The following is a 62,635-nucleotide window of genomic DNA, read 5'->3' as shown; positions in this document are numbered from 1 at the left end:
ACTATGGTGGCTGGTAGCGGCATGTAAGTTTGATAACATAGAGCAGAAGAGGGACCTGAAACAAGCCCTCAAACCACATTTCTTTCATTTTTGTGTCCTGAAAGGAACTAATAAATTCAAGAAATGTTTGCTTATTTCTACATCATTTAACATTTTCAATAGTAAAACAACCAGGTGCAGTGTAATATAGTGAAAGAGTACTGGCTTCGGAGTTAGAAAGGCAAATGTTTCAATGACATTTCCACCACTTGGTAATGAATTAAGGCAAGTTGCTTAACCTAAGCCCCAGGTTAATCATGTGTACATGGGATTTCATAAAATAGCAGAAAAGTCTTTATGTAAAAGGCTAGCAAAATGTCTGTCAAACAGTGAAGCCCCCTGCCCTGTGAGGGAGGAGCACTGAACTATTCCCAGTAAACCTGCTACTGATATCCTTTATGAAAGACGCGTTCCCAGCCATTAATTTTACTGGGTACTTTTACCCCCATGATGTAGTGAGTTCATATAATCCTGGATAAATTGTGTTCTCCATCTGGAACTATGCAATCATTCATTCAACAAATTTTTATTAGGAGTCAACTATGTGTCAAATTTTTTATTAGGGGCATTTGGTATTGGGACTACAGAAGTGAATGAAACAAGCTCTCGCTTTCACGGAGCTTACATTCAAGGGGAAGGAGACAGACAGACAAATACATTGGTGGTGTTAAGAGCACTGAAGAAAAATAAAGCCAAGTAAGAAGAATGCAGAATGCCGCAGTGAGTGAGGATGGAGCACTTCCTATTTGGTGTTTCTTTTGGGTCTGTTTCTCCCTACTAGAATACAGGCGGACGACGGCAGGGATTTTGGCTACTTTGTGCCTTTCTCTATCACCAGTGGTAGAACAGTGTATGGGAGGGTGGACAAAGACTGCATTCATCTGCCGAGTTGATAGGTATTCTTCAGCAACCTAGTGAGCAGTGCCCAGCCCTCGTGCCCCAGCCAGATAAGTATGGAAACTGTTTGACAGGTTGCTGTAGAATGAGGTGAAAACTGAGAATTGATCTTATAAGGGGATGATATACAGCAAGGAATTAATAAACAACTAGCTCTATCCAGGCTAACACACACTATTTTAGGTTTGGATCAGTCAGCTCAGGTTGCCATAACAAAGAACCACAGATTAGGGGACTTAAACAGCATAAATTTATTTTCCCGCAGTTCTGGAGGCTTGAAGTCCCAGATTAAAGTGCTGTTAGGGTTGGTTTCTGGTAAGCTCTCTTTTCCTGGTTTGTAGATGGCTGGGCTTTCCTCTGTGTGCTCACAGAGAGAGCCATCTCTAGTGTCTCTTCCCTCTTCTTATAAGGACACCAGTTTTATCTGATGAGGGCCTTGACCCTCATGACCTCATTTAACCTTAATTACCTCCTTAAAGGCCCTATCTCCAAATACAGTAACATTTGGGGGGGATAGGGCTTCAACATATAAATTTTAGCGGGCACGGTCCATAACAAGGTTATAAACATTATGTTATTAATTTTGTGTATTTATTCTATGAACATAATACTCTCATTCCATTGAGGTAAGATATTTAATGAGGCCAATAGGGAACTCCTGCGAGCACAGTGTGCTCAGCCGAAGCATTTACCCTAGAAGGCAATGCTGAGGGTGGAGCCTGGGGTGGAGATAGCTGTTTTCCCAGGGCTGGTGTACCCCTGCACCTGATTTGTTTTAGGCACTTATTATATAGTTATTAAATGACTGACAGGTAGGGAATGTGGTCAAAGGGAGGCCTCATTTTTAATTGCTTTTTGCCACCCCAATGAAGGATTCAGGATTACTACCACTCAGCTAATGTTGCTCCAGGCCCTATTTTTTTCCTTCTGTGGTTAAAAGGCCCTCCTGAGACCACCCCAGTCAGATGGGTGACACATATTTTATGTGTTCTCATCCCTGATTTAAAACCCGGCTTGTGTTTAGATCCAAAATCCTACCCAGCAGCCCACAAAATCTAACAGTCATAAAGTTATGACCCATAGTCAGTTTTCAAAAACTCAAGTCCTTTACTTGTCCCTCATGCACTCTATGCAGGAAATACGTAATCTTCAGGAATACTCCCTAAATTCTCTTCTATCCTCTTCCATTGCTGCCCTCGCACATTGCTGCTTTTCTTTTGCCTTTCTTGCCTCAAACTCTTTCTAAAAATGGCCTCAGATTTCCTCATCAGTCCCCTGCACTCCTAAACTCTTCTTGTTTCCCCTTGTTTCCAAAAACCAAAAACTAGTCTGAAAAGGCAGATTTTGAGAAAAGAAGGAAGAAAAGGAAGGAACACTGATGTGCCAGCAATATTTTATCCCTGCTCCTCTCTCCCCTCTCACCAACATAATTATTGTATATTGTAAGTCAACACAGTGGTTTCAGCAGATAAACCATTAAACTTATTACCAGCCCACCTCATGATGAGGAAATCGTGTTCCAACCCGTGGGAAAGTATTCAACATTGTAAATCAAGAATGCAAGTTAAAATGCTAATATTATAGTATATTAGAACAATGTTTTTTCGAAGATCTCAGTGTATGGGTAACATTTTAAGTTGGCTCAGTCTTTCTTCAAAGGAATTCGATTAAACAGAATAAGATGCTGATATGCTTTGATCAATTTCTTTTTTGGGTGAAAAAAATACCATAAGGGAAACAATGTAAATCTTTTTCTTAAGCAGTTTATAGCTGCATTATTCTGAAACGTGACATACTGGAAACAACCTAAACGGCAGCATTTGAATATCAGTTAAATAAATTGAGAAAAATACAATGAAATACTAGAACCCAGTGACTTCAGAAGTTAAAAGGAAACCTGCTTAGAAATAGTGTTAATGGGGAAAAACAAGGAAGCACAAGACCTTATTCCTGTATAATTCCCTAAAATACATTTCAAAAACATTTGTTCAGGTGATGGTGATAGGGAGATTTTCCCTAAATTCTCTTTATTGTTACAACGTTGTTGGTGGCATAAATCAAAACTGGAAGACAAATGGAAATGGAGATGTATTTCCATTTGCAAAACTTGCACCTTTACCTTACTATGCATTTGTATAGGGACAAAATTTGAAAAGCAGTATCAATAAGGCAAAGAGGTGTTGTAAAGCTCCACCTTCTTTCCTTTGCAGAAGTATAAAAATAATCAACAGGAACCGACTAGACAACCCGCCAGCACTCCTGCAAACTGTGGCCGACCTGCACCACCTGCGAGGCAGCGCGATCGGCCCCGGCCCCGCCCCCAGGAGCGTCTCCCGGCGTCGGCGCCGAGGCCGGAAGTGACGTACAATTGCACTGCCGGCGTCCGCAGCCCGCCGTCTCCAGAGCGAGGTTTAGGGTTCTTCGGAGCGGGTGGGTTGTCACCGGATGATTGTGGCAGGGGGATCATGACGGGGAAGAAGTCTTCCCGGGAGAAGCGGCGCAAACGGAGCGGCCAGGAGGCGGCCGCGGCGCTCGCGGCGCCGGACCTGGTGCCCGCCCTCGCCGGCAGCGGCAGCGGGAGCGCTAGCGGCTGCGGCAGCACCAGCGGCTGCGGGAGCGTCAGCTGCTGCGGGAACACCAGCCTCGGGGGAAGTGTCATTGGCGGGGGGAGCGGCGGCAGTTGCTGGGGCGGGAGCGGCGTGGAGCGCAGCGAGCGGCGGAAACGCAGGAGCACCGACTCGTCTTCCAGCGTCTCGGGCTCCCTGCAGCAGGTGCGTGCGCGCCCTTGTCGCCGCTGCTGCGTTTTCGGAAGCAGGCGGGCGACGACGGCATGTGGCGGCGGGATGGGGTGTCTGCTCCCTGTTAGCGCCGCGATTCCAACGTTCTGCCCGTGCTTGCGGTTCATGCCCCTAAATCCGAGTGAACCCCACACTCCCATGTCTCGAACTTCAAGTTACTGGATTTGCTGATCAGCTAACTCATTTTGCTTTTGGCCCTTTCTGCTGCTGTCCTCTGTCTCCCTGAAAAGCATGGGTCAGGAGCTAGCCTTGAATGCCCTTGCGAGTCACGTTTCCTTCTCTCTTCATCTTCACCTTTTAGTAGATCACGATTAACTCCACTTTACAAAATGAGAAATTTGAGGCTCAGAGGTTAAGGAAATTTTCCCACACTCACAGTTTAAGAACGTCTAGATTTGAATCTACTATCTGACTATAAAAAACCATGTTCTTTTTGCTCCATCCACCTGCCGAGATACCGCCTGTAAAAAAAAAAAAGTTTGCCTGTGATATATTATAAACAAGTGCATGACTGCGTACTTAAAATTCATACAACACAGAAAGCGAAAAGCGTGGAAGTGTTTTTAAGTCCCGCCTTTAATAGTTTGATACGCAGCCCCTTCGTTAACTCTTGTCACATATGCAAGAGTATTGTGTAGTATTTAAGTTCCTGCACATGAGCTTTATTGTGATATTCCACCCACTGAATTGGATAATACCACTGCATTGTTGGGATGGGGCTCTTAGTACATTCGGTACCATACTTTTTCGTGGCTGCTCGATATCCCATTCTATCTTTATTGATGAATGTTTAGGTTTTCAGTTTTCTTGGTATTACAGAGAGGGTACGAAAATGAACAACCTTGTACATGTGTCTTGTGCAAGAATTACTTTAGAATAGGATCTCAGAAGTGAAATTGCTGGGTCAAAGTTTATACATTTAAAAAAATTTGGTAGTTACCACCAAATGCTTTCCAAAAAAGGCTTTATTGATTTATAGTCCAAACAGTATATAAGAATACCCATCTCTGCAAATCTTCACTGTATCCATTTTTAAAAAATTTGTCAGCTTAATGAGGGAAATTAATACTACATTTGTTTCAATTAATATTTTCCTGATTAACAGTGAGATTGAACATCTTTATATTTTTGTTTGTCATTTGATTCCTTCTTTTGTAAATTAGATGTACCTAACCTCTGCCCATTTTTCTGTTTGGTCGTTTTCAACTTTTTACTAATAGGTTCTGAATCTTTCTACGTGAAATCTTGGTTCTGATCCTTTGTGTAAGGTATATTGCAAATGTTACCATAGCTTCAGCCAGGGTGTACTGAAGCTTTTGATTTCATTGTCATCAAGACTAATATTATTTTCATATGCCTTTTGGATTTTATGTCTTTTTTAGAAAGGTCTTTCCTAATCCAAGATTACAAAACCGTTCTGTGTTTTCTTCTTTTTTAACATTACGTCTTTAAATTGGGAGTTGTGGAAGCATAGAAGGCCATTTATCTTTCTGTATTTTCTTGTATCTAACCACACTGTTAACTATTAGTTTGAACTTGACTCTCAGAAAAATTTCTGCTGACAGTGAGAGTTTTGTTTCTTCTTTTTCAGGAGTAATGTTTCTTATTTTTGGTCCTTTTTGCATTATCTAAGACCTTTTCTGTAGTTGAACAGAAGCAGTGATAGTAGGCATTCTTTTCCTAATCTTTTCCTTTTTGAAGTCATAGTGGTTTATAACATTGTGAAATTTCAAGTGTACATTGTTATCAGTTTTTGTATAGATTGCATCGTGCTCACCACCAATAGTCTTAATTTTTATCCGTCACCATACATATGTGCCCCTTTACCCCTTTTGCCCACCCCCCAACCCCCTTCCCCTCTGATAACCACTAATTCTCTTTGTCTATGTATTTTGTTTATCTGCCACATATAAGTGAAATCATGTGGTGTTTGTCTTTGTCTGGCTTATTTTGCTTAACATAATACCCTCCAGGTCCATCCATGTTGTTGCAAATGGGACGATTTTGTCTTTTTTTTATGGCTGAGTAGTATTCCATTATGTATATATACCACATCTTCTTTATTCATTCATCACTTGATGGGCCCTTGGGTTGCTTCCACAACTTGACTTTTGTGAATAATGCTGCAGTGAACATAGGGGTGCATAAATCTCTTTGGATTGTTGATTTTAGGGCCTTTGGGACAGCTGAGTCATATGGTATTTCTATTTTTGATTTTTTGAGAAACCAGTCCTTTTTTAGTGGTCACATTTGTAATGTTCTGCTAGTAGGTATATTTGCCATAGGTTCTGAAAGATACCTTTGATCAGGTTATGGAAATTTTCTTCAATTCCTGGTTTGCTGAGGCTTGTAGAATTCTCTCAGATGCTTCTATGGCATTCTGTTGTGATGATCATGTACTTTTCCTCCTGTAATCAGGTGATGTAATTTTCTTGATAAAGTAGCTGATATTGAACTGTCCTTGCATTCTTGGGATAGATCCTATTTGGTTTATTGGTTTGCTTGTTGTACTTAGCTGGAATTTGCTATTTTTTTTTTTTTTTTTTCCCTCAAAGCCCCCCGGTACATAGATGTATATTCTTTGTTGTGGGTCCTTCTAGTTGTGGCATGTGGGACGCTGCCTCAGCGTGGCTTGATGAGCAGTGCCATGTCCACGCCCAGGATTCGAACCAACGAAACACTGGGCCGCCTGCAGCGGAGCACGCGAACTTAACCACTCGGCCACTCGGCCAGCCCCAAATTTGGTATTTTTACTTTTGTGTCTATGTTCCTAAGTTAAATCAGCCTCTGGTTTTTATTTTTGTAGATATCCTCTTTGGTTTTGGTATCAAGATTATGCTAACTTCATGGACTGAGTTGGGGACCTTTGCATGTTTTTGGTGTGTTCCACAATAGTTTTTATCCTTTTCTCAAAGATTTGTCCAAACTTGACCATTGGACCATATAGCTGTCAGTCTGGTGGGGTTTTTTGGGGTGCTTTTTTTTTTCTTTTTTCAAAATTTTTGGTAATTATAGATCTATTTAGTTTTCTTACCCCTTCTAGTTTCAATTTTGGATATCACCATTCTTATCTTAAATAGTTGCCGTATCTTTAGGATTCTTTATCATGAGGAGGACACCAGTAATGCTAAGTATTGTAAACATTTGCATACAGAACTAAACCCTATTTCTAATGAGAAATAAGTGTATTTGTGAAGAAAAAAATTACATATTAGGCATGTCAATAACATCTCAGAATTCTGAGAGTGCTATTTATATTTGTTGTGTATTGAGTTTCCTATTATTTATTTTTTTTGGTAACAGCTTCATAGAGGTATAATTCACATGCCAAACAATTCACCATTTTAAATATATAGTTCACTGCTTTTGAGTATATTCACAGAGTTGCAGAGCTATCATAATAATGAATTTTAAAATATTTTCATCACTTCAAAAAGAAACCCTTATGTGTACCTTTTAGCTATCATCTCTAGTACTCACTCCCAGCTTGTTCCCTCGCTAGGTAACCACTAGTCTACTTCATATTTCTCTAGATTTATGGATTTCCCTGTTCTGGACATTTTCTATGAATAGAATCATATAATCTGTGGTGACTGGCTTCTTTCGCTTAGTGTAATGTTTTTTCATAGTTCATCCATGTTGTAATGCATACCAGTACTTCATTCCTTCTTGTGGCTGAATAATATTTCATTGTATGGCTGTACCACGTTTAGTTCTTCGTTTATCCCTTGGTAGACATTTGGATTGTTTCCACCTTTTGGCTATTCTGAATAATACTGCTTTGAACATTTGTGCGCGAGTTTCTGTGCAGATGTGTGGCTACATTTCTTTTGGACGTATATCTGGGAATTGAATTGTTGGGTCATGGTAGCTTTTGAGGAACTGCTAAACTTTTTTCCAAAGCAGCTGCACCATTTTAGGTTCTTGCCAGCGGTGTGCACGAGTTCCCGTTTCTTGTCGCCAACACTCGAATTACCTTGCAAGCTGTTAGAACGAGAGTTGACCTTCTTTACTTTTTCAGACTAATTATGGTAGTGTCCTTTAAAATTGACCTGTTTTTAAACTACTTTTTAAACAATTCTATTAGAAAGTATAACAGAAACCTCCCTGAACTGTATGGTTGGGGAACGTTTTCCTGAGGAAGTGACTTCTGAATGGATCCCTGCGTCTGTTCATCTTGAGTATAGTGCGGTAGGGAGTGAGGAGGAAGGGCTGTCGTAGGCAGGAGAACAGTATGTCTGAAAGCCCTGCCTGTGTGAGGTGAAAGGAGAACAGGGTATATTTGAGGAATTCGAAGAAGGTCCTTGTGTTTGGAACTCAAAGAATGAGCATGAAGGGCTCTCTTACCCTAAGGGCAGTAGGAAGTCGTTGGAGGATTTTGAGTAGGGAGGATGAGTATTACATACATTTTATAAAGTTTATTCAAGTAACAGTGTACAAAACAGATTGCAGAGACCTCAGGTTAGATGCAGGGAGTCCAGTTAAGTAGATAGGAGGTACTCTGGGCAAAAGATGATGGTCCCTTGGGCCAGGATTGCAGCCGTGGATTTGGAGAGACTGCGTGGATTTGGGAGATGGCTGGGAAAATTGACAGAAATGTCTTAAATTACTTGGCAACTTTGAATTGATTAAATTATGTAGCAGTTTTTTAAAAATGATAATAGCTCTTGGTAAGCAGTAATACTTTACTGTATAATATTCGTGATTTGTAACATTTTTGCTGCTATCTCATTTTGTTTGTGTGAATTTAAGAATGACAATGCATACATAAAACTTTTGGGTGAAGGGCCAACTAGAGGAGTATGCTAATTCTTCAGAAGTCTAAAATTCTAGGAAATCATTCAATATTGAGTATATTTTCATTTGTGTGTCCTCAGATACTGTCTTGTCACTTTATGTCAACTTATTTGGTTAATTGCACTGTGGAGAGTAAATTGGAAGAATTTGGAAAAATTAAATATTCTTTCCTCTGGTTTTAGATAAATAATCTATGCAAAGAATTTGGAAATGTTTAATGAAGAAGGATTTGTTAAAGGAAAGTATATGACATTATATCCATATTCCATGCATTTTGAATAACATTGTTTAATGATTCTTTATCTCAATTTTAGGAGACCAAATATCTTTTGCCAACTTTGGAAAAAGAATTATTCTTGGCAGAGCACAGTGACCTTGAAGAGGGTGGACTGGACCTGACTGTGTCGTTAAAACCAGTTAGTTTCTATATATCAGACAAAAAAGAAATGCTTCAGCAGTGTTTCTGTATCATAGGAGAGAAGAAGTTACAGAAGATGCTTCCTGATGTGTTAAAGGTACTTCATCACATACATTATCAGACTATAGACATACATAGAAATTTATAGGAACTTTCTTTATTGCAGTCATTTTGCTTAATGCAAATTATAATTGGATGTTTTCAACTAAAACAGCTACTTCAAAAAGATATTAAAAAGGAATTTTGGAGAACCATAAATGGTCATGTGTATTTAAAAATTTGCCAAGAAGAAATAGGGCAGTTTACTGTGTTTAAATAAGGAATTTATTGACCTTCTGGAAATAATTCTATTAAATGCAAAGCAGTGTTAGTAACTAAATTATTGAGTATAATGATTCTTTCTGATGCTTTAAGAAATAATATACTGCTGTGTAACAATACACAGTGATGGTTGGTAATAGCTTCTGTTTCATTAAATTCACAAATGTTTTCATACATTTCTGAAAATTATTCAGGGAAATATATAGTATTCTAATTTTTCACTTGTGGAAATAGGGCTTGGACAGCTTAAGCCCACGATCATATATGTAAGATATATAGAGCCAGGACTTGAATATTTAATATTCAATAATACTTGAATATTTAAACCTTTAGAGGAATTACCTAGCAAATAGGCCGCTATTAAGAATATCTAGACACCTGACTTACTCTCTAGTTTGTTCTTTCATAATAAACATGACTTTATATATCCCATTAAATCTCTATAAATTATAATGATCAGATGTCAACTGGTAGATTTTCAGATTTCATCCCATGAAAAAATTTGTGTGGATTTTAATTTGTTTTATTGTAAGATTTTTCTAGCTGGACTTTTTTTCTTATGATTGCTGTTTTCTAGTTTACATTGAGGCTATATTACATAAATACATTTTTTAAAATGTCATTTTCTTTAGAACTGCTCAATAGAAGAAATTAAAAAACTATGCCAGGAACAGTTAGAGCTCCTGTCTGAAAAAAAAATCTTGAAGATTCTTGAGGGTAAGAATACATATTTCCACATCCTGGTAACTTATTAGTTAATACTATATGCAGCATAAATCCTGAGGTGTTCTTTTTCTTACTTGAATATTACTTTAATTTCATTATTGGGTAATCATTGAAGAGCATTTTTACTTCTATTTGTACTGAGAAATATAGTTTACATATCAGAATGGCATTTCAAGAATAGACTTTTGGATACATGTATAGTTTTTCCAAATCAAGCATATAGCTAAGAACATAAGTTTGTACACAATAATAAAATGAAGTGAAAAATGTTTACCTAAATGCTATAAAAAATTAATTATTGAGAAGGCAAAGACTTCTTTTAAAATAGTTTTTTTATTTTCTGCTTTATATTCTTATTGCTTTTAGTTACCTATTGCATTCTATTTCTGCTCTATTAAGACCCAGGTGCAGAGTTGAAAAATTTCTTGCAATTTGCCAGTGTTTATATGTCTGCCTGAAGTATGACTCCTTTTTTTGATACTATTACCTATAGAATTTTGAATTTTCAAGCACTTTTTGTCTTTTGGAACTTTACAAAGATTTTAGCATCAGCATCAGAAGAGAAGCACCAAAAAATGGAGACTTTCAGTTTCCAGAGAGAGTCTTTTTTAAATCCAGAATAGTTTAATGAAATTTCTAACTGGTGATAGATGTATACATATGTGTATGGTCTAAGCGTATATCCACATTCTTGTGTGTATATATACATTTACGTAATAGATAAAGGGAAGGCAATGAGAAGTACCTAATGGGTTGAAAAACTAATTTTAAATATAAGCAATTAACAGTGTCATCTTTCAACAACTATAAAGTTCTTTGATCTGAATCACTTTTAAAGATGACGTTTTTGTGTAATAATTAAATCATTGTGACTTTTATAAGCGTGCTGTCGTTTATTTATTTCATTTTCAAGGTGACAGTGCCGTGGACTCTGATGTGGAGGAAGAGGCAGATGGTGGCTCTAAGATGGGATCTGACTCAGTCAGTCAGTAAGTTAAAAACTTCATCTTCACTTCAAAAGTGCTGTCTTATTTCTTTGGTGATTTCTTACCTCAACATGTGATTTTCTGTGTTGTATTTATATAAAATAATTCAACAGTGTAGAAGGATTTATTTGTTTGCTTGGAATGATTCATCCTTTTGGTGTATATGAGGATGGAGGTAATTGCTTTCGGGATTAAAATGATTGCCTTAAACTATTACTTATAGATAGGGGACAAGAGTCATGCCAACAGGAGAGTCACCTGTCTCATTTGGAATTTGAATATACTACTAGCAATACCTACTATTTATTAAGTCCTTACTCTGCCAAGCATTATGTTAGTGGCTCAGAACACTTGGTCTCACTGATCTCTTCTACGTACCTATTAACGTTGGGTGATAATAGCCTCATTTCACAGATGAGATGGTAAGGTGGTTCACTTTATCTAGGTACGTATAATTTGATTATCGTGATGATAAAAACTGCCTAACGTTTTGAGATGCTAACTAATCAAGAAGCAACATACTAATTTTTTTCTAGATTATTCTGCTCTGTGATGGGTCATCAAACTTTCTCCCACTAATTTTAGCATCTATTGATGATTTTTGACTAAAGCAATTTTTTTTTTGGTAGTTTCCAAAGGCGGACTTGTATCTCTCTTTGCGAAGTTTGGCTATAGGCAGTAGCATAAATAAGAAGAGATTACCAGAGGCAGTAGCATAAATAAGTGGCACATATTTAACCTGAAATCTTGAGTGTTTTTTCATTTGTAATAGAATGCTATTGGCTAAGTATCACTAAAAAAGGATGATTTCATTTTATGTTGTAACTGTAGAGGTCATCAAATATTCTGTATGTACCGAAGCATTGAAAAACTCATTATATTATTTGGGCTGCCTTATAATCAGTCCACTTTTGATCATCACATAGATCTTACCTAGGAGTGTTGTAGGGTGATTTACACTTAACCACAGAGTGGAAAATGTTCACATTTCTAAAAAGTCTGACTATTGGCTTTCCTTCAAAATACTTAGCTTTATACCAATCTAGTTCAGCCAGTTTAAGCATTTACAAGGCTTGTCACTTATTAGTACTTTTAAGTTCCTTAAATTATCTAAATTCATCATTTTGCTTCTTGATGCTGCATATCATAGAGATCCTGAATTGAACTTTTGCTTGATTACATTTGTTTTTCCTTTGTTCACATCTATTTATTTTTCCCTGTTTTTGAGATGTTGTCAAGGTTAAGTGCTTAATTTTTCACACCTGAACACTAGTGCTACCTTTTCTACTGTTAGAAGCCATTTAATGGATAGCCAATTAGATTAGAAATTTAATTCCTTTAAAAGATTACAGCAGAATAGTGTTTGACTTCTGAACTATTCTAAGGAAAAAAATGGTGCATAGAATCAAAGTAACTGTTGTGAAGAACCCACTTTTACAATGTGATTATAAGGCAAGTCACACTAACTTTAATGCTGCAGTGAGCAGATTGAACAATCATAGAGGTGACCAAAAATTGTCATGATAGCCATTGTGGACCTGATAAGTGCCAGATTGTTGAGATTCTTTTGAATTACTTGAAAATATAGGCTTTAAAAAACAAAAGATTTCTAAGCTGAAAGATGCCAAATAAATGATGATACTAAAAGCCAATACTTAGCGAGCACTGTATGCCAGACCCTGTTCTGATCCCTTTGTAAGCTTTCCTTCCCTCACTGGGTTTGTACGACAACCTTGTGAGGTAGGTGGTATTAGCATCATCATTTTCCAGATGGAAAATAATGCCCTGAAAGATGTGTGTACCTGACATCACACAGTGAATATGAAGGTAGGAGTCAGCGTTTGTTATGAAGAGACTAGGCTTTCGTGCTAGTGGACCTGGCTCTCAAACACTTTACCTTTCCTGACTTCACTTTATTCATTTGTAAAATGGAGATAATCCTTGCTTCACAGGATTGTTGGGATTAAATGAGTTTATGTGACTAATTTATTTTTGTTTTTACTAGTTATTAATAATATTAGTTACGAATGGGGGAGGTATGCTGCGTTGTGAAGCAGTAAAGATGGGAAAGGGAGATAATGTGGGAAGATGTTGGCTCTAGCCCATGTTCCTGACGTTTCTTTCCTCGTACTGCCTCTTTGGAGTAATAGAATAACCTAAGTGAGCAAACTGGTGGGGCCAAGGAATGGGGTCTGAGGTTTTCAGTTACCTTTAGACATCCAGGAGAGAATGTGGGTAGGGAACCTCATTCTCTTTGGTACATCAAGGAAGGTCCGAGCTGTGAGGTAAAGGCAGTGATCAGCCATTTCTCAAAGCTATAAGAGGCCACTTAAGACGGCTTAGCTCACAGAATCCTTTGACTCCTGTTGGAATGTATGATACCTTCCTGAGTGCTTTGTGCTTGGAGGGACAGTTCAGTCCTGTTAATCTGTGTAGAGGGGAACTGAACTGGTAGGCAGCCTCATGGAAACCTTCCTGTGCTTTAACAGAGGGTTAAATTTGTTACTGTCTTGGGTACTTGGTGCTGAAAATTCTCATGTTTTCTGTTTCCTGCTGGTTTTTCCCTCTCTTAGATGTCAGTAGTCTCACCTGTCTGAGGGAACAATCAGGCGAGAGTAGGCAAGGAACAATTAAAAGAATTCAGTAACTTGAGAGGAAGACTAGGCTGAGTGAGTGTTACAGGCAGCTTCTGCAGAGCACAGAATTAATAAAATCAAGGAAAGAAAACTTTAACAAAATAATGAAAACTCTCAAGGAAATATAATTAGAGCTCAAAGTTAATTTTAGGAACTAAAAGAATTCTAAATTCCTAAATTCAGTAGACAAACTGATAAAGAGATTAGCTGTAACTGGAGACTGAATCATTGTTCTGAAGAATCAAGTTGAATAAATAAATACAGAGCAAGAGAGGAGAACCGCACACAAAATATGTAAAGCCTTATGTAAAACTCATGGGAACCTGGAAGACAGTTTTAGGAGACCTGTCCTGGACATACTGGAAATTCCAGAAAGAGAAACAAATAGCAAGAAAAGTAGTAAAAAAATGATAGAATTAAATTTTTTAATTTAAAGACTTGTCTTAAGACTGTAAGGGCAAGAATAATAAGAAAAGACGTTACTAAGTCAGCCCTAATGGCCTAGTGGTTAAAGTTCGGTGCTCTCACCACTTCAGCAGCCTGAGTTCGGTTCCTGGTCATGGAACCACACCACTTGTCTGTCAGTAGCCATGCTGTGGCAGCGGCTCACATAGAAGAACCAGAACTTAAAGCTAGTATACACAACTATGTACTGGGAAAGGGGGAGAAAAAAAAAAAGAAAAGAGGAGGATTAGCAACAGGTGTTAGCTCAGGGCAAATCTTTCCTAGCCAAAAAAAAAAAGAGAATTGTGCCCCTCCAAAATTCATATGTGGAAACTCTAACTACCAGCACCTCAGAATGTAACCTTATTTGGAGATGAAATCTTTAAAGAGGTGGTTAAGTTAATCCAATCTGACTGATGTCCTTATCAGAAGGGAAGTTTGGACACCCTTAGAGACACCTGGGATGGCGCACACAGAAAAAAGACCATGTGAGGACACAGCGAGAAGGCAGCCCTCTGCAAGCCCAGGAGAGAGGCCTCAGAAGAAACCAAGCCTGCAGACACCATGATCTTCCACTTCCAGCTTCCAGAACTGTGAGAAACACGTTTCTATTGTTTAAGCCAGCCGGTGTGGTACTTTGTTACGGCAGCCTGAGCAGACTAATATAAATCTATATGTATATAAATTTCCTGGTGAAATTTGCCCCCCAAACTTTTTATTTTGGAAAACTTCAAATATATGTAAAACTTGAGAGAATGTTATAATGAACATCCATATACTCCCACCTAAATTCGCAACATTAACATTTTGCCATTTTTGCTCGCTCTCTGTTGTCATTTTTCCCCTGGAGCCGTTTGTGTTAGTCTACTAGGGCTGCCATAGCAAAGTACCACGGACTGGCTGGTTTAAGCAACAGAAATTTGTTTTCTCACAGTACTGGGGGCTGGAAGTCCAAGGTCAAGGTGTCAGCAGGTTTGGTTTCCCCTGAGGCTTCTCCTTGTCTTGCACATAGCCACCTGCTTGCTGCATCTTCACGTGGTGGTGGTTCTGTGCGTGTGCACCCCTGGTGTCTTTCCCTGTGTCTCTGTATAATCTCATTTTATAAGGACACCAGTCAGATTGCATTAGGGCTTACCATAATGGCTTTATTTTAACTTAATTACCTGGTTAAGGGCCCTACCTCCAAAACAGACACATTCTGAAGTACTGGAGATAGGACTTCAACACATGAATTTTGGTGGGAAGGTTGACACAGTTCAACCCATAAACCATTTAAAACTAAGTCACAGGTGTCGTAACGTTTCATGCCTAAACAATTCAGTATGCACTTCCTGAAAATAAGGACAGTCTCCTACGTAGCCACAATACCATCATCACTCTTAAGAAAATAAACAGTAATTCAAATAATGTCATCCAATATATTGTCCATATAAAATTTCCCCACTTGCTAAAAAAATCTTTTATAGTATATTTATTTAAATTAATTAACTGATTGATTCTGATCCAGGATCCAGTTAGAGTTCATGTGTTCCATTTGATTGTTAGTTAGCATCACAAAGTTGAGGGTTTTTTCCCTTAAAGATTGGCACCTGAGCTAACAACTGTTGCCAATCTTCTTCTTTTTTTGTTTTCCTCCTGCTTTAACGCCCCAAATCCCCCCAGTACATAGTTGTATATTTTAGTTGTGGGTCCTTCTAGCTGTGGCATGTGGGATGCTGCCTTAGCGTGGCCCGATGAGTGGTGCCTTGTCTGCTCCTAGGATCCGAACCAGCAAAACCCTGGGCCTCCGAAGTGGAGCGTGTGAACTTAAGAACTTGGCGATGGGGCTGGCCCCACAAAGTTGAGTTTTAAAGGGAAGATTGCAAATTGAGAGATAAAAGCTTAGTGACTAGCCCAAGAACTTAGTTCACGTCTTAAAGGAATTAGAAAAATAACAGACCAAAAGGAACTTGGCAAAATGAAACAAAGGCAAACGTTAAAACTGAAGAAACAGAAAAAAGAAAAAAAATAAATAAATCTGTAAACTTGGTCTTTGTAAAGACCAGAACATAGATAAACTCCTCTTGGATCTGATTAAGGGAATAAGTGGAGAGCAATTACTATCGAGATTAGGAAGGAAGAAGGACACAGTACCATAGATATGTGCGAATTTAAGAGAATATGGAGGATCCACCTACAGTATTGTATGAAAAAACTTGAAACCAACAAATGGTTTTCTGTCAAAATACAAATTAACCAAATTGACTCCTCCCCAAAGTGGAAAACTTGAAGAGATTAACAAAGCAGAAATCAGAAAGATAAGTAAAGATCTGTTGAAAAAGCTCTGAGACAAGGTGGATTCACATCTGAGTTATTACTTACATGGGTCAATACATGTAATTTCTTTACAGCTAATAAAACACTCAATAAATGCCATCTGTTATTATTTTCAAAGAGATTCCACCTGTGTTATTTAAATTAGTCCAGGCCCTAGGAAAAGATGAAAAGGTCTTCAGTTTCTTTTATGATTTCTGCATAGCTTTAATACCCAAAATCTCATGAATAGTGCCAGAAAAGTGTTTAGGGCATTATAGGCTGTCTTACTTGTGAATATAGATGTAAAAATTTTAAGTACAATATTAGCATATAGAATCCAGCAGTGTATCAAGTGAGCAATTACACTACTGACCAAGTAAGATTTACTCCAGGAATTTACAGCAGACTTAATTAGAAAGTCTGTTAGCATAATTCATATCAGTAAATTAAAGGAGAAAAATTACATGGTCACATAAGTAGATGCTAAAAAGGCCTTTGATAATATTTGGCAGTCATTTCTAATAGAAGCCGTAGGTAATAAAGATACAGTAGGAAACTACTCAGATATGATAAAGACCATCTGACCAAACTTAATTTTGCACTTTGTGAATTAAATGGAGAACTAGACAGGAAGCCTGTTATGACCGTTAATTTTCAGCATTTTCTTAGAAGTTCTAGCAAATGCAGTTAGACTGGAAAAACGGTGGTAGAGGGGGGTAATTAACTTACACGATAACTTTGGAAAAGAAATGATAAAAGTATCTCTTTCCAATTTATAAATTATAAACCTAGAACACCTGAGAGATTCTATTTTTTTTAAAAAAGACTAGAATTTGATAATATGCGCTATATATAAGATGAGCCTTAAAGAATCAACAACTTTTGGGCTGGCCTGGTGGCGCAGCAGTTAAGTTCACACGTTCCGCTTTGGCAGCCTGGGGTTCGCCAGTTCAGATCCTGGGTTCGGACCTACACACCACTTGTCAAGCCATGCTGTGGTAGGCATCCCACATATAAAGTAGAGGAAGATGGGCATGGATGTTAGCTCAGGGCCAGTCTTCCTCAGGAAAAAGAGGGGGATTGGTGGCAGATGTCAGCTCATGGCTAATCTTCCTCAAGAAAAAAAAAAAACAACAACTTTTCGCTCTTGTAGCAGAAACATTGATAAAGGGAATGTACTAGTCAGGATTTCCCAGAGAAACAGAACCAATAGGATATACGTAGATATGTAAAAGAGGAGATTTATTTTAGGAATTGCCTTATGGATGCCAAGAAGTCCCACAGTCTGCCGTCTGTAAGCTGGAGAATGAGGGAAGCCGTTGGTGTAGTTCAGTCTGGGAACGAAGGCCTGAGGGTGGCGGGTGCTGGTGGTGTAAGTCCCAGTCTGACTCCAAAAGCCCGAGAACCAGGACTGCCCATGTCGGAGGGCAGGAGAAGATGGGTGTCTCAGCTCAAGCAGAGAGAGGCCCTTCTGCCTTTTCTAGGCCAGCCCTCAAGGGATGGAATGATGCCCACCCACACTGGGGAGGGCGATCCGCTTTACTCAGTTCACCAGTTTAAATGCTAATCTCTCCTGGAAACATCGTCACAGACTCATCCAGAAATAATGGTGGGTTTTTTTTCCAGTTTTATTGAGAAGTAATTGACATACATCACTGTATAAGTTTAGGGTTATGCAGCATGATGGTTTGATTGACCAGAAATGATATTTTACCAGCTACAGCCATTCCTTAACCCAATCAAGTTGACCATAAAATTAACATCACAGGGAATTAGGAAAAGAACTTCTATTTGTAATAGCTACAAAAATTACGGCATGCTTTCAAATGCATTTAACAGGAAACTAAGGAAGAGAATCGTGAAACCTTACCAAAAGACAAAAAAACATGATTTGGAAAAAATAGAGTGCTTGTGAAATCTCTAGGGGGGAGAAGGCAGGAGGAGTTCTTAAATAAGATTTAAAACCCAGACATCATAAAATTTAAAAATCTGTGTGAAAATTTTTTTTAAAAGTTTGAATGTTAAAATATGTCATTAAAAAAGTCTGTAGCCAAACAAAAGATCTGGAAGAAATATTTGTAAGCAAGATATAGCAATCCCATTATTAGCGAGGTTGACTTCACAGCAAAAAGATTTATATGAGACATTAACGGCAGTTAATAAAATGTGAAATCTCCGAAGATGATCTAAAGTTAGGAATATATGCCTCAGATATGCTTTGTATATACAGACATATGTATATACAGTAGTCTTCCCTAATTCTGCAGTTTCACTTTCCAAGGTTTCAGTTACCTGCAGACAACCAAGGTCCGAAAATATTAAATGGAAAATTCCAGAAATAAACAATTCATAAGTTTTAAATCGTGCGACATTCTGAAGAGCGTGATGAAATCTCGAGCCATCATGCTTCGTCCTGCCAGGAGGTGAATGCTCCCTTTGTCCAGCAGATCCACGCTGTAGATGCTACCCACCCGTTAGTCACTTAGTAGCCACTTTGGTTATCAGGTCAACTGTCATGGTATCAAAGTGCTTGTATTCAGGTAACCCTTATTTTAGTTAGTAATGCCCCAAAGTGCAAGAGTAGTGATGCTGGCAATTCAGAAATGCCAGAGAAGTTACTGTTAATCCCTTACTGTGCCTAATTTATAAATTAAACTTTATCATAGGTATGTATGTATAGGAAAAAATACGGTACATCTAGGGTTCAGTACGATCTGTGGTTTCAGGCATCCACTGGGGGTCTTGGAATGTATCTCCAGAGGGTAAGGGGGGATTGCTATCTATATATTTCCTCTGTATAGCTTTCGTAAGGCAAAAACTACAAGAGTGGTGTGAAATAGGAAGAACTATGTGAGTAGTAGGAACTTGCTTTCATCTCTCTTATCTGTCTCATGTTGGATCAACTGGATGAAAAATAAACAAGGATGTTGAAGACTTAAATAAATTAATTGATATAGACCATACTCTGAAAACAAAGAATGTAATTCCTGTGGAATAGGTAAGAGGTTTGGCCATAAAACATCAATAAAGTTCTCAAAGAAAAAGCTCAGGAATCATCCTGATTTTAGAGCAGTAAACTAAAATGAACAAAGAGATTGGGGAACTTCACTACCTACAAATTTTAAAACTCAACAGCTTTTAGGTTAAAGAGAAATTATAAACTGTTTAAAAACTAACAATAAATAAAACACTAACCAGTTTTATGAGATACAGCTAAAGTGGTACTCAGAGGAAAATTTTAGCCTGAAGTGTGTATTACTAGTCCACAAATAATTAAAATAAGTGAACTAAGTATCTAATTCAAGAAGTTAGGAAAAAGAATAATAATAAACTTTAAAAAATATTGGCATACTTAATTGTGAAGGGCTGAATGCTTTCTTTCTAAGATCGGAACAAACAAGAATATTTACTCTTTCCACTCCTATTTAACAATACACTGGAAGTCCCAACAGGTCAATAAAGCAAGAAAAAGAAATAAAAAGCTTATAGATTAGAAAGGAAAAAATAAAACTGTCCCTATTTGCAGAAGACATTATGTCTTAGTCCCTTGGGGCTGCTATAACAAAATACCACAGGCTGGGTAGTTTATAAACCACAGGAATTTATTTTTTTAGTTGTAGAGACTGGAAGTCCAAGATCTGGGTGCCAACGTGGTCAGGTGAGGGCTCTGTTCTAGGTTGCAGACTTCTTATATCCTCACATGGTGGAAGGAGCTCCGAGCTCTGTGGGATCTCTTATATAAGAGCGCTAATCCCACTCATGAGGCTCCAGCCTCATGGCCTAATCACCTCCCCAAAGACCCACCTACTGATGCCATCACCTTTGAGGATTAGGATTTCAATATACGAGCTTTGTTGCGGGACGGAAACATCCAGACACTAGGATATAATCATCTATGTAAAAAATCTCAAGACTATAGAAAACTCCTAGAACACATATGGTAGACAGAATAATGACCTCCCCCCAGAGATGTCCATGTCCTAATCTCCAGAATATATGAATATGTTAGTTTACAAGGCCAAAGGGACTTTGCTGGCGTGATTAAATCAATGATTTTGAGATGGGGGGATTATCCTGGATTATCCATTTGGCACCAGTGTAATCATAAGGATCCTTATAAGAGGGAGATAAGAAGGTCAAAGGCAGCAGCAGGAGTTGGGATGTTGGAAGCATAGGTTGGAGCGATGTGCTTTGCAGAAGGACAAAGGAACCACAAGCTAAGGAATGCAGGGACCTCTTAGACGCTGGAAGACACGGAAATGGGTTCTCCCTCGCAGCTTCCAGGAGGACAGCACTACCTGCACCTTGATTCTAATGCTCTAAGACTTATTTCAGACTTCTGACTCCAGAACTGTAAGAGAATAAATCCATGTTGTTTTAAGCCGCTAAATTTGTGGTAATTTGTTGGAGTGGCAATAAAAAACTACTGCAAGGTACTTGATTACAACCTAGACATAAGCCAGAGTTACAGACTGGTTGCCTAGAGCCACAGAGATGTTTTGTTTGATCTAAACATTTAAACATTTTTCAAATGGTTTCCAACATTTAAAAACCAAGTTATACTACACCAAAATATGGATTTCTGAGTTGCTTGAAAAATCATATTGAGCAGCTTTTCCTGGGAGGGCAGAAAATTAGTTGGAGCTGAGAGTAGCTACTGTCTTTTTGTATGGGATGTATTTTTCAGCGTGCTCCATAGTACTTCATTTGCCTGAATGTTTACTGTGCAAAATATCAACAAAATGAGACTCTGGTTGAGCAGAAAATACGTTAAGGTCAAAAGTTGGTCTTGGAACCAGTTATATCAGTTTGTCCATATTTTATCAACTGAGACATAATACCTTTTTATCCCAATTTCGATAAACAAAAATAGTTTCAAATAGGTCTGCATAAAGCAACTGTTATTAAAAATACATGAAAATTTTGATATTTTCTTTTAATGGGCAGTCTTGCTTTTGTATTATCATTTTTATCAGAAAGGAAATACCATTGATACAATTGTCTTAAGAAGCTGTAAAGTGACAACTTTGAATATGAGGTATATGTATGCGTGTGTATGTGTATATGGTGTTTAATATGCCCTGTGTTCATTAATTTTCTTACAAACCTTTACAGATTTTAAGATACAGAAGTACACACAAATGTTTATGCAGAAGTAAAAAAATTCTAACATTATCTTTACAGTTTTACATTATCCCCTCACATTGCCAGCTTTATTTGTTCAAGTTATATTTATCCTCTATGGTCAGCTTTCAAATGCATGTTTTTCTTCCCAAACTCTTTTGATCGCTGCTGCTATTTAAAAGATTATTTGCTTACTTTTATTTTACCTTGCAGTAGTTCTCTTTCGCTACCAAAAACAACAAGAAAGCAGTAGTTATAAGAAATTTTTGTTTGAGTGTTAACTTATAACAGTTTTTATAAGAATGAGATTTAGCATCTATGAAGATATCATCCATAGTTTCTAAATATCTTCATTTTAGAAAGGATGAGGGATGAGATTGTCACTTTAGTTCACCTTTGGTAAGCAAATGAACAAATTTATGTTATGTTGCAGATAGTCTAAAAATTTCAGCATCTATAATTTTGCAGTGTTTTAAAACTATTAGGTGTTGTGACAAGATTTGCAAATGGTACAGATAATAACATTTGCTTAACAAGAACAACAATTTTAAGTAAATAAGGTAGTATGGAGGCCTGGAATCAGAGTGCTGTCTCCATTTGGAGATGTGCTGGGAAAGAAGCTTTGTTGTAGCTAAAATAGCACTAAAAATGAGAACAGGTATAATTTTCTTGTAATGGAGGTGATTATGCTCTAAAGAATTTGTTTATAATGACATTTAAATCTTGAATAGTGCAATAAAATAATTAGAATTGAAGTTTTATATATGAAGAATAACAACATAGAAACACTGTAGGGAAATCTTAGCAATATTGTAAAATTGCTCTAATGTATGTCTTTTTATTAATTTTAAATTAATGTGCTTTTAGTGAGTGATATTGAGGGAGATGTCAGTGGAAATGAAGCTGTATTTCCCTACAGATAATAAGCAATGTTGAGATACTATCACGGTTCTAGAAGATAAATTTAAAAAACCAGGTTCTCAAAATAAGGTATACTGCAAAGTGGGTTCTGTATGAGTGTTCTAGAACTGTTGTTCCTAGTCACTGCTACTTTCTTAGCAGAGGATGGGCGTGTTCTAAATTAGTTGTTATTTAATTCCAATTTTGGATGATTAATTTAAAAAATATTTCTAAATAGGCTTTAGAGATTTTAGGTAACAAATAAATTGAACCATTTTATATTCACTGGAATATCAAAGTTCACAAGGAATTGTTCTGTAAAGTGAGTAATTCTTTAGTAGAAGTTAACTTTAAATTTCCATTTAATTATCTGTTTTATAAATCTGCAATGTGAACACTTTTGTTTAAAATGGAATACTTGGGTATTCTTAAAATATAAATGGTTGAAAAGAGCAAGGTGGTGTCATCTAGTACTAGTTACTACTTAGAACATACTGGTTACTACTTAACAATATACTAGATTTTACTACATTGTAATAGTTAACTGTTTCTTTAATAGTCTACAAATTATTTCACCCTTCAAAACAGGAGCAGCTTCCTGTTTGCTGCTGTTTATAGTCTGGGTAGGTACTTTAGAGACAACAGAATGAAGGAGGAGCATAGTGCATAAATGTAGGGGAGTAAAAGGCTACTTTGCATTAAGATGTTTATTCTTGAAAATACTGAACTATATTCCTTTGACTTGCTCAGTTGTCTCATTGAGAGCAACAACTAGAATTGTGTGTGTGACTACTCTTCTGTTGCTGAACCCTAGCAGTGGTATGTGGTAGAACTCTGATGCTGTTCATTAGTTTAATAAAAAGCCAGAGGTTAGTAGCTACGTTAGTTTTCGGATTGAGCTGTCGTAATGCAGCTGCTTACCACCTTTTGTTTTTAATAAGGGAAAACGTTCACATCCTTTAAAAAGGGAAGATGAATTAGAGCTGTCCAGTGGGTTCAGCTCAGCTGTCATTAGATTACCGAGTTTGATTTGCTTCAATTCAAGTAAGATATATTCCTTGAATATGTATGCATACGTAACTTTCAAAGGGGTGGTGATACTCAGCCAAATGCTAAACTCACAGTAAGTGTCAATAACACCGAACTTGTTGGGCATGAAAGAATCCTCCATAAAATGCTGTTATGAAACTTCAATGGAATAAAGTATTTCAGTAAAATTTCCAATGTTCTGGAGCATTGTGTTAATGGGCAGCATAAATCTACAGTACATAAGTAAGCGTTTTTGTCAGTGGGTACAAAAATAGGCCTCAGGTAGACCCAGGACCTGAGTTGCTGGGAATGATATACTTCAGAAATTGACCTGTGATTCATCCACCCTGGAGTGTGGGGTGGTTTTATGTCAGTTACTTGTTTGTTTAACTCTATTGTGGAAAATTTCATTGCGCAGTGAATCCTTGCATACCTGTCACCAACAGTGTCCCCTCCCATATTATCTTAAACCCCCTTCTCCCAACTGCTTCCAACTTGATAACTTTGAAGCACATCTTGACCCGGTTACTTTTGAATGTTAAGTAGATAGGCCTCTCTCCAGCATCTCTAGAACATTTCTGAGAGTGGTGGGCTTGAGCCTCTCAGAGGGCTCAGAGGGGATCTTCATTTGAACTGCAATTGTGTTTCCCTGCAGGTAACTCTGAGGGACTTGGGAAGCATTGTTTTCTGGTTTTGTAACTGTTTTCTACACAAAAAAATTTTGTGTTCTTTGTATTACAGAAACCTAATTTTTAAACTGTATCTATTATGATTTTTCTGTTTGTCAGTTTACCGCCTCATCCTGCTGCTCAAGCACTGGGTTAGATGTTAGCAGATATTTTTCTTTTTTACTGCTGTTGCCTCATCACTTTTTCTTAATCACCTAACTGATTCATTCTATTAATTGCCCTTTCCATTTCATTTGAAAAGAAGTTCGCTGATGTTTCCAGTGTGCTAACCCGGTTGTTAATGACTCTTCTCTAACATGCCTGTGAATTCTCCCAGCGTTTCAGCTCTTTGCTTACCCAGTCACTCATGTTTGTTTCTAATTCAGTTATCCTAGTTGCGTAACTTAGTTAAATTTATAAATGGATGAAGTATCAATATGAAAAGAGTACTTAATTCAGTCAAATGCCTTGACAAACTCAAAGTGGAGTTGCTAAAAAGTTGTCATTTAGCTGTAGGATAACAATAAAAGTTTGGGGGGCATTGTATGAATATAAAGGGTTAGTTTTTTTGCACTCAGATTTTTGCATTTCAACAAACCAAAAATAGAAATGGTTTATCTGAGTAAGATGAGACTGAACTCTTCCATGGATTCCTGTGAAAGTTAAGGCCGTGGCCTCATAGCCAGAGATTGGTGAATAAAGGTACATTTCTATTTGATGTTAACCTAAAATGCTGAAATTATGTATGTAAGTTTTTAAGGTGTTTCCCTGTTTTAATAAAATTGTTTTTCTGGTAAGCGACATTACCTCACTGAGTTAGATAAAGGGGGGTTCAGTGTATTAGGTTTTTGGTTTTTTTAAATTATGAAAGATGTCAAGGGTTCTAAGTCGAGAGAATAGTATAATGAAACCCCCATATACCTATTCCCTAGATCTCACAATTACTACAATTTTCCATATTTGCTTCATCTATTTTCTTGAAGTATTATAAAGTGAATTACAGATATCTTGATTCTAATTATTTATATTTGAATTTCCAGAAAATGACATTTTCCCACACAGCCATGTATCTAGCGTCTGTTATTTAACAGCTTATTTATTTGAATGGTAATGCATGCACATAGTACAAAATTTTTAAAAATATTTAGTGAAAATAAGTCTCTTTTTCCTGTTTTCCATTCTCCCTTGCTGTAGGCAACCACAGTAAACCAGTTTCTTGTGTATCCTCTCAGAGATATTCCATACATTTATAAATATACGTGTGTATATTTTTTCCTTTCACACAGATGGTAGCATACTATGCAAACAGTTCCATACCTTTATCCATTTAATTTTTTCTGTATAATAGTATGTCTTGAGTTTTGTTCGACCTAGTACATAGAAGACTTCTATATATACCTGTATACTATTCCATTGTTGGATGTAGCAAAGCACAAAGTCTTTTGATGGACATTTAAGTTGTTTACTATCTTTTGTTACTAAAAATATTATGAATATCTCTCTATATAAGATCTTCTTCTGTGATTATATGTAGCATAAATACCCAGAAGTTACTTGTTGGGTCAGATGTTTAGGCATTTGAAATTTTAATAGATATTGCCATAATTGACTTACACAGAGTTTAAACCAATTTATACCCCTTCCCGGAAATATGGAGTACATTTTTATATACTTTAGCCAATTAAGTGTTATCTAAATTTTAATCCTTGTTGATCTGATAGGTAACGAGTGATATCTCATTGGAATTTAATTTGTATTCTCTTATTATGAGTGAAATTGAACATCTTTGCATGTGTCACAGAGCTACTTGAATGTTCTTTCCTGTGAACCCTTTGTCATTGATTTCCCCATTGTGTATGTATGTAGGTGGACCTCTTTGGTCTTTTTAATCCTTTGTTTGTGATATAGGTTGCAATTGTTCCTTTGCTTGTTGCTTTTCTTTCAACTTTGTTATGGCTTTTATTTTTTTTGGCATGCATAAATATTTCATGTTTATATAGTCTAATTTTATCCATCTTTTATGGTTTCTTGGTTTTGTATTATATTTAGAAAATGCTTTGTCTATTCTGAAATTATAAAAAGTATTCTTCATCCTTTTAATTTTTTTTGTTTTTTTTTAATGTTTAATTCTTTGCTTCATTTGGCATTTATTTTCGTATAAGTTTTAAGGTAGGGCTCTAAGATCCCCTTTTAATTTTCATTTTGCTGTATCCCTCTTTACAACTATCAAGGATTCACTTAGAATATTCCTTTTATAGTTCTTGATTTGACTGCTGTTATTCAGTAAATTTGTTCTGTATATTTATCTTCTATCAGCTACTTTTATCTTTTATTCCCTTTTTTGTTTTCTGTTACAAACATGTGAACTTGTACTCCCATTTTTTTTAACTTTTTATTGAGATTATGATAGTTTACAACCTTGTGAAATTTCAGTTGTACATTATTGTTTGTTAGTCGTGTTGTAGGTGCACCCCTTCACCCTTTGTGCCCACCCCCTACCTTTCCCCTGGTAGCCGCTAATCTATTCTCTTTGTCTACATGTTTAACTTCCACATACGAGTGGAGTCATACAGAGGTTGTCTTTCTTTATCTGGCTTATTTCACTTAACATAATACCCTCAAGGTCCATCCATGTTGTTGTGAATGGGACGATTTTATCCTTTTTTATGACTGAATAGTATTTCATTGTATATATATTTATATATGTATACCATATCTTCTTTGGCCAATCATCAGTTGATGAACACTTAGGTTGCTTCCATGTCTTGGCTATTTCCCTTTTTTTTTTTTTTAATGAAAAGGCAAATACATAGGCATGGTTAAGAAAATTTTTAAAATTCTTACAGTAAAAAATCGTGCAAAAAGCATACAGTTAGAAATGGTTCTTTCATACCTCTTCACTCCCAGCCCTCTCAAGGCCCTTTTTTGAGGATTATTGGTCTTTTGTTGTTGCTCAGCTCTCTTATTACTGAAATTTGCCACTTTTAAAATAGTAGCTCTTTCTTAATGATTTAATAACATATCTTAGTTTTCCAAATAAGATTTTCCTCTGCATCCTTGAGGTCAAATTCTGAGTGAAAACTGACTTTATACTTTGAGATCTATATAGCCATATGTATATGGCTGCATATAATTTTTAGGTATTACTACTTGGACAACCATTTTTGTAAGTAGTGGAAAGTCTGCCTAAATGTAAAGAGCAAGGTTTCTAGAGTTAAACTGCCTTTATTTTCAACAGCAGAACTCCACAGCTTGCTGTCTCTCTGACCTTTGGCAAGTTCCTTAACCTTCCTGGGCCTCCATTTCCTCATCTGGAGACTAGGGCTGATACTAGTCCTACCCCATAGGCTTGTGAGGACGATTAATGAGAAAAAGGCGGTAAAGTGCTTAGACTAGTACCTGTCACATGGTGAGCATTGAAGAAGATGTTGCTGTATTTGCTCTGGAATTTTTACTCTGAAGCTGTAGCAATAACTATTCCTAAAATTCTGCTTTATACTGATGAGTATTGGGGATTTTCCCCCCATTCCTTTTATGAAAGCCTAAAGAAAGCAATGAAATAATTCGTTGTGATTTTTAGTTATTGTTCTTTACTGTTACTGCATTTTTAAAAACACTTTGTTGCTTACAAGTGTCGTTTTTTCATTTACTACAAAAAATAGTTTGAGGAAACGATTGTATATATATTTTAAAGCATAGAAGGATTTTTCTCACACATGAGATCAGTTTGTTATATTGACATGCCTCTCTATAAGAAACTCACTTCTCTTAGACATACATGTATGATAAAGAGCTGACTGTGCTTTTAGGCTGGTAAAGGGTAATAAATTGGTTATCTGTACCCCACTGTGTTCTTCTGTCCTTTATAAAATGCTATTAGGCTATAATACTTAAGTAGACTATTCTTCATAATAAGGGAAGTTTATCAGAAATAACAGGATATGTTTTTCAGAACACTTTCACAGAAAGTAGTGCTAATCATTGACAACATCATGACCTAATGCTTAGATAGAACTCCACATTCAAAGTAGGATGTTTGCACCTTTAAATGCACTTACAGAGTGATCTCATGCTAGTTTAGAAACGGGAAAGGACTTGAGATCATAGGAATATAAGAACAGAACAAAGAGGAGATAGCATTTTGATTTCTTTCCACTTTTAGATAGAATAGAGAGCCCCCTATTTAGGGAATTGCCTATTCAGAAAAACTTGGACTCACAGGGGGCAGTTTATACAATGAATCTTTAGAGAATTATGGATCAGAGAAAGAAACTGGGGTATGGTAACTGTGATTCTTTGAATTATATTTTTTGGGGAAACTAAATGGAGATAAGGGTTAGATTTTACTGTCAGAGGATGCTGAGGGACACAGTAGAGCTGTGGGTTTATTTGCTGTTTGGAAAGGTCCTATGATAAAAATTAAGATTGCTTTGCCTCATTCCATAGTGTTTGAAGGTTACAGTAGACGACTATATCATTTCATATTTCTGAAGTTGTTCTAAGACTTTTCTGGTACCCCAACTAAAAAAAAAAAGATTTAAGATATAATCTAGATACAATAAAATTTATCTTTTTTACTTTGTAGGTCTTTGAGTTTGGACAAGTGGATGGTAATTTATCTACCACCACAATCACAATGTAGAACATTCTATCACACCAAAAATTTCTCTCCATGGCTCTTAGTAGTCAGTTCCTTCTCCCATCCCCAACCACTGATCTGATTTCTTTCCTTGTATTTTTTTCAGAATGTTGTCTAGATGGAATAATACTGTATGTAGCGTTTTGAGTCTGGCTTCATTGACTTAGCATAATGCATTTGAGACTCGTTCACATCGTCATGTGTATCAGTAGTTCCTTCCTTTTTATTGCTGAGTAGTTACTGTCCCACTGGGTAAATGTGTCATCATTTGTTTATTCATTCCCCAACTGAGGTAATCTTGTAGGCAGAATAACGACCCTCCGAAATGTTTACACTCTCATCTCCAGAATCTGAGAATCTATTATTTTATATTACAAAAGGGATTTTGAAGACTTGGTTAAGGTTAGGGACTTGGAGATGGGCAGATTATGCTGGATTGTCCCAGTTATTCCAGTTAAATCACGTGAGTTCTTAGGAGTGGAAGAGGAAGACAGAAGAGCAGGTTAGACAGATGTGATGGGAGAAGGCCTGGGCTAGAACCTGAGTGATGCTCAGCTTCCAGCCAGAAGGAAAATAGGGACTTTGGTCGTACAACCCCAGGGAACTGAATTCTGCCAACAATCCAAATGAATGGGAAATGAATTCTCCCCTCGAGTCTCCGGAAAGAAACGCAGCCTGCGGACACTCTGACTTTGGTCTGGTGAGGCCCATACCAGCCTTCTATCCTACAGAACTGCAGCACAATACATTTATGTTGATGTTTTAAACCACCACGTTTGTGGTAATTTGTTACAGCAGCAGTAGAAAACTACTAACGGGACATTTGAGTAGCTTACAGTTTATGGTGATTTCAGGTAAAGCCACTATAAACATTCACGTACAGGTTTTTGTGTGAACATAAGCTTTTCATTTTACTTGGTCTCACTCCTAGGAGTGGGATTGCTGGGTCACGTCTGCATCCTCGCTGATCCTTTGTGGGAGAGTTCCCTTTGTGAGCTGTTTTGATTTTAGTCATTCCAATATATGTGAGGTGTTATCGCATTGTGGTTTTAATTTGCATTTCCTTAATAACTAATGATGTTAAGCATCTATTATTATGTTTATTTGCCATCTGTATATCTTCCTTGATCAAGTGACTTAATTTTTTTAACTTACTTTTTAAACTCAGTTCTTTGTTTTCCTATTGTGATTTGAGAGCTCTTTATATATTCTGGATACAAGTCCTTTTTCAGATATGTGGCTTGCAAATATTTTCTCCCAGTCTATGGCGTGTCTTTCATTCTCTTGATGTCTCTTTAGAAGAGCAGAAGTTTTAAATTTTGGTGAAATCCAACTTAGTTATTTTTATTTATGAATCATGCTTTTGGTGAAATCTTTGCTAAACCCAAGGTCACAAAGGTTTTTTCCTGTCTTCTAGAAGTTTTATAGGTTTACGTATTTTAGGTCTGTGATTCATTTTGAGTTAATATTTGTATATGCAGGATATGGATTGAAAATCATATCCATGTGGATATCCAGTTGTACCAGCACAGTTTGTTCAGAAAATACCATTTTTCCATTGAATTGCCTTTTCACGTCTGCTGAAAATCAACGGACCATATATGTATGGGTCTATTTCTAACCTCTGTTCTGTTCTGTTCATCTGCATGTTTATTCTTTCTCGAATGCCACTGTCTTGATTCTTGTGGTTGTGTAGTCTTGAAATCTGATGGTGTGCCATCTTCACCTTTGTTGTTCTTTTTCAGAATTCTTTTGGCTGCTCTGGTTTCTTTGCCTGTCTCTTATTTTTAGTAGTAGAAAGTTCATAGGAAGTAGACTGGCTTCATTCAGCCTCCATTTTTACTCCTAGGAGAGTGGAGAGAATTGAGGATTATATCTTTTGTTATGCCAGTTTGTCTGATTCTTAGTCAGCTGATTTTTGCCAAAAGGGGAAGAATCCACCCGGTTTGGTCCTGTTTCTTTCTCCTTCTATTGAGATATCTTCCGGTATTTTTCATTTGGACAAGAAATTGACTTTTTTCTTTCTGTTTAGAAATATGTTTTAAACCTTCAGTAATTCACTTGTATGGTTGTTCTTGACTAAATTTCACAGATCTCCCCCAATGTATTTTACTTTGATTTAGAAAACAAATTCACTGAGTTATAAGAAAGGATCCAGAGTGGAACTGTATTTGGGGTATAGGAAAGTTGGACTGATGCTGGTTTGAGAACTTAATTCCCAGGGATAGCAGGTACAGGGCTCTCTTGTAATTCAAGGCCAACATTGTATATTAAGCTGTTTTAAGAAGGAACATTGCAGATGGGAGAAAGGAATTAAAAAAATAAAAACAGGCTTTTTTTTTCCCTTAACGGAGAGGAATACAGAAGTCATTGCAAGATTCTTAACCCAAACCAACCCCCATTTTTCTCTCTTCAGTTGTTAGAAAATTCTTACATAGTTTTTAATTGTTTGATAGGAGTATTTAAATGTCATTTAAGTATAAGTTGGAATTTTTTAAATTTTCCTAACTCTGAGTATGTCTTATCATCTAGGGCTAGACATTTTTTATTTTCATAAAACGAGAAATAAAAACACATCATATGCAGTCTGTTGTAGTTTTCTTACACTTTAAGATGTTTCCTTTTTTGTAGATATTTTGCCTTTCATGCTCTTTGTTGAAGATCTTTAAATTATGTTAGAGAACTCTGAATGTATATGATAATTTTAGTCAAAGTCTACTTGGAACTAAATTTCCTTTCTTGGAAAAATTAACTAGTATGGGTTTTAAACTTCCAGACTATTTTCTGGAGTTTTTTCTGATTTCAGGTAATACTGATGTAAAAGCACCTGGCTTTCCACTTTTCAGCCACCAGGTGGTGTACTGCCCCCACTGTCTGAAATTGTGATGGCACCTTTCTCCAATAGCCTGATCAAACCCAACGTAAAATAAAACAGAACGTTATAAAAGTTCACTTCAGGCACTAAAGAAATTGTTTTTCTATAAACATAGTCGTTATAAAGGGCTCTGATTTTATTTGAAGGGGACCCAAGAGGCTTTCACAGAGAAAATAAAGTTATACTTTTTACTGCATTATTATTAATTAAAAATTTTCATTCGGAAATAATTTCAGATTTATTAAAATGTTGCAAGAATAAGAATAGTACAAGAAACATCCATATATGTTTTGCCTAGATTTACCTATTATTAACATTTTACCCCATTTGCACACTTTTTCTTTATATACACTTGTATTTGTTTCTGAGACATTGGAAGCTAAGTTACATACATCATGGCACTTTACCCCTAAGTACTACGTTGTGTTTTTCCTAAGGATCGCAATATTTGTTTTTATCTAACCACAGTACAGTGTCAACTTCAGTAAATTCAACCTTAGTAAGTTTGACATTGATAACAGTACTTTTATCCAGTCTGCCACCAGTATTTCTGTTTGTCATTTGACTCAGTAATGTCCTTTATAACATTTTTGCTTCTTCCGTTCAGCAGCCTCGAGTCAATTATAGCATTTCATTGTCATGGCTCTGTAGCCTCCTTTAAACTGGAATATTTTCACAGCCTTTCTTTGTCTTTTATAACGTTGGCCCTGAACTCACCTCCCTCTTTTTAATAGAACATTACTCACTTCCATTTTGTATTTGTCTGAGGATTCCTCCTGACACAGGGTATACATTCTCTGCTATGATATTGCGTGGGTGATGTTGTGTCCTTTTTAGGGTGTTATATGCCCGAGGTCCTTTTATGGTGATGTTACATTGTTTTTTGTGAGTTTAGATGTATGTGTTTAGAAGAATTAAGTGCCGTTCAAGGACATGTAAGAGCAAACAAACATTTTTCTAAAGGAAGAGACTTAGTAATGTTCCCAGTAGGTAAAATCTAATTTGACTGTAGGCTCGAGGTAGCACATTTTAACTTTATTCCTTGCAAAGCCCTTAATGTGGCATGTTGGTATTTAATCTGTCCCTGAATTGCTAAGGAGTATTGTTGATATCCTCCTTGGGATCTGCCAGTCATTCTGGTGAAAGAATAAAATCTGACTAGGTGGCATTAGACAGAAAGAAGTATTAAAAATGGAGATATCTCAATTGTAAATCTCTCAGATGTTATAATTTTGTAGTCTCTATTTGAGTTTGTGCTTGTATTAGTAAAGTTTTAATAAAAAACACACATTTAATGCCAGATATATTGACTGGCAAGAATATTGTGTACTTCTTAAAGAAATGATCATGAGTCTTTATCCTTTCATTGTTTGAGGGATTTACTGTTAAGTGGATAGAAAAAATTTTGTGAATGGAAAATTTCCTAAATACTTCTAGTATGTTAGTCTTAGCACATGTATAAAAATTCTCAGAAGGCAATACATACTTATTTTAAAGAAAATAGTCATTTTGAATATTTGCAACTAATTAATTTCTTGACTTTTGCTGAAAAGTATTTGTAACATCAATGTTTAGATGGTTTAATGCCCTCTAAGAAAGAGTATTAGCTTAGTTTGCAGCTCTATTGCAGAACATGGTGAATCAAAACTTTTTTATGGCGTGATCTTACACTTAATCCATTTACTTGGATTGCATATGTATATTACATATAAAATATGTATTCCCACATACTGTAGACATCAAAGTATTTGAAGTATGAAATTAGATGAATATAAAATAATTTGAATGCCAAAGTGCCCATTAAATTTAACAGTTGAGCTTGAAAAATTATTGGATTTTTCTGTGAGTGATGATTTCTCCTATCAGCTACCCTGCAGAGTATTGGAAGGGAGAAAAAACTACCTCTATATTCCTTCCAGGTTTGCCTCTTTATTTTACAAGGAAATATACTACTTAAATTGGCAATAGTTTATAGCTGCTGCTTCTGACATTTGTATACATGCTTCAGAGTTTCCAGAGTGCACTACATGGTACCCTGGGGTCTTAGGAAAATTCAGTGTCTCTCCAAGTGTCTAACTTAATTGTAGCTACCTGAGCAATAAGTATTATTTGATTGAATATAGTTTTAAAAATTGTTTTTATTTATTTTTATTTCTCAGACAAGACATCTGTATAGATTCTACTTCATCCCTGAGAGAGAACAAGCAAGCTGACAATTTGGAATTAAAACAAGGTATGAATCAAGTACTTAATTTTTATATAACATTTACCTGAAGCTTATAAGCATTTTACCAGTAATCAATTTTCAGAGTGTTCCAGTTTGCCCCCATTTTACAGGTAGGGAAACAGAATAATTTATTTGGTTCAAGATCAAAAGAGTAAAGAATACATCCTTTATTTGATGACTCCTTTAGCTATTGGGGGTGGTTCTGCCTTAGTGATGTATAGTTTCAGATGTCACCAGAAAGTTGTGGTCTTGAATAGTTTTAACTCAGTAATCTCTATTATATATCCTCAGCTGCAAGATTTTGGAGGTGTGTTAACTGGGTAGCTTTGGGTTGTATGTGGAAAAAATAAGTTTTATAGGAAAACTGTTTTCCTCTTTTTTTTTACAGAGAGATTTTGTCCTCGTATACTTTCTTCCTTATTTATTGTTTCCTATAAATCAGTGGTTTTTGACATTGCCAGCTAACGGAAGAAAGTTGAAATTTGTAATTTATTCAAGTCAAGCAGATGAATAGGGCTAATCTTTTTAATGTCTTTTGTTCTTTTGTAAAGATTGGCACCTGAGCTAACAACTGTTGCCAGTCTTCCTTTTTTTTTTTTTGCTTTTTCTCCCCAAATCCCCCTAGTACATAGTTGTACATTTGCGTATTTTAGTTGTGAGTCCTTCTAGTTGTTTCATGTGGGACGCTGCCTCAGCATGGCCTGGTGAGCGAGGCCATGTCCGTGCCCAAGATCTGAACCGGCAAGACCCTGGGCCGCCGAAGCGGAGCGTGCAAACTTAACCACTCGGCCATGGGGCCATTGATGTCTTTTTTGTTTCTTCTCATCCTAGTACTGAAAATCAAATGTAAATAAATTTTTATTAGTTACTCAGAGACCAACTCACATTTTTTCTTTTTCCTGATAAAATTACTTCAGAGCAGTGAGAATCTGTTGAAGCCAAGAGAGTTGTGTTATTTATTCTGGAAGCAGCTAATCTTCAATGGCTTAGAATAGTTTCTCTGAAACTTGAGTCATAGGAACTCATTTGGTAGAGAGAAGCAGGCCATCCATTTATTTAGGCAGAATTTCTTTTTTTAAACTGGTATGTATTACTAATAGTTAATTAACAAAGTGAAGGAAAGTTGGATAGTTAAGTTTGTGATTCATTCAATTTATATGTAGAAAGAGCAAAATCTAGGTTTTCTGTAATTCTACTTCTGTGCTCTGTGGTTTATAAATATTTCTGATACTTTTGAGAATTCTAATGCTTTTCAGAAGTCCTGTTGTGTTAGCCTCTTAAATAACCAGGCAAGATTATATCTTTGTATTCTGACTGCTTCTGAGCACCCCCCACAGACATAAACTCAGATTCGTAGTTTCATTTACGTTTATTTGTCACATATAATACATGGTAAGCACTCATGGTTTTCATATGATGTAGTCGTGGTCATGTGACTCTTGCACCCCATGTATAAGAACAGTACTGCTGTTGTTTCTGCCTTTGTTTCTACGCTGCATCAAAGGAGCAGGCAGTGTGGAGAGTATGCTATTCGATCATCTGAAGAGAGAAAAATGTCATAGAAAGGATGGAAAAGGCTGGAATGGGCAGCTTGCTTCCACTTCCTAGGGAAAAAGGAACAGAGACCTCGTTGTCCAGATTGCCAGTGCTGCCCTCTAAGAGAAGAGGTTTTCCTGCTCCCATGTTCAGGCACCCGGTGCTCCTTGGAGCTCCCTTCACAGTGTCATCAGCCTAGCTTGCTGTGATTTTCTTAGGGCAACTTCAGTCATTTGAGAACTAACCAGGGAGGCAAAGAGGAGGAAAAAAGAGCTCAGGGTAGCCAGGTATCACAAAGCGCAGGTCTTTTATACTTTGGGGACTTGAGAGACTTCTCCTAGGCTCTCACCGAGGTGGCAGAAATATCAAGAACACACTGGCATCAAGAAGCAACAGCCAGCAGAGGTGCGAAAACATAAGATCGAGCACTGCAGTACCATTGTGCAGTGTACTTCATGTTCATGTTGGACTAAATCTGTGGGAAATGGTTAAGTTCCAGCTCTTTTTGTAAGAAAGCAGGGAAGTAAGTGAAGTCTTTTAGAAACATGTCTATAAAAATGGTTAAAGTATAAAATGGTTTGTTGCATAATGGGATAAACATAAGTTATCTAGAAGATTCAATTGTGTAGAACATCTTCCAGATAAATATCAGTGTATCAGAAAATCTGAACCAGATAGTAAGAAACTTGCCTTGAGTCACCCAGGCAGCTGAGGTATGCCAGGAAATAGAAATCCTGGTAGGCTCAGTAAAGATTATTGCCTTTTTTCTAAATGAACTAATATTGTCTTTTTAATATGCAAAACTTTCAAAATCGATTTAATATTATCTCTAACTTTTCTTGCATAGCTAGCTATTCTTGGTCACAGTGAGCTCAATAAAAACAATATAATGCTCCTTGTGAATGCATAGTCATTTTATTTAATGACTTGACTATGTAAGAAAATTCATCAAAGCTTATTTAGTACTAAAGTAAGCCTTTGTTCAGTGGACCAAAATGTAAAGCAGCACTGAATTTTCTGTTTGCTCTTCTAGAATAAAATAAATTTTATTATATGACCTATTGATGGTGTATGATACTGACAAGTTATTTAAATTATATTTTCAGTTTTTTCAGCTTCTCTGCTAAAATATTCAATATTGAGATATATTAACTATGAATTACTTAGATTGAAATTGGCATTTCTTTGTCTAGTACTGGTTTTGTTCATCTTGTTGATGGGAAATATCATTTATGACACTACCTGCACTGAAGATGAGTATCAGAGTGTACTCTAGCTTCTCTCACCCCTTCATAATGGACTAGTGCCTGAAGGGCTGCCTTCACTGGGAACATTATTTAAATGTGAATATAATCTCTTGGTTGATTGATTGGTACTGTAGTAAAATAGAAGCTCTTCTGTTAGCATTAGCTTCCTAAGTCATTCATTTTTAGCAAGAGGGCAGTTGTGTAAGAAACAGCAGTTACAATTTTGCCCTAAAGATGCACAGCTGTGTTTGTGTGCATGGGCACATACACATATGCGATCCTGAGATCTTATGTTAATTTCCTGGGGGATTTCAGGCTTGAATTATTGAAAGGTTTAACTCAGCTTTTAAAATAAGAATGGTTTACACAAATTTTCTAAATAGGTCATTTGTGCCATAGTTTAAAAAAATGAGCACTGCTATTTGTCAAAGGTATTTAATTTTTAGAAAATATTTTTAAAATATCAAAAAAATCTCTATTATTATTAAATTCTCTTCCTATATATTTATCTATAAATAAGAAAATTTGCTTAAGACATTAAGTAGTGAAATAATGTCTATTAAAATTGTTTCTTTAAAGTTTACATCTGGGGATATGTGTAATTTTGCAAATTATTCTCCTTTGTAACTTCAAGAATTAAGCTGTTATGTTTGCATTACTTCTTGGATAAAATAGATAAAGTTGTCATTAGACATATTTTGGTTCCATTTTTGTATTTCAAATAATCAGAAATAGAAAATACAGTGGGCTGCCTTCTGAGTGGTTCCTGTTGCTGAAGATTTTTGAACATAGTTTACGTTAACCACCACTTGGTGGTGCTGTTGTCGAGCAGATTCAAGCAATGTTTGGGCGTTTGGCCCTGATCTTGAAGTTCCTTTTTAGCTGTCAGATTTTGTAAAGACCAGCGCCTAGAGCAGTGTCTGCGCTTGGGAAGAATGCTTAATAACTGTTTTCTTAAGTTGTTTAATGGAAGCAGAGTGAAATATACAATTTTTTTTCTCTCTTTACATTTTTTGTTCTATTAGAGGAAAAGAGAAGATGCTTGATTTAGTCTTTAAGCTCTATCATGGTTCCTTGAAATGCATTCATTTGAATACGGTCATAAACATAAATAGTGTAACCATATGGTATCTAAAATGATAAAAATCAATAAGACATTTACTACATCTTACTCTGAGTCTTTTACATTAGCTTGCTCGTGAAAATTATTCTTTCCTTCTATTAGAGAAAGATAAGCAAGCATACCAAAAATATGCACAGTTTTGCTGTGGTTAGGCTCAAATCTTGCCACTTTTTTAAAAAAAAAAATAATGTAGTTGCCTCATGCAATTATGTTTTGGTTTTCTGGTTCACAAGTTAGTGAATAATAGACAGCTTTAAAAATTATCTTGTTAACAAGAGCTTCAAGAAGTTGAAAGGTAGACTTTAATAGGGTAAAAATGTTTATCAGTGGTTAAACTATGTGATGAAAGTTTAGAATAGATATTTTCTATGTGCTTCTTTCAGCCTTTCAGACTAGAGTCACCAAAGTGTGATTATACATACTCCCAGAAAATGCAGGAAGAAAATACCAGAACTTCTAAAGTAAATTTCTGATTATATGTATATTATCACAATAGTATGTATTAATTTATTGTACTAGTACATATTAATTTATAAGTAAATAAAAAGTACTTATAGGTACTGGAACAGACACTCAAAAATGTTTTCTTTCATAGGTTTATATAGATGATGAACTTGAGAGACCACTCTTTTAGGCTATGATAAGGAATTGGTGATGGCCATATCTTATTCACTCATTACTTCTAAAAAATTAAGTGTGATAGATTTTTGCCATCATAGCACAAAGGTTTTGAATATAAAACTGTATGAGACCTTTCGAATTCTTAAAATGGAAAAATCCAAGTAATTTTTGTTCCCGTTGCTATTGTTGTTCTAAGGTTTTACTGCACCGGGAGAAGCAAAAGTGGGTAAATGGAGGGACTAGAGTCAGAACGAATGAAGAAAGGAATTTGCAGTTCAAAAGGAGATGAGTTTACTGGAAGAACTTCACAGCCATAGCTGAAGGAATACATGCAAGTTATAAAAACTTGAAAAAATAATAAGAAAAATGCCATCAGGGACTTTCATTGCTTTGTAAAGGAGAAGAGAGTGAAGATCATCAGTTAATCAAGCAGCATCTGTAGGCCAGCAGTTTCACATGCCTGCTCTGTCTGTTACCGTAGAAATCTCTGGATTGGCAGGTGAACTCTGTGCTGCCTCTTTCTTTGAAGACCTAAACTGCAGGCATGGATGTTAGCGAGCTGTGGGGAGACTGAAAGGAAAGGGTTTTGAGGCTGTCTGGAGTGGGAAATAGCGGGTAGAAACACATGTGTACCACTAATTTGTTCTCAAAGTTTGAGGCTAATTCCTTTCTTCCTAGCCCGTGATTATCTCCTTGACTGGCTCTAACAAAGGAGTATTCACAGAATACAGCTTCTCAACACAAGTTAACTTCTTTAAAGGATTTTTAAAAAACCCGTTGTGGGGAAAGGATATCTAGTTCAGCAGTTGGTGAAGGAAAAAGAGGTTGTGGTATAACCACTAGTGTGACTTAAGAATTTACATTTCTTTTCTCATTCCTTTGAGCTTTTTCACAAGTTATTACCAGCAGTGACACCAAACAGAATGCTCCCTGCTTTTTAATTTTTCTCTTTCTGTGAGTGGTAGTTGAATGAAAGGGTGAAAATTACATTTTGTATGGCGGATTAGCCCTCACTGTTTCTGTACATTTTGAGGGCCCCTCTGTTGCATTTAAATGTGAGACTTTTCTGCGTTTTTTTAAAGAGTAAACCGGCAAGGCTTTTGGATGCATGAGACCCTGCATGTGTTTTATCAAGAATGAAATTACAAAGAATTTGATTCTGTTATTTTGAGAGAAATGTTTATTGCCATGTTTCTTTAGATTATACCCATTTTAAACCTTCTGTCTGGTGATGTATTTCATAGGATCCTAGACAGACTCTTTCTGAGGGCAGATGCTTTGGAGGTTACATAGTCCAAACTTTCATCAGGTGTTGGATTCCCTTTGGATCCACCATGCTTTTCGGTCATTATGTTCTTGTCCAGTTTGTTAGGAAAAGTGCCTCCTGATAGAGAAGTGCTTCTGCCGAAGGACAGATAGTGAACACTAGCTTGAAGTCAGATTTTGTTAGCAGTTCTTGAACTTTTTACATATCCCACACTGTAGTCTATCACTTGATTAGCAGTTTTGGTTGCCACATCATATAGTTGATACATACTGAGTTTCATTTCTGGGTAAATACCAAGTTTAGATTTGTAAGAAACTGCCAAACTGTCAAAGTACTTTACCATTTTACATTCCCACCAACAGTGAATGAGAGTTCCTGTTGGTCCACATCCTTGCCAGCATTTGGTGCTGTCAGTGTTTTGGATTTTTGCCATTCTCATGGGTGTGTAGTGGTTCTCATTGTTTTACTTTGCAGTACCCTAGTGAAAGATGATGTGGAGCATCTTTTCATATACTGCTTTGCTGTCTGTATATCTTTGGTGACTTGTCTCTTGAGATCTTTTACCCATTTTTTAATTGAGTTGTTTGTTTTCTGATTGTTGAGATTTAAGAAATCTTTATGGGGCTGGCCCTGTGGCCAAATGGTTAAGTTCGCACGCTCCACTTTGGTGGCCCAGGGTTTCGCCAGTTTGGATCCTGGGCACAGACATGGCACTGCTCGTCAGGCCATGCTGAGATGGCGTCCCACATGCCACAGCTAGAAGGACCCACAACTGAAAAATCTACAACTGTGTACTGGAGGGATTTGGGGAGAAAAAGCAGAAAAAAAAAAAAAGATTGGCAATAGTTGTTAGCTCAGGTGCCAATCTTTAAAAAAAAAAAAGAAATCTATATATTTTGGATAACAGTCCTTTATCAGATGTATTGTGCACATAGTTTCTCTCAGTCTGTGGCTTCTCTTTTCTTTCTCTTAATATTTATTCATATTTAATGCATATCTTTTAGGTCTGTGTCTCCTACATGTTATATTTATTCAAGTGGGTTTGAGGGACCTGTAAGAAGGTCTGTTCAGCCAGAAGCAGCATTCTAATCTGTGAAGCTCTGATCCTTCTGATTCTGTTAAGATCTGGAATGCAGTATAAAATGTTTAGATGCATAGGTTTTTGAAATATACTTGGGTTTGAATTTTGGTTCTGCCACTTTAATTGTGGGAACTAGAGCAGGTTACTTAAACTCTCTGTTCCTCAGGTAAACTTTCTAAAAATGTTTCCTCGTTTATAAAATGGAGATAATGAATATGAATGCTTTTTCCATTATGTTATCATAGAGATTAGATGAGTTAATATGTGTAAAGTGCTTTAGAGAAGCGCTTAGTACATAGTAAGTGCTCAATAAATACCAGCTCTTGTTATAATTATTTCTGCCGTCATTATTGTTGTGTTTTCTGCTTCATGTCCCCAGTATCATCCTTGTTGTCTCTAATTGGTGAAAGTGTTTCTAGACTGATCCTTAGTCGGCCTTTATGTAACTTCTACTCATTGGTCCTTCTGTGTCCTTTGGATTGTAGAAAATGAATTTTATACCTCTTCTAAATGACGTCTCTTCAAATTTTGAAGCTGATCTTTTATGCCAACAAACTAATTGTTTTGTGCTAGGCACCAGGGATAGAAAGATAAATAAAATGTGGCCCACCTTGGAGAGAACTTGTCTAGTAAAGGAAAACAGATGTGTAAGTTAATTTTTCACATCCACTGTATCTGAAGGTCAGCACTGAGTCCTCATCTTGACCTGGTAGCCACGTTTGACACCACTGATTGTTCTTTCTTCCCTGGCACTGTCGTCTTTTCTCAGTCCCCTTTGCATTATGCTCCCTTCCACCCAGCTGCTGAAGGGTGAGTGCCCCAGGACTTATTCTTTGGACTTTTTTTCTTTTCTATATTCCCAGGTGGTCATCTTCTGTAGTTCTGGGACTGGCAGCTATGAATTTATTTCTGCAATTCAGACCTCTTTCCAATACTTGTATATCCAGCTTACTTGTTAGATGTTCAATAAGCATCTTAAGTTAATGTCCTAGAATGAATTTTACATCTTCCTTGATCTCCCCCTCTCAAAAGCAACAAATAAACAGACTTCAAAAAACCTTGCTTTTCCTACATTCTTCTCCATCTCAATAAATAGCACTTACATTCTTCTGGGTGTCCAGGCCAAGAACTTTGGAGTCATTCTTGAGTCCTTACTTTCATCTCCATCAGTAAATCCTGTCAGCTCTATTTTCGGAATATTCAGAGTCCAGCCACTTCATACCTCTTCTTAGCCATATTGTTCTGGCGTTGATTCTTACAGCATCCTGATCCCTCTGTTTCTGTCTGTGCTCCCCTGTAGTCTCTTTTCCACACGGCAGTCTGGATGATTATTTTAAACTGTAAGAATGGTCCTGTCACTGTTCTTATCAAAGCCTTCCCATCTCAAAACAGAATCTAAAGTGCTTGCTTCTTACGGCCGTTGCAGCCTTAGGGTGATAGGCCCCGTCACTCCCCACTTGCCCACTCTCTTCCTTCCTCCTTGCTTTCCCCCAGCTCTCCAAGTGCTCTCGTGTCAGGGACTCTGCTTCTGCCGTTCCCTCTGCCTGCTGCTCCACTCCAAGATAACCACATGAGTCTTCCACACATCATTCAGATCCCTGATCATGTTACCTGATCTGTCTAAACTAATTAGCACTACTATTTTCAGAGCTCAGAAACCTCTTAATAAACCTAGAATTCTACTAAGAATTGATGTCAGGTGTACTGTACTGTAGTCTAGTGGAAGTTACCTTCTTTTGAAAACAATAACTATGTTGTTCTATCATGAATCTAGTTCCCAGCCTCTCTCAGAAAATAAATGGAAATCTATCAGTTGTGACTACAAGTTTTAAATGCCCATCATGCGGTTTGTTCAAGTCGGAGATTTGTACTCTTCACACCAGTGGTGTACTCTTATTTAGGTTAAACACTTGTTCTTTAAGCTCAAACATCTCCAAATCGGTGAGGCCTTCCCTAACCTGCATCTGCTCACCTCACCTCTTGATGCCTTACTGTAGGATTGATTATCACTTAGTTCATACCGCTATTGCCTGTTTATTTACTTCTGTTATAACACTGCCTAGTAGTAATCGTTTCAATTCAAGAAACATTTATGAGTACCTACATAGTAATTTGACATGGTCCTTACCCCTAAGTAGCGTCCCATTCTGTGGTATTTCTATTTGTTTATATGTGACGATCCCCTTTAAATGGAGAGCTTCTGTGGGGCAAAGGATTAGATCTTTAGTGCTTGTCTATAGTGGGTACTCAAATTTTTTTGAATGTGTGAGTGGATGGATAGATGAATGAAAGAACTCCTTCTTTCTCTTCTACCCTGTCCAATATGTACATTATTCTTAATAGAGAAGATGGAAGCAAAATAGAGTATTAGGTACTTCAGCCCACTATTATTCTACCACCTACCCCAGAGTATGTTGGTTCTGAGCTTGTTTATCTTTCTGGTCTTAACAAAACTGAGTCATTTTTGTTTGTTTCGCTTAGCCTCTAGCTTTGTTTATCTTACTTGTACAGATTCATACTAGTCTTTTATATTAATAGTTGATTGTTTGCCCTTTATAAAATATGTGGTCATCATACAGATTCCTCTGTAGCTTCTGTGTCTCTGGATATTTCCTCATTTGGATAATGAATGTTTGGACCGAGTTTTATGTTTAAGCATCTTCCTGCATTCTTCAGCTATCCCTCCTCATGAGATTATGTGTTTTCTCTGACCATTTTTAAAACATACAGGCCCCTTTTTATGGCATTTTCCACTTTCACTATCATACACTCTAAGGTGACAATAGTTATTTTTTCCAAGGACTCACGCTACTTCCCCATTTCACGTATTTTCTTTTATGGAAATAATTAGGATGAAACTGATAGTTTTTATTATTTTTCCTACTTCTTTAATGAAAGTATTTTTAGTTTTAGGGTAGGATTTCTTTGTTTTGTAGAGTATACCACCACTTTTTTGGCATAATGATAATGATGGCTGCTTACCATCATCATGAGTCTACAAAAGGTACATTTACATTTTCTAAAATTAGAATCAAGTCTTTAGTAATTCTTTCCAAGCATGTATTTATATTTAAGCAAAAGCATTGCCCCAGGAAACATGACAGTTTGTGAAGCAGACAGTGAATTTGAGCACACCTTCCTTGGATGAGCAGATTGTGGAGCACTGAGATTTTACCAGCAGAAAATATGAGTGTGAGGCCTTTTTAAATGAATAAGTTCCATTAGATCTTCGGGGGAAAAAGTTGCCTGATTCTAAATTCCACTACTTGTAAATACTGAAATAGCTATTTTGTCTTCATTTTTTCCCCTTTGTGCATTTTCATAAATTTCTTCCTAGATTTTGATATCAAACTTTATTCTATTAGAAACCTCTTTAATCAAATGGTAGGATAAATGGTAAATGACATTTTTAAAGGTTTTCTTTCTGTTTACTTCCACACTGCTAGAGAAAACCTCTCACATGTCAGCCTGTTACTGTGCCCCAGTGTGTCCCCAAAATATTCACTTACCTGATCCATTGTAAAAGGCTGGCAGGAGGCGGTCCCTATTGTGCTGTTGTCCTAGAATAGTGCAGTCTTCAGAGGCAGTAATTTTGGACACTGCACTTTTCTGTATGCTCACATGTGCATTTTATTCTGTTAGGCTCACATCCTCTTATGCTGAGCTGAGTTGCAGCACTTTGCCATTGTCCATTGTGTCCCTCACACTTGCAGTCTCCTCCTCTGTCAGTATCACCTGTTAGACTCTAACACCTACAGCATATCCTGTGTCTCTGATGGTCTCCGTGACTTTCCCTGTGCCTTATACACTCTGAAATTCTGTTATTCTTCATTTTGCACAATTTAGCACTTTAAAATATGTCCATATTTTAAGCATACGTAAGCACCACAAGGGCAAAAACTGTCTTAATCATGCCACAAATATTTAATCTACCCCAGCTGTGGTATTTTGTAAGGCCTACCTCTTCTGTGGCCTTTACAGCACCATCATGACATATGTAATAGATACTGAGTATTTATTGACTCTTGGAGCAATCTCTGGATTTGAGATTCTTAAAAGTTAGGTTTACAGACTAGTAGACACTCACATTATCCAGAAGGTCAGTGGAGGTTTGGTGGAATACTAGACAGGTTTCTATATTAAATTGTTTGCATTTTCTTCTTTATCAGTAACAGTTATGCCATGATTAAGTTTTGAATATGAGGGTCAACATGATGCACTCAAATTTAAATCAATAGTTTAAAACACTACATGACAAAAAAATAGCCACGTTCTGTTAATTTTGCTGAGAGGAAGATTTAAGGCCTCTACAGAAAACATTGTTCTTACACATTAAAAGAACAGTTGTTTCCTTTTCAGAAAATAAAGTATTGGTTTCTTAAAAAGGCTGGAATTCACTAAAACTGTTAAGAGTTATCAAGCTGACTTTCTACAGTTAGAATACATTAGAAGTGTGTTGTTGACAAATTAAAATTTAATAAAACCAAAATTTTTTCTTGTCTAAGAAAAGAAATCCACAGAGGCGTAGCATTGCTGTCTAGTGCATCGTAGACTTCGTTACGAATGAGATTCCAATAGGTCAGTAACACTGGGGCTGTGGAGATTCAGGATCTAGAGAGAAGGATGGTGAAACGTGTCAGTCTAAATGGCGTAACCACTGAAAGTGAATAACTTAAAATCAGAGGAGAAAAACGAGTTGAAGGAGAAAACAAAGTGAAGTAGTCTAGCCATTTTAGTAATCAGCTCTATGTTTGCTTGATAGGAGTATTGGATTTCAGTTTTCTCATGTTCTCCTCCAAGATAGATATTTTTTTTAAATATTTTCAAAAATGTTTCAGATTTCTAAGTAGAAATCAACTTTTATTAAAAAAACTTTTTGTCTTGGAAAATTTCAAACAAAAATAGGAAAGAAGGTAGGAACATAACTCCCATGACTCAGCTCCATCTTCAGCAATTATCCACCTGTGGCTAATCTTTTTTCGTCTGTACTCCTACCTGCTTCACACCACTAGATTATTTTAAAGCAAATCCGGAACATCTCTTTGGTTCATCTGTGAATATTTCAGTATGTATGCATCTCTTAAAGACAAGAGATCTCTTTTTAAACATGGCCACAATACCTTAAAAAGTAACATGTCTTAATAGCATCAGATATTCAGAAAGTGTTCAAATTTAACCTAGTTGTATTCATCGGTGGTATTGTGATACTAAGATTGATCCATTAGCTCAGGTGTTGTCAACCTGAGTCTAATGGTTTTGGTAGCTGTGATTATGGTCTAGATCCATTATTTCATTAGGGGTTGCGGAATAGTGGATCTGAGGATTTTTAATCCTCAGATAACCAGTGTTCAGGTTTCTCGGATTGTCTTATAATATCTTTTAAACTTTATTTGTATGAATTGGGGTCCAGATATAGTCCCAACATTGCACCTGGTTGATAGTCTCTTTTTCTTTTTTCTTTTTAAAAGGAAAGCTACACTTGCCTAGCCTTCTCTTTTTTTTTTTTTTTTTTTAAATATTGGCACCTGATCTAACAGCTGTTGCCAGTCTGTTTTTTTTCTTCTTCTTCTTCTCCTCCCAGAAGTCCCCTGGTACATAGTTGTATATTTTTTTTAGTTGTGGGTCCTTCTAGTTGTGGCATGTGGGACGTCGCCTCAGCATGGCCTGATGAGCGGTGCCATGTCCAAGCACAGGATCTGAAGTGGCGAAACTGCTCAGCCACGGGGCCGGCCCTGATAGTCTCTTTTTAATCTATTATGCTTCCCCTTTTTCTCCCACCCTGTCTCTCTCCCTCTCTTTGCAGTTTATTTCTTGAAGAAACTCGGTGTCTGCTGAAGTTTCTCAGTTTGAATTTTGCTGATTGCATCCCAGTGTTTTTTTTAACGTTCCTTTATTTTCTGTGTATTGGTAGTTAGATGGAGAGGCTTGATCAGATTTGTGTTCTCTTTTTTGACAAAAATATTTAGGAACAATGTTGTGTCCTTCCATAAGGAGGCATTCATTACTTCTCTTTTTTGCGGTTGTGTTAGCCATTGGGAGATATTGTCCATGGTGGCTGATGATAATATCTTGATTCCTTGAGGCTAGCTTTTGTTGGTAATCTAGTTTTTTCCTCTGGGAACTTTTAGGCATTTTGTTTGCCTTCCGGTTCTGCTGCTTTGTGGGCTGTGTCGTGGGCGTAATGCTCTGATGCTTTGTGGGCTGTGTCGTAGGCGTAATGCTCTGATGCTTTGTGGGCTGTGTCGTGGGTGTAATGCTCTGCACTGGGAGGCCCTTGCGGCGTGAAGACCTTCCTCACCTCAGATCAATTTTTACTCTTAGTTCTGTATTTTCCCTCTTCACAGTCTCTTTTCTTGCTTTCTGACTTGTTCTGTCACTAGTCAAGCCTCTGCTCAAATGTTACCTGATCAGATCACAGTGATCATTCTGTGAAAGCGTCTGTCTGCTGCTGTCTTCTTAGCCTGCTGTAGTTTCTTCATAGCACCTGGTACTTACTGATAGTGTCTCTCCTCAGACTTAAACGTGAGGCAGGCACTTTTCTTTTTTAATTCACTGCTGTTTCCTCAGTGTTTAAAACAGTGTTTCGTACATTGTAGGTGTTCAGTAATATTTGCTGAATTGATTCTATTAGGTTGTTGTTGGACTTGTGAGTCATTCATCCTCATCTCTTAACTTTTATTGCCTATTTTACATATATTTTTACTTTATTTCTACATTTGAGGACTTTTTAAACATTATCTTCCAGGAGCCGTTGAATGTTTGCTTTTGATGACTGTATTTTTAAATTCTAACGTTTCTGTTCTCTGTCTTTTTTCATTGCTCTGTGTACTTGTTCAATGGCTGCACACCCCTTCAGTCTCTAAGGGTACCGAGGAAACTCCCCCACCTCTCATTCCCCCCCATTAGATTATCTTTAGACTCCTAAATTTTCTTTATCTTTTCCTTTGTTCATCTTAGTCCTTCGTTTATTGTGGCTGGGTTTTTCTCCTAGCTGGTTTGGGTTTCTTCAGTAGCTGTTTGGACACAGTTCCCTAACAGATCTCTTTCTTTAATATAGCTGCATGGGGTAGGCCTTCCAGTGGACAGGGTTTGAGCCTGTGGCCGGGAAGGGCTCAATCAGCCAGCTATTCTGAATGAGTTGAATTTAATGATCTTGGCGTTTGTTCCACAGCCAGCTCTTCCTTGCTTCCAAGACTCTAGGTCTTAAGGATTACACTCATCTGGGGAATCTTTTGCTGTGACTTTGCTTTATTTTTCTGTCAATTGAATCCTGCCTACTTAGATTTTGTAAAAATCCTGCAAAATTTCTTTTTAGCTGATACCCTTTCCTGTTATCTATTAATAGTATGATTTCATTTTTTCTTTTTTAACTTTTTAGAAGGTTATACTCTTGGAAATGGTTGAAGAAATATGTGTATTCATAGAGCAAAATTGGAAAACTCATTTTCTCCTCTTCCCCCTCTACTTTGACTTCCCTCTCCAGAAATAACCACTATTAATATTTTACTTATGTTATTTTTAACATAAGTATGATTATCACTCTTTAGTTTACTTTTTTAACTTAACAGTATTTCTTGATCCTTATTCTATTTTACTAATTTATTAATTTTTTTCCAGATGGATAAAATTACTATTTTTTTTACTAATAAGTAAAGAATGATATTGTTTTAATTTGTACTTCCCTGATTACAAGTTAGACTGAGCGTTTTTTCATGTATTTATTGATCCTTTGTATTTCATATTAGTGAAATGCTTGATTTACTTCTATCCTTTGCCCATGTTTTTAGTTATTTCTTAATGACATCTAGATATTGTATATACTCTTGCATTTGTCCTTTTTAAAAATGTGTTTCACTAATATTTTCTTGTAGTCTGCCCTGTCTCATAATTTTATTTATAGTAGATTTTCTTTCTCAGAAATCTTACATTTTTATTTAGCTAAATTTGTTGGTTTTTTCTCTTTGTGGATTCTCCGTTTTGTGTTTTACTTAGGAACAACTAATGTTTGTTAATTTTTTCCTCAGTTAATTTATAATTTTTATGCCATCATTTTTAAGTAACTCTTCTGTCACTTCAGTGGGTTCTTGATAGGGAAGAGAATTAGGTATGTGTGCTCAATTTGCCAGCTTTAGCAGAAATTCAGACAGATATTAATTATTCCATGTTCTAGGGCTTGCCTCTTGGCTTAATTTAATAAGTCATTATCAAGAAGTTTCACAAGCATGCAGTCACTCATAACAGTAGATATGCTTCCATTTTATGCATTAAAACTATTTCTGATAAGTTGAATTATTAGCAAGTGGAATAATATAGGCCCTTTCAAGCTTTAAATATGCTAACATAGCTTAAAAACCCTTATTCATTTTTATCACTCAAAATCTTTGTGATTCATAATTATCATATGTTTGTTTACTTTCATTGGGTTTTCTATTTAAAACTTTTAACGAAAAGCAAACTTAAGACCTAAAATATGTTTCCTTTATATAGCTTAGAGAATCCCTGCAGGCCTTAAGCATTGAGGTTTGTCAATAGATGATAATAAAAATACAGATACTGCATTTTAGCTCTGTTATGTAGTATACTCCCTTTTATTTATACCAGAAGTATATTCCTTTAAAGTGATTGGCTCTTTTGTAGTCATGTTCTTTTCTCCTTGTTGATAAAATGTTTAAACGGTATTGGGTGTTCTATTTAGTTGCCAAATATTTTGCCTTTATGATTTTATCCCATGTTCATAACTATGCACTGAATAATATAAACAAATATTTCTCTGGTAAATTATTTCATTTATTCATCTGTGTCAGTGATGAGTTTAGATAGTAGTTGATTCATCTTGCTGTCTAGATACTGAGTCTAGATGGATTAGCTTTTTATTTAAAAAATCTTTGGTACTTGGGTGCCGAGTTTGGAGTATGAATCAAATCGGTAGCGCAAAAGATAGCAGGAAAACGAAGGAAAAGAGAAACAGTGGAAATATACAGACAGAGGAGACGGAGGAGAATGTACGTTGTTGAGTTGTTGGCTAGAGGATCAACTGTAGGAGAGAGATGCTCAATAAACCCCTGAGCTCTTACTACTTCTTTCCTGAAAAACACTTTGTCTTCCTATAAACTGTTGTTCAGCCAGGCTCTTGACCTCCTTTAATCCTCCCCAATAAGTTATTTACTCCATTTCTTCATTTATATTGCTTTTCTCTAAGGTTCTCTAAATGGTACGTAGTATTTTAGGTGCCACCCATCTTACTGGAAAAGAGCAGAATTAATGTAAGGAATATATCATATCCTCTAGTTTCTTTGTGTATAGTTTAAAGTTACTTCAGTTATTTTGCTGCTTGTTGTAACATCACTAGCTTGGATCTAATTTTATGCTCACTCTCTTCCCTGAGCCACTTTTGATTATTATATCCTTTACAGTTAATAGTCTGAATTCTTATTCTTTTTATTTTTAATTGCATTTGTATTATTTTACCTCAGACCCGTCTGTCTTTTATTTTTCTTGGTGGATTTCAACAACCTTAGTTTAATGTCATGCACACATTGAAACTGTTTTTATTTCCTTTAGAGGAGCAGAACTAATTTACCTTAGAGTGATTTGGTACTCTCAGACTCCTAAGTCCATGTGAAAACTTAACGATGCTCTTTTGTTTGTGGAATTCTCATATACTTTAAATGGGCACTCACTTCACCCTGAAAACACACACACACGTGTGCATGCATGCACGCAGTATGGGAGTGTAGAAGGACAGAACATGACCACACTGATATTTTAAGGACTTTGAATAAGGCGTTTTGTGGTAAAGTTACCTTTTTAGAAAGAATGTGCAGATTTTGCCTCTTCCACTTTGAGAATCATACTTGATAAAGAAAAGCCCTACAAATTTCTGATAGTAAGGATGAGAATAAATTGTCTTTGGAAATGTATTCGTATGTTTGCAAATGATGCTTTAAAAAATAAGTCAGTAGAATGATGAAAATTAAGGAATAGTGAAAAGACTTGATTGAAGTATGATCTTAGATCTTTAAATAATTTGTCATGTTATATTGTACAAGTCATTTAACTTGTTTTCACATTTGTGAAATGAAGTGCTTATGGTAAATTTCAGATATAAATTCTACAAAGCTTTGGCATCCATAGTGCAGGTATAATGGGCAAATGGAACCTATGAATGCATTCACCTGTACTGTTACGGAGGACTCAACCACTTGGATTTTGGATAATTTTAAGTATAAGCAGAGAACACCAAGTTTGTAGAGCACCATTTCTTCAGTGATAGAATATGTATAACGGTTTCTGATGTAAAAGTAAAGAAAGAGTGAAGGCCACCTTCTGCCCACTAAAAGTTTGAAACAAACCCATAGAAAATATAAATGAGAAAAAAACTCTTGTCAAGATTTTCTTCCTTTGAAATGTTGAGAACATAAACATTTTGAAGCTGAATCTCTGGTACTGATAACTTTATAGAAGAAGGATTTTATTATTATAAGCTCAGGGCAGAGGAGCTCTTTAGCTGTGGTTACTTCTTAAATAAGCTTATATAAATAGGCTTAAAAATGATCTGAATTAAGTGAGAATATAGCTCAATGGTTCTTAGCCATTTGAAAAAGTATTTGAAAGCTGTGGACCTCCTCCCCAGAAAAAAATAAGATGAATGTAATATACAATCTATTAAAAAATATCTATACACACTCATATATATCTCTGTGGTCTTTTGGTAGGAAATATAGGCTGATGGTGTATGACAGTGACATTCAGCTGCAAGGTCTGCCATGTATCTTCTCAGGATCTGCTAGTGTGGATTCTCCACTTCTTTAATGAAAATATCTCGCAGTTTTGCTATCCTTCTTTTTATTTACCTACATAGAGATTCAAAGCAAGTTAATTTCATAAAGTGCAGCTACTCACATTTTGCAATTTAGCCTGTAAGTGATTCCATAGTTGTGTCATTACACACTGATCCCTGGACCCAAGATAGTAAGTGAGCTTTAGTTAAAATGCCCAGACATTGTAGTTGTACTTCTTTTCTCTAGAAACCTGTTGCCAAAAAGGTTGTTTGGGGAAAAAAATTTAGTAGAGTATGATTTACTGACTTGTTACTTACATTTCATTGGCTACTGCTGCCAGTAGGATACTCTGTTGGATTATTATCCAGGTGATGAATTTATTAAGTGAAAGAAAAGTGGTAACCATATCTTAGGGGGAAAAGAGGAAAATAGTAAGTATTCCCATTTTTGTATTTTTATATAGACTTTACTTATGTAATACAGACCTGGGGCTTTAGAGATATCCTAGGACAATTTACCTTAATTTTTACAGAAGGGAAGCTCTGAAAAGGTAAAGGATTTGCTCAAGTCGCATACTTAATATTGGGGTAAGGATTAGGACTCACGTATCAGGTATTTAGACTCTCCCTCCCACCCACCCACCATACTCTTCCACTCTTCAGTCATTATCAGGCACAACTTCTAGTCGGAAGAAAAAATCACGTTTTTTTAAAAACTTATGTTTTAAAATCTTTTAAACAGACAAAATTCTCACTCAGAATCAGTGACTACAGATTTAGAACTCCGGATTAAAGCCTGCTAGGCATGAAAATTAACTTTTTGAGACTATGAACAATTTAGTGCTTCTTTTCTTAAATTTGTTTTTGTCTGAAATTAGAATACGTACATAAAGCATTCTTTCTTTATGCAAAAGGCTATATTCATTTTTCTGTATCTATTTGGAAATATTTGATGCTTTGGGGAAATAAGTAAAATATTCTTTGGCATCAAATAATTAAAATTGCAATCTTTTTTTTTGCATGTTCTATTTGTGGGCAGAGATAATTTATTGATTCATTTTCCACTTTAATTTTGGAGGAGGGAGTAGTTTTTGAAGGAGGATCAGTAAAGGTCTGTAAATTGTTTATTATAAAACCAGTGGAATAGAATTGTGTATATCCTCCCTGTACATTCTATCATCAGAATTTTTTATCTGTCAGTCTATGTTTTGTAAAAAAAAAGTTTCCCCTACTATGAGAAAGCTAACAGAACTAACATTTGGGGGATCATTACTGTCTTTTTTGAAGACATATTAGAAACGTAAAACTTAAAACTAAATAACTTAAAACTACTTAAAAACTAAATGAATTGGAGGTATGAGTGAGCGCTCAAAGTTGTAGATGACGCCAGGGGTTGAGCAATGTCCAAGGCCAGAGTGATTGAGAGCTATAATCTGCCTTTATATTTAAGTTCTTAGCATCGGTTATAGAAGTTTTTTTAACAAATGCATTTTTAAAGATTATGGTGTACTAACTTTATTAATTAAAATCCTCTTGATGAAAACTTATTTCATCTGAGAAAATGGCCTCAGGCGTTCTCCTTTAATTTATTGATTTAGAACAAAGTGTGTGAAAAAGCATATGAAAAGATTTGGGATAATTGCAGTGCACATTCTCTTTTTTGTAGTTCATGAAGCAAAGTATTTTAAACTCCTTCTAGAATAGAATTTCGCTTCTTCGATAATACTCTATCCAGAGAGTTTCCAACATCAGCTCTTATTTTGTAATGTGGAAGCTTCACTGTGGTACAGAGTTATGACATTTGTTTTTTTTCAAGGAAAATAGCCATGAGCTAACATCCACTGCCAATCCTCCTCTTTTTGCTAAGGAAGACTGGTCCTGAGCTGACATCTCTGCTCATCTTCCTCTACTTTATATGTGGGATGCCTGCCGCAGCATGGCTTGATGAGCGATGCATAGATCCGCACCTGGGATCCAAACCAGAGAACCCCAGGCCGCCAAGGCAGAGTGTGCAAACCTAACCACTGCGCCACTAGGCCAGCCCCTGTTGTGACATTTTAATTAGGAAAATAGGTCGTGAAACTCCATGCATTGGTATAAATTTCCCAATGCTTCCGTGTTCTACTAAGTTGGAATGGAAAATACATTAAAATTTACGTTCAATTAGATCTGTTTTCAAAGTTGAGGAGTTGGGAAAAGGGTTGGCATGAGGATTATGGAATGTGTTTGGGACTCCATGGTGGGAGCTGGGGTCAAAGCAGCCCTTTAATCCTAAACAGAATGGGAATTTCGACCAGGGCGTTTAGGTTACATAGTTCTTTCCCCCCGCTTTTTTTGTTTGTTTGTTACAGGCAAAGGGGAAGATAGTGATGTGCTCAGTATAAATGCAGATGCTTATGACAGCGACATAGAAGGCCCATGCAACGAAGAAGCAGCTGCTCCTGAGGTCCCAGAAAATACAGTCCCAAGTGAAGCTGGTCAGATAGATGACCTGGAGAAAGACATTGAGAAAAGCGTGAATGAAATTCTGGGACTGGCAGAGTCTAGCCCAAAGGAACCCAAAACAGCCACCCTGACTGTTCCTCCACCGGAAGACGTTCAGCCTTCTGCACAGCAGCTGGAGCTGCTAGAACTTGAGATGAGGGCACGAGCTATTAAAGCCCTCATGAAAGCCGGTGATATAAAGAAGCCAGCCTAGTTATTGAACTGGGATCTGAATTTTAGATGTGTTTGAACAAAGCCACATCATATAATTTTTGTATCTGAAGTTTATTTTGGGTCTTAGAGGATATTTCTCATGTAATCCTTATTGGATAAAGTCATTTTAGGCCTAAAATATCCATATGGGTCTGTTGTTGTTGTTGTTGTTGTTGTTACTTTCATATATGTGTGATCGTTTTATGACTTCATGGCAAATATCACTGGGTAACCTGGATACTTTGTTAGATGAGTATTTAGCTATGTTTGCAAATTAATGTCTGAAAAGCCGTTAGCAAAGAGGAATGGTAATTTTGTCCTTCTTTTTAAATGTTTTGGCACCACACCAAAAAGCTTAAGAAAGATTGACCAAGCATGTTGCTCTTAAGGCTATCTATATTTTGCAATAGAATTACTGCTTCTAGATTTGTTAACAATTTAAGAAATTTAGTTAAGCTTATATGTACTTTTAAAATATGTATTGTCTTGAAAATGGCTTCTATGGGTATGGATTTACTAGTAAAAACTGAGTAATGTTTTTCATTATAAGGCTTACAGATCTGAAATGGCTGAGAAAAACTTACTTTATAAAAGAAAAAATGGACTTAATTTAAGGCAGTGTTTAACAATGTAGAAGTAATTGCCCAACTTTAATTCCAGCAGGCAAGCCATTCTAACAGGTATTTGATATTATTGGACACTTTGTTCAAATTTTTTTCTTCAATTAAAAGGGCACACATTTTCATTTACATTCCAAGCTATTAGGAAAAGGAGAATATTTTATCATACAGGCTTTCATCTGGTGTTTTTTTGCTTGAAGATCTGATGTGCTATAATTCCATGAATTAAAAATAATAAAGACTATCATTCTGGGTCTGAAGACTTTTGATACATTTCTGAAAGCAGAATTAATTTCAGAAGCTTTGATTAGTTGATGTTATAATCTAATTTTGTATAGTTTTTGTAAATAAATTAAAATATTGCCACAATCCTGAATGCTTTTTGCCCCATCACTAATTGCAGTTGTTTGATACCAAAATAAGTTTAGGTAGACACCCTTAACTTAATTTTTTTTCTAAAATATAGATCTAGAACTGCTGTTTTTGTATTTGCTAACAAATATAGTATATTTTATGTATAAGCTATGTTCTACTAATGTTGTATGAAGATTTTCCTTATATACAGAACTTGCTGGGATTGTGTTTTATTAGCTGGCTTAATGTAAATTTTAGAGGATTTCTTATGGAAATAGAGAGTGTTTATGAAACATTAGAGTTGCAGTTATAAATTCTTTTTCTTTTTTTTGTTATTCTTGAACATGACTTTAAATAATCCTGTCATTTGTTTTTCTCCTTGAATCTTTCTAATGAGGCACAGAGGCCTCCATCATTTGAAATGCTCTTAGGCTGGTCAACGTGGATATGATTTAAATAGTTCTCATTCTTAACTGCCTTCAAGATGAAAAAGCATTGATTATGGTAAATTAATTTTTCTATTCTAACTTTAAAGTAACAAAGTAGTGTGGACTGAACTTTATTGCTGCTTATAATTATGAAATGCAGTGGATGACATTTGTGTGATTAAACAAGAAGTCGGAAGAGGTCTGAGTGCTTTGTGGCCGATTAAAGTCACCAGCCTCATGAGGCACTGGGTGTCTGCTCTGCTCAGCATGCAGAATGGTTTCTGGACATTGACTAGAGGGGCTAGGTGTGAGGTGGAATGGGCTGAACAAATTAGAGGCTACTTAGATTCCTACCTTGGAAAATCAACTTTTCCTCTTATTTATTTTTTTAAATGGTGAAAAAGATGCGAGCTTTCTGAAAATGAATGGCTTTAGAGAATAGGAATAGGTTTGTTTTAGAAGCGCCTACGTAATGGGAAAATACTATATATTGATCTGATGCTGTCATTTAAATCATCAGCTCACAGCTATTTATTGACTACCTCTGAGATGTTCAGTCTTGTTCAGAATCTTAAATTCAGGGGTGTTACAGTATAGACTTTAGCATGGAATAGAGTGATTAATAGATATGGATGCTGCCTTTTATGCCTAATTCCTCCCTTGTGCCAAGGTAAGGAAAATTTCTAGGCAGTGTTTAATTAGTAATTAAAAGAGAAAAAAAAATTGACAGCCTAATTTTCCATTCAAAGTAATCCTGACTTTGACTAGGAACCTGACCCAAATCTTGAGTGATTGGTGGCAACTGATAATATTGAGTCCTTTGCATTAGGCGTTGGCCTACTTTCTGATGTTCCTACTAATCCACACACTCACCTATATCCTAAAAACTCATCACTAGGTTGCCAGTGTAACATACTAATTATGAAAAATCACCTAAACGTTGTTGAACACCATCAATTCCTTAACACTATCAGGAAATATATCCTTTCCTTATAAATCTTGTGCCAAAACCTAGTTAGATCTTAAGGCATGATTAGCTCTCTGAGTTAAGGTGTTCTGAATCATTTGAACAGTCATACAAATTGCAATAAAAAATGTATTTTTAATGCCATTTTCAAGGTAGATAAAGCAGGAGTGAACCCACAATGTGGGCCAAATATAGACAGCAGCCTAAAAGTTTTAAAACTTCTCAGTTCTATTCCATCATAAAAAGTAGGTAAGAAAGTTCAGTTATAGATACTTTTCCTTTATTGTATATGTTTAACTCTTAAAAAATAGAAGACCAATATGCTTTAGCTTAAAACTGCTAGATATTTTTACATTTTCTTTATCTTCAAGTAGACTCCCTTTTTAAAACAAAAAAAAGTGCTAATGAGTATATCAATAGAAACTCAAATATCTTTTCTTGGTATTTAATCATTATTTTATTTTATTTTATTTTCTTGGTGAGGAAGATTGGCCCTGAGCCAACATCTTTTGCCAATCTCCCTCTTTTTGCTTGAGGAAGATTGTCCTTGAGCTAATACCTGTGCCAGTCTTCCTGTATTTTGTATGTGGTGTGCCGCCACAGCATGGCTTGCTGAGTGATGTGTAGGCCCGCGCCTGGGATCCAAACCCGCAAACCTTGGGCTGCCAAAGCGGAGCACACACACTTAACCACTACACACTGGGCCAGCCCCATTTAATCATTATTTTAAAATGCATTGTGATGCAATGGGAAGTGTGACAGTTTAGAGCAGAGGGTTCTGGTTCTACCCAAACTAGCTGTATAAGCTTGGATAAGTAACTGTAAAATGAAGGAAATAAATTGTTAACCAATTTATAAGATTTCTTTCTGCTATGACAGTCTGTGTACAAAATACCACAGTACAGAATACCATGAAATTCGGGAAACGTAGGGAACTCTTTTAAGTTTAAGTATTGCTTAACTCTTCCCTTTGTCTTCTCCCCATTCAAATTGAAGCAATCCTTGTAATCTCTTTGTCCCATAAGGCTAGATATGAGCAATAATCCAATTTTCGGGGTTTTTTGCTTTTTACCTATTATGGTCTTTATTGTCAGGATAACTTGGTAAGTATACTGTCTGGAATTATTCTCTTTGGCCCATATATTTAAGTTATCTTTATTGCTTTATTTATTTCAAAATATGTAGATAATTTTAAGTCAAGAAATGTTTTTTCCAGGGCTTATGATGAAAAATAGTACTCTTCTTTCCTATTCATTTTGCACCAGCTCTTGCTACTGAGAGATGACCACTTTCAAATGTTAGCCTTTTTTTTCTATTTATCTCTATATTTCTAAGTAATGTGATTATTATGCTATTCCTTGGTAGTTCAGTTTTAGATTTTGTGTGTTGATCTGTTTTGGAATGTGAAGATTAAGCTCTGTTTCTTCTACTGTCTGCTGAACACGCACCTTCCTCCCTCACCCTCCCAATACAGTGTGATTACATCACACTTTTTGGTTAAGTTAGCATTCAATATTTATACTAATCTGAGTATGTAAATACTATTCACAACTGGACCATGTGGTCCTATAATTATATTTTCTTTTTTGGTCCAATTTTTAACTTTCCTGAGGTGAATAATGTAATTACCTTAATATTTCATTTGCTCAGTGTTCATGTAGTAGGCGTTAACTTACACCCTGTCCTCCAGAAGTGTCAGTTTCTCCTCGGTAGGTTCAAACATGTCATATAATCTGTCATTTTATTTCCTTACAGACATTCCTCCTGGATCTCTCTGTTCTGTGCTAATCTGTGTTGGTTGCTCTTCCGCTCTCATGTTAGGTATCCCATTTCCTGAGTCCTCTGTCTTCCTTTTAGCTTATGCCCTCATTTTGTTGGCCTACCTCTTTCAAAAGCTTCCTGTGAAAAATGAATGAAGAGTAAATTATTTTGATTCATTGGTGTGACTCAGCATGGCTCAGTTCTATCCATACACTCGATTGAAACACTCTTGAGTGTTGACGTCTAGGCTGGAAATCATTGTCCTCAGTGTTACAGCACTGCACCAGTGCCTTCCAAATTCCGCTGAAGCTGTTGAGAAGTCATTTGTCATTTTGATTCTTGATACTTGTGTGTGTCCTGTTTGTTTCTCTTTCGAAGCTGTTAGGATCTTATCTTTATTCCCAGCATTCTGAAGTTTCTTGATGTATCAGAGGATGGATCTTTTTTCATCCGTTGAGTTAATCATTGGTGACCTCTTTCAGTGGCATGTCATTCAGTTCTGGGAAGTTTTTAAATATTGCTTCTTAGATAAGTTCCTCCCCTCTATTTTTTTTCTAATCTATATTTCTGGAACTTCTTTTATTAAGATATTGAAATCTAACCTTGATTTTAAAACTTCTTATTTATTATTGTCTCTGGATTTCCCATCTTCTACTTTCTTGTATATTTTCTCAGTAGTCTTTTCCAGTTCTTCTAATGATTTTTTAAAAATTTTCTCCTATCATATTTTTGTGTGTGTGAGGAAGATTAGCCCTGAGCCAGCATCCACCGCCAATCCTCCTCATTTTGCCAAGGAAGCCTGGCCCTGAGCTAACATCTATGCCCATCTTCCTCTATTTTGTGTGTGGGACGCCTACCACAGCGTGGCATGATGAGTGGTGCGTAAGTCCACGCCCAGGATCCGAACCGGCGAACCCCGGGCCTCTGAAACAGAGTGCATGAACCTAACCGCAATGCCACCAGGCTGGCCCTCTCTCCTATCATATTTTTGATATCCAAAAGATCTTTTTATTTTTATTCTCTGAATATTCCCTTTTAAAAATAGCATTCTGTTCTTGTGTCTAGGGCAATGGTTCCATCCCGGTGTCCTGGTGGCCTTGCGTAGAACCTGATAGGCCATGCAGGCAGAGCTTGAACGGCCCACTGGCTAAGTCTTGGGGCAACACCCCGTGATCCTCCCAGGAAGGTGACCAGATAGGCAGCCTTGTGAGGAACCCTCAGAAGACCATTTTCTCATCTGCCTTTTTTCTTGAGGGAACCTCCCTGTCTTGCAGAAAGATGTCTTGAGGCAGTTTTCCCATCTGCCCCCTTGGTTCCTTTGAGACATAAGGCTTTCTCTCTTGCCCAATTTAGGGCACAGCCACAGGCTGTAAAATTGCTTAGCTCCTGCATGACATGAACTCTGCAGCAACAGGGTTTCCCATCAGTCCTCTTGCATCTGGTCCCTTTTACTTTGTCCTCACCCTGCACAAGGGCTATGAGGACTTGGCACCTTTGCCTACTGTTTTTCACTGTTTCTGTAAGTCACAAGCTGCCTGAATCTAAAAAGAGCTCATTGTTTACCGGCTAAGTCTGTCAGGCCTTGCTCGGCCCTTGCCTTGGCCTTGTGCTTGACAGTTTCATGGATGTAACATTTTAGCTCTCTGAGGATGTTACTTTTAGTGATGGTTTTCAAGTTTTCTTCTGCTTTTTGCCTTCTAGTTCCTTAAAGTTAATTTTTTTTCTTGTGTGTTTTGCTTTCTGATGTTTTCTCAAATTTCCTTAGATCTTCGGTGACGTTTGGCTGCTTTCATATATAAGACACCAAAAAGCTGGTTGGAAGCCCTTTATGGACGGGTGCACTTTTCTCTTTGGCTGTCTGAGGGTATCCACAGTTCCCTTGGAAGTCTTTTCACCTAATCCCCCAGTTCCAGGAGGCTAACCTGCCCTTACCTCGGCTGGGTTGCCTGAGTTTATAGTCTCATACTTTGGCTTTGCCGGAGTCTCCTGTGGAGTTGGTGAATGAATGGCTGCCTGATTGTGAGGAGAGTAACTTCTGTGTTTGCCCCCTGCCCATCCCACGCTGTCTTTGGAGGGATCTGGGATCTTTGTTAGCCTTACTTGGGTTTGTGTTTAGAAGCAAGTTGCTTCCTAGTTTCCCCTCTCCACAGGCCCTTAGGTTGTAGCCTTCTTTGCTGTCTAAGTCAAGTTCCACTCATTTATTTCTGCTCCAGCTGCCAAAATTTTCTTGACCTATCTCTGTCTTCTCTTTTACTGTCTGTTTGATCCTTTATCTCTTACTTGTCATTTTACTGGACTTTCATGAGAGAGCAGTGGCAAATGTGGTGTTTAGTATACTTTAAGATGTCACTTGATTCTTAACCTATTTTTGCTTTTGTCAATCTTAAATTATTTTTGCTAAATCCAAGTTGAGATTAATGTGGAATCTTAATTGATGATGAGTGGAAAGGTTTGAGAGAAAGAGAATAGATAAGGTTGACAGCAGGTTAGAATCAGTGCTACCTGACACTGACCGTGACACCATGGCTTACAGATGGCCCTATGTTTTTCTTCCTTCTTTTGTTCCAGTAATTTTTACTAGAATATGTGTTGGTGTTAGCTACTAAGTGTTGATATTCCTGGATACGTGATAGACTTTTTCATTATGTAATGTTACATCCTTTTCTTTTTAATTTCAAGGACCTTTCTTGAATTATTATTGCAGCATTTGTTCTTTTTCCTTGCTTTGCTTTTCTTCTGGATTTCCTGTTATTTGCATCGGGTCTTCTTTTCCTATCTTCAATATATGTCACCTTTTTGTGAACCTTTTCTATCTTCATTTTGAGTTTAAAGTTTAACCCCTTTTCTCCTATTTCTTTTAAGGCTCATTTGTTGTGTTTATTCACTCCTATGTTCCTTCTAGTTTTGTTTTCATTTCTAAAATGATTTTTTTCTTTCATTTCTAATTCTTCCCTGGATTCTTTCACCTCACATCTAATTCTGATTCATGTTGTTCTTTTATGGCTTGTGTCATTTTCTTAATGACTTTAATCTCATTTTAAAATACAAGGTAATAGTTTTGGTGTGTTCTGTGAGTCTGTCTGGTGTACTTCTATTGTCTGTAGGAAGGTTATTGTCTTCTGTCTCTTCTATTTATAACAATATTGCATAAGATTTAACCTTGGTATTTTTGTTTCTCATTTTTACGTGAAGCTCATTTTCCTGAACTTTTAGAAGGAACCTGGTTCGGATTAGTTTTTCTACCTTCGTGTTCTTTTGTCTACTTTTGTTCTCTAATGTTCACAATATGGTGGCTTGCTTTTTGAGATTTCCTTGCTCTGTCCCCCTCCCCCTACTTTTCCTGGACTTGCCTACCATCCTGTTGATTTTTCTCTATCCTGCTCGCTTTGATGCCACTGCCAGTGGATTCTCCTTAGTGTGGGGCTCTGTCCTGGAAGGGAGCCGTGACTGGTCAGTTTCAGGACTTCTTAGGGGCTAGACTGCTCCAGCTCCTTTCAGACCTTATACCCGCTGCATTCAGCTGCTATTATGAGAGGCAAAACCAAGTTTCAGTTGCTGTCTCAACTTCACTCTCATGATTTCTACTTATTTTGGGTTTCTCCCTATTGTCAGGTCTATTAGATGCCCAGTTGGCTTCCCTTTACTCTCTCCCAGAGAAGTGCTGATATTATGAAGGTCAAATTATTATGAAGGTCTTATTACTGGTTTGTTCTAAGCTGCTTATATTTTGGGGTTCATGGCAATACCTGTACTTAGTTTTGTTTTAAATGTTGTCCATGGTTTTTGGTTTTTGTTTCTATTGCTCTGCCTAGTTTTGTGTGGGGATTTGGAGAAATTCAAAAACTCTGCTTTTGCTACCATCATCTTCCAAGGGTATGCCTATGTTTTCATTTTTAAATATGTATTCAATCTTCATTGTATGCAAATAATAACATAGTATTTTATATCAAGGAGAACTAATTCATATGTAAAATATCTTACTGAATTATTTGCAAAGTATTCTTAAAATTATTTTGTTAATTTTGACAAGGCTTCCTTAAGTTTTTGAAGTTTGAAGACTAAAACCTGTTTGTTATCTTACTTGGTAGAAGCAGTTGTTAGTCTGAAGTAAAACAAGTTAGCACAGCTCCTCAATAGCAAAGGAATTTAGCTTTATTAGGTGTATTCTTATAATAGATCATTATTTTCAGTTGAAAGATTTTTTTTTACTCTATTAAGGTTAAAAGTCATTTATATAAAAATAAAAAGATATGACATTATAGAGTCAAAGGACCAATATTTTAATGTTGTTTTAAAATTTTTTGGAAGAGAAGAATTCGCTGTGTCACTTTTAG

At 36.6% G+C, this 62,635-nt stretch overlaps 1 protein-coding gene across 1 annotated transcript; it reads left to right on the top strand.

Moving 5' to 3' along the window:
- The first annotated feature begins 3,152 nt into the window (after positions 1-3,152).
- On the top strand, positions 3,153-55,769 carry CAAP1 (caspase activity and apoptosis inhibitor 1). The gene is made up of 6 exons (XM_005605041.4): positions 3,153-3,707; positions 8,846-9,046; positions 9,903-9,987; positions 10,910-10,985; positions 33,752-33,825; positions 53,826-55,769. The coding sequence occupies exons 1-6, from the start codon at positions 3,402-3,404 to the stop codon at positions 54,170-54,172; spliced, it is 1,089 nt and encodes a 362-aa protein (XP_005605098.2). The 5' UTR covers positions 3,153-3,401; the 3' UTR covers positions 54,173-55,769.
- The last annotated feature ends 6,866 nt before the right edge of the window (positions 55,770-62,635 follow it).

Source organism: Equus caballus, chromosome 23, assembly GCF_041296265.1.
Source record: "Equus caballus isolate H_3958 breed thoroughbred chromosome 23, TB-T2T, whole genome shotgun sequence".
Taxonomy (NCBI): domain Eukaryota; kingdom Metazoa; phylum Chordata; class Mammalia; order Perissodactyla; family Equidae; genus Equus; species Equus caballus.
The sequence above is the reverse complement of the archived record's forward strand: the minus strand, read 5'-3'. Positions and strand labels throughout refer to the sequence as shown.

Excerpts from the sequence above, each read along its gene's own strand:
- CAAP1 (XM_005605041.4), top strand. The coding sequence starts at position 3,402 with ATGACGGGGAAGAAGTCTTCCCGGGAGAAGCGGCGCAAACGGAGCGGC. Across the intron at positions 9,047-9,902 it reads TGCTTCCTGATGTGTTAAAG|AACTGCTCAATAGAAGAAAT; the intron begins GTACTTCATCAC and ends CATTTTCTTTAG. Across the intron at positions 10,986-33,751 it reads GGATCTGACTCAGTCAGTCA|ACAAGACATCTGTATAGATT; the intron begins GTAAGTTAAAAA and ends TTTATTTCTCAG.